The sequence below is a fragment of the Lactuca saligna genome, chromosome 1, assembly GCF_052625555.1.
Source record: "Lactuca saligna cultivar CGN05327 chromosome 1, ASM5262555v1, whole genome shotgun sequence".
Lineage (NCBI taxonomy): Eukaryota > Viridiplantae > Streptophyta > Magnoliopsida > Asterales > Asteraceae > Lactuca > Lactuca saligna.
Window position 1 is genome coordinate 11,848,586 of NC_136417.1, and position 72,089 is coordinate 11,920,674.

The 72,089-nt window shown below is 35.4% G+C and overlaps 3 protein-coding genes, 1 long non-coding RNA gene and 1 pseudogene across 8 annotated transcripts; 4 read left to right on the forward strand and 1 right to left on the reverse strand.

Moving 5' to 3' along the window:
• Positions 1–25,337: 25,337 nt before the first annotated feature.
• On the reverse strand, positions 25,338–26,548 carry LOC145048221 (uncharacterized). Of its 2 annotated transcripts, none has more exons than XM_078996660.1 (3): positions 26,071–26,548; positions 25,665–25,951; positions 25,338–25,555 (listed from the first exon to the last, which is right to left on the reverse strand). In XM_078996660.1, the coding sequence occupies exons 1-3, from the start codon at positions 26,122–26,124 to the stop codon at positions 25,483–25,485; spliced, it is 414 nt and encodes a 137-aa protein (XP_078852786.1). In that variant the 5' UTR covers positions 26,125–26,548; the 3' UTR covers positions 25,338–25,482. The 2 variants fall into 2 exon arrangements, with proteins under 2 accessions (XP_078852786.1, XP_078852794.1); XM_078996668.1 differs by having other exon boundaries at positions 25,665–25,997.
• A 487-nt stretch (positions 26,549–27,035) lies between these two features.
• Positions 27,036–27,730, forward strand: LOC145002638 (uncharacterized). The gene is made up of 4 exons (XM_078961869.1): positions 27,036–27,162; positions 27,236–27,311; positions 27,413–27,537; positions 27,645–27,730. Exons 1-4 carry the CDS (start codon positions 27,036–27,038, stop codon positions 27,728–27,730), a joined length of 414 nt encoding a protein of 137 aa, XP_078817995.1.
• A 2,042-nt stretch (positions 27,731–29,772) lies between these two features.
• LOC145002644 (uncharacterized) lies at positions 29,773–35,327 on the forward strand. The gene is made up of 8 exons (XM_078961875.1): positions 29,773–29,787; positions 29,860–29,932; positions 30,004–30,252; positions 30,362–30,433; positions 30,544–31,214; positions 31,333–31,573; positions 31,657–34,729; positions 35,180–35,327. Exons 1-8 carry the CDS (start codon positions 29,773–29,775, stop codon positions 35,325–35,327), a joined length of 4,542 nt encoding a protein of 1,513 aa, XP_078818001.1.
• A 23-nt stretch (positions 35,328–35,350) lies between these two features.
• On the forward strand, positions 35,351–38,122 carry LOC145007358 (uncharacterized). 4 transcript variants are annotated; one of them, XR_013662983.1, is made up of 5 exons: positions 35,351–35,478; positions 36,212–37,043; positions 37,310–37,362; positions 37,452–37,510; positions 37,799–38,122. It is a non-coding gene; the product is annotated as an uncharacterized LOC145007358 (long non-coding RNA). The 4 variants fall into 4 exon arrangements; XR_013662981.1 differs by lacking the exon at positions 35,351–35,478 and adding an exon at positions 35,485–35,896; XR_013662985.1 differs by lacking the exon at positions 35,351–35,478 and adding an exon at positions 35,485–35,629.
• A 29,307-nt stretch (positions 38,123–67,429) lies between these two features.
• LOC145048232 (dirigent protein 23 pseudogene) lies at positions 67,430–68,149 on the forward strand (annotated as a pseudogene).
• The last annotated feature ends 3,940 nt before the right edge of the window (positions 68,150–72,089 follow it).

A 72,089-nucleotide genomic window follows, 5' to 3' on the forward strand; every position in this document is an offset into this window, starting at 1 on the left:
GGGCTGCTAAGAATGTGGAGACCCAGATACGAGAAAAGGGTCTGGAGAGAGCGGAAGTGGGAGAGAAACGAAAATTTGACGGATCCTCGAGGTCCGGTAAGAAAGGTAGATTCTCGAAGTCTAGTTCGAGAGGAGGAGGATCAGAAGCAAAGTGGTGTGACAAGTGCAAGAAGAAGCACTCTGGGGAGTGTGATGGAGGGGTCACTTGTTACAAATGCGGAAAGCCTGGGCACTATGCCAACGAATGCACTCTTAACCAGAAGGCCTGTTATGGGTGTAATGAAGAAGGGCACATTTTGAAGGACTGCCCGAAGAAGAAGGAGGCAGGAAGACCCAACATACCACCAAAGCCGAAGGCGAGAGCCTTCCAGATGACGCTCGAGGCTGCAAAGGAGGCAGCAGACGTCGCTTCAGGTACCTTTCTTGTAAATGGTTTACCTGCAAATATACTATTTGATTCCGGAGCCAATTACTCCTTTGTATCGCATAAATTTGGTGGAAGATTAGCATTGCCTGTAGAAAAACTAGATAATGCCCTGATTGTAGAAGTTGCCAGTGGCAAATTCGTACCTGTTAGTAATCGTATTAGGAACATCGTCATTAACCTAAACGGAAATGAATTCCATGAGGAACTATTACCCATAGAGTTAAACGGTTTCGACATCGTTTTGGGTATGGATTGGCTTAGCGCCAACGATGCCGAGATATTATGTCGAAAGAAGATAGTTAGGATAAACCCACCCGGAAAGGAATCATTTATGGTGTACGGGGACAAACGCAGAGTGAGTTCTGGAATCATATCCTTGATGAAAGCTAGGAAATGTTTGTCCAAGGGATGTGCATCGTACTTGGCATTCGTAATCGATGCTAAGAAAGAAAAGAAAGAGGTGCAGAATATACCGGTTGTGTGCGATTATCCGGAAGTCTTTCCCGAAGATCTTCCTGGATTACCACCTGATAGGCAAGTAGAATTTCGTATAGACTTATTACCAGGAACAACACCGATAGCAAAGGCACCTTACCGATTAGCACCGACGGAGATGAAGGAGCTCATGATGCAACTTCAGGAGCTGTTGGATAGCGGTTTCATTCGACCTAGTTCATCACCCTGGGGAGCTCCGGTGTTATTCGTGAAGAAGAAGGACGGAAGCATGAGGATGTGCATAGACTACCGAGAGTTGAATAAGGCAACGGTGAAGAACAAGTATCCATTACCGAGGATTGATGATCTATTCGATCAGCTGCAAGGTTCGAGCTACTTCTCAAAGATCGATCTTAGGTCAGGATATCATCAGCTGAAGGTGAGAGAGCAGGATATTGAGAAGACTACATTCAGAACAAGATATGGACACTACGAGTTCTTGGTTATGTCGTTCGGACTAACCAATGCTCCCGCAGCATTCATGGATTTGATGAATAGGGTTTGTAAACCATTCCTCGATAAATCTGTGATAGTGTTCATCGACGACATTCTCATTTACTCGAAAAGCCAGGAGGAGCATGGCAAGCATCTACGAGAAGTGTTGGAGGTGTTAAAGAAGGAGAAGCTTTTTGCAAAGTTCTCCAAATGCGACTTTTGGATACGGGAAGTCCAATTCTTGGGTCATGTTGTTAACCAAGAAGGAATAATGGTTGACCCTGCCAAGATCGAAGCTGTAATGAAGTGGGAACGTCCGAAGAAAGTTGAGTCCAAGGTTTATTGGACTTATACGATTTGGGAAACGAGGAAAGTTGAGTCCAAGGTTTATTGGACCATTCAAAGTTCTTCAGAGGATTGGGAACCAAGCTTACAAGCTGGAATTGCCCGAAGAACTCAATGGTATTCATAACACCTTCCATGTGTGTTATTTGAGGAAATTCATGGGAGATGTTCCCGACATAATTCCAATCTCGGAATTAAGGATGGATGAGAATAAAAGGCTGATCGAAGAGCCTGAGGCAATTATTGACCGTAAGACTAAGAAGTTACGACGCAAGATGGTCGACTTGGTGCTAGTCCGATGGAAACATTCGAATGGGCCGAATCTCACTTGGGAAACAGAGGATGACATGATGAGTCGCTATCCACATCTGTTTGCTGATGCATGATTCCGGGACGGAATCATCCTAAGGGGGTGAGAATTGTAACGCACGGGTTTTCAGGGCTAAGCATTTTTGTCAATGTAATAGTCTAGGTCAACTATTGTAACTCTTTTTGAAGTAATAAATATGAAATATTTGAGTATTATGTGAATTATGTGTGTTTATGTGTTTATTATTTAATTATAAATGTATAATTAATAAAGAATAAAAATGAGCGTCAAAATTAAAGTGTGAGATAATCCCGATATCTCTACATAAAGTTGTAGAATATGTCTCAAGGTTTCCGTGCATATAAAGAATGCCGAAATCCGAGCTATAAAGAAGAAGTTATGGCCCGCCGAAGTTTTACGACAAAACCGGCACGACACCGGGAAACGTAAATAGTGAATTTACGATAGAAGACTTTTTAGCCTTAGCAATCTAAACAAAAGTCGTAGAATATGTTAAACTAAGAACATCGATAAAAAGAACGCCCAAATCTAACTTCGTATGAAGAAGTTATGATTTTTCTAAGATTCGGCTTAGCAGTGCACGGCCTGAAACTCGAATTTTAGTTCGAGCGGTTTTTGGCTTACGCAACATAAATGAGAGTTGAAGATCTCATTAATAGGAAATCAACGGTAAAAAGACAGACAAAAACAGAGTCCGTATGTAGAAGTTATTAATTTTACGCAGACGTTTAACAGTATAATCTCCTTGTACTGTTAAATTTAAGATCGGTCGAGAATTAGCTGACGGTGTCAAAATGAAAATTGTAGATCTTATTATTACCTACGCGTGGATATAAAGAACGTCAAAAACGGAGGTCGTATGTGAAAGTTACGGATTTTAGAAGTCGGAAGTGTGCTGTGCGAAAATGGGTGATGTGGCACAATCTTGGCCATTGCTTTCTCCCCAAGGCTTGCCACCAGATGGTGACATGTGGCACCAAGTTCAGCCACATTTCACCCTATAAATACCACCTCTCCCACCCTCATTTTCTTCACACCTTTCCCATTCTTTCTTCTCTTTACTCTCTCTCTCTCTCTCTAGAACCTCTCTCTAGCCCCGAAATCCCCCGAAAAGCCTAGGGAACCTCCCTAGCACGAGGCGGAAGCCCCGGAGTGCTCGAAGGCTCTGAGAAGAAGAGCTTTTCGGCTCGGGAACGCTGCTCCAAGCAAAGCCCGGTTTTCTATAAAACCCGCTGTAAGTGAGCTACGCCTACGCTATTTTTAATATAACTTTTATTTAATTATAGTAACGTTATTAGGAACTTATAATAAATACTTGGGCTATTATTATGGGTTATATAAGTATTTTTTTTGACGCTTATATAATAATAATAATAGCTAGACTATTAATTAGTCTCGACGAATAATAAACTAAACTCTAGTGGTAATAATACTAGGTTTCGTCGAAGAAAAATTCTTTTTAAGAAGCGAAGCGCTGTCTGAGTTCGGAATCACCACCTTTTCCGGTGAGTGCATAGTTACCTTCAACTTACACATAGATATGAAGTATTTTATATAAATTACGTGTTATGTGTGCATATTATCTGAATACTTGCTATATATGCTAGATGAACGTTGTTATACATGTTTTCAATGATTTAAACTGTATATGTATTTTATATCTACGAAAATGTTGGGGTAAAACATGGGTAGATGTAATAGGTGATGTGTGATAAAATGATGAGAGGCCTCGATGTTGTTGTTGTTGATCCAGTCATCTAGCGGAGTATAGATGACGACCACGGACTCTTCTAGACAGTCCAGTGGAACACTAGCAGGTTCGCAACCTGTAGGTGTTGTGAACGATGTGTTCACCGGTGTACTCCATCCCCCACATGGTTGCCTATTAGGACATTTATTGCTGAGGAATCCCCTTAGCAGTAGTGTCCGTCCCGATGATGATCCTTAGGCTAGGTCCCTTATGATAGGTGTTTAGGGACGTAAAGTGAGGATAACGGGAACGGGTAATCGGGTTATTGTTGATTGATGAAATTAATAAACTTATTGTGGGTTGAAAACCCTATGTGCTCACCAGGCTCCCAAGCCTGACCCACTCAGTTTTATGCATTACAGGTAGTGGCGCATGAGCATAGGTGTGATGTTTTGGACGAGGGATTACGGATATAGGCCTGTAGATATGAAATAATGTAGTAAGGCTTATATTGTACTGTTTATACTTTTGATCTGTACGAACATGACATCCCGAGTCTTTTAATGAAATACATTTCTATGGAAATGCTTTTGATAAATCTTTATCATATTATTGTTTTGGGACAAATTCCGCAACCCTTTTATTAAAAGATAACTCTGATTTTGAAATAAAGTATAAACAAAACCGGTCTTTTCTGGCCGTGATTTTGGGGATGTCACATCGTCACCAAGGCTTACTTAATAGGCACGAAGTCGCATCATCACCAAGGCTTACTCAATAGGCACGAAGTCGCATCGTCACCAAGTATTCCATCTACTCATGTTCTACCCAACATTTTTGTAGATATAAATACAAACACAATTTAAATCATTTAACACCCGTAAAAAAAACATCAATTCCAAGCCCATCTTAAATAGACAAATAATATATAACACATAGCACATATTTCATAGATAATACTTTATATTTATTTGTTAGAAGAAAGTAACTATACACTCACACCAAACATATACTTAATACAATCAAACAATACTTGTATTAAAATCGTGTTTATGAAAGGGATTATACACTCACTTGATTAGACGATGATCAGACAACGCCTCGTCTCTTAAAATATTATTTTGCGACAAAACCAGGATGTTTTCTCCAAAACCGGGCTTCACGCAGGTAGAGCATCGGCTCGAAAACTATTTTTCTCGGGATCTTCAGGCTTCAGGACTTGCTTCAGGTCTCGGGAATGATACCGGGGCTTCGGGATATTTCTTGCACGCTAAATGATGCAAAACGAGAGAGAAAGGGAAGAATGGAGCACCAAAACTCGGCAGCCCTCAACATCTATTTATAGGGTGCTAGAAGAAGGATTACATTGGGCATAATCCTCTAGTTACGCTGGGCATAACCTGGATAAGGTCGTTGACTCCCCCACCCCCCCTTTTCGGATAATACCGAAATTTATAATTAAATTTAATATTTTAATTATTTAATAAACTTCAAAAATTCATATCTTCCTCATACGAACTCTGTTTGCGATATTCTTTATATCCACGCGTATGTGAGACTATGCTCTACAACTTTCGTTTAGACTATGTCGGCTAATTTTGACTTTATTTTTATTATTTATTTTTAGTAGCTGAGACAAGAAAACTCCGTTATAAATTCATAATTTCTTCATCCGAAGTTTGTTTTCATCTGTCTTTTTACCGTTGCACTACTATCAACAAGATATTAGATTCCCGATTTGATTGTTTCGGCTAAAAACCGCTCGATCTCAAATCGAGTATTGGGGTGTATACCGCTAAGTCGAAACTTAGAAAAATCATAACTTCCTCATACGAAGTCAGATTTGGACGTTCTTTTGATGCACACTCACGGTTTAACAAACTCTACGAGTTTCATTTAGATCGCTAAGGCCAAATCTCACTCTATCGTAAATTCACTATTTACATCGCGTTGTGTCATACCGGTTCTGTCGCGAAACTTCGACATGACATAACTTCTTCGTTATAACTCGGATTTCAGTGTTCTTTATATGTACATAATCCTTGTAACATATACTACAACTTAGTTAAGATTATTCCTTCAAAATAATTTTCCATCAAAAAGTCATTTTTGACGCTTATTGTCCTTAAATTGACTAGCCCTAATCTACGGGCGTTACACATATTTAGAATAGTGTTTAGTCGATCTATTTGCAAAGGAAGAACCATAGAGAGACATGGTTTGCATGTTTATAACATGGCATGATTGATGTTTAATTGAAGTGTTTAGTTGATTACTCGAAACAATATATAATGAATAAAGTCTAATAAATATGGTGATTAAATAATAAGAGTTTTATTTATATTCAATAGTTTTGAGAAGATAGTTAATTAGGTTATTATTGTGTTTCACTTCACATGTTTTACTTCCTAAATAAATTGATTATTCAAAATTCCACACTCAATCGTACTTTTGGAAGTAAGTAGTGAATTAAGATTGCCATGTATTGAATTGTAGATTGTTTATGGGGAATAGACATAAAAATTGTTTGTTGCAATGTTCATGTATACTTAGAAAATGGGGATTTTGAGTATTCGATAAACCCACACTTAGAGAATTACTTTAGGAATTTTATCATGAGTAATTTTGAGACGATAATATCTTATATTCTTCAAATGAATATATATGAGCTGTTGTTTACAAGTCAGTTGTGCATTGATAATACGTAAACACATCAGTAACTTGATGTTATAAAACGTATTTTTGTTCATGATTTGATGAGTAAATAATGCAAGCATATAAGTCAAAGTTTATTAGTTCCTTTTGCCCTAACGGAAAAAACGATACCTTTTGGGCCACTCGATGATTTGATGTTGACATTTAAAGTGCTTGGCCAAGCCTGGACTAAGTTAATGTGTTCAGTTGGTAGTCTGATTTCAGTCGTCATAAATTAGAAATTGGGAAACAAAACTTGGACAATGAGATTGATTATAATCCATATCTCATGTTCTTACGATATCTTGTAGAACGAAGGAATATTTGATCACTTATCTTAGGACATGTAACTGGCTGGGTCAGAGTTCAACATCGGCTTTTGAAATCTACACTTTTCTCATAAGTTTGGAAGTTATACTATCAATTATAGTTATTAGACTTATCCAAGTGGGAGATTGTTGGATTGGGTGTCTAAGCCCATATATTTAACTGGTATATACTTGAAATGATAGTAGCACAGTCCTTTTGGGTTACCCTCAAACTTAGCAATTGAATATGATATCTTTTAGAGAGATAGATTGATTTATTAATTTATTATATTGTTGATAAATTAATTATAAATCAAAATAACTATTTTTTAAAATATATTATGAGAATAATATATTAATTGTAAATAGTATTATTTAATTAATAATTAATGAGAAATTAATTAGAATTAATTTTGGTATTAATTGGATTAATTAAAAGTAGGAGCACTAGACGAATTCTAAAATCCCTTCGAGGGTTTCCTTGGGCTCTATGGGTGCCTTGGATGCCTTAGGGGGGAAGAAAAGGGATTAGAGTTATCTTGGAGATACCTGTCTTATCTAATACCTTCCTATGACCTATATAAACCCCCATTAGGGTTGAATTTCGTCCAAGCCTTGATTCCTAAGAGGTATTCCAAATTTTGCACCCTCTCTCTTCAAGATCCTTGGTTGCTAGGGTTTAGGTGTGAAACGTTAGAGGCGCCACACTTATGACGCTTGCTTCCAAGAGATCAACAAGAAGGTTTCTTTGTTATTCTCTACAATAACAATCAAGGTTTGTTTCTCTTAATCGTAATTAGTATAATTCTGAAAATTTGCTAGGTATCCTAGGGTTTCTTATTTTTTGTTCAAAGTTGTATATTAAATTAGAGAAAACATAGATCTATAAATAGGGTTGCATGCACACGTATGATTTTTTATGTTTTGCATAATTCCCATCATTTGGACCCTATTTAAACATAAGTCCCCCAACTCATCCTATTCTTCATCCTACATCTTACCCTCATCCTTAATCAAACCCTAATCCATATTTGAGCCATTTTCAGCTTTAAGTGTATGTTTTGGTCACCTTGAAGGAAAAAGGAAGAAGAGAATATCATCTTGAAGGAGTAGGACTCTTTGGATCTAAAATCTCATCATCATTTGTCATCATCATAAGGTAAAAAGCTTTAAACTTGATGAAAGATAAGCATAGATCTAAGTTATCCTTGAATTGGTGTCCTTTTGGTCCCTATGGTTGGGTATTTTGAGTATAAGCTTCTCCAATCTATTTAAGCGATCGTTCCAAATGTTTTAATGTGCCTAAAGGCCTAAAAATCTGGACTTGATTGTTTATCCCCTTCCATACAAGTGTTACAAGCTCTTAATGGGTTAAGTAAATGAGGTCCTTAGCATTTAAGCACTTTTTGGCCATGTAAGACCATAAAGTTGGGAAATTTATGGTCAAGGACATTATTTAGGGCTTAGATCTCTCTTTGGATGTAAGGGATGGATGTAATAAACTCTTAATGGGAAAAGAGTTGACCAGGTGCGTACATTGGGCATACAAAGTGGTATGCTATGCGTAGGCAAGCAGAGTCTGGTCGCCTAATCAACCAACGAGTACACCCTGCATACAGAGCAATACGTCCAACGTACTCGGCTGGGTCGACTAGGCTAGGTTGACTCAGCTGAGTTGGCTCGGGTGGGTGTTGACTTGACCTTTTACCTTTGACAAAGTATGGCCAAGGGTATTTTAGGAATTTTTATTAATATAGAATGGGAAATGTTTTGGTTATTAGGAATTGAGTAGTGCTAGTTGCTGGAGCAGAGATTCATTCAGACTGTATTCGTATTGAGAGGTGATTTTTTCTCACTATACTTATGGGTCGAAGGCACCATGGCCGACCCATTTGATTGATATCCTAGTTTGATGTATGTTGCTATGTTGTAGTACTATGTTAGATCAATATCCTAATACATAGGATGTTGTTATGTTGTAGTGATCTGTTAGATCTATATCCTAGTATATAGGATGTTGCTATGTTATTGTGATTTATTAGATCTGTATGATTACCGATATCTGCTAGTTGTTGACTATTCTGGTGGATGTTGATATGTGATGGTTTGATGAGTAAGGCTGACCAGTTGAGAATGAAGGCCAAGACACCCAGCGGTCCAGATAGACTAAAGGCCTAAGAGGCAGACCAGTTTGGCCGAAGGCCCATAGAGCGGTCAAGATAGGATGAAGGCCTGGTGAGGTAATCCATTCATGTTGAAGGCTCTTCATGCATGGTGTTTTTTGTTATGTTTATGTGGTGGTACTTTGGGGGAACTCACTATGCGTTTTCTTACAATTTTAGTTTTGTTTCAGGTACTTCCAAGGACCGTGTCAAGCCAAAGGTGTGACCGTACACATCTTAACTAGCATGGCATGGGGAACATGAATCAAATAAAGCTAGTAGAAATACTTACCTTGTAGTAGTAGTTGATTGCTTGGAGTTTTAGAGCCTAGCACCAATAGTGTGAATGCCTCAAATGGAAATCACAAATCACCACAAACTTGGAACTTTGAGAGAATAGTCACTACTATCTTGAAATCGGCCCTCACCTCAACAAGTGTCAACTAGTGTGATTTCAAGAACCAAAGCCTCCTTTATATAGTGTGGTGGATTAAGGTTACATCCATGTAAACCCTAATACCCATGTCTCTTCATTTCCATGAGATCCATGGTTTAAAGGTCCATGGAGTATCCATGGACTTTTCCATGCAAGCCTAGCCCATTCCAAATAAGCATTAGCCCACACTATATAAATATAGAAGCCCATATTTAATTAGTAATATCTTTGATCTCTAAATTAATCCTAGATTAATTATAGATCAATACTAATTAAATGATATGATCTTATATTAATATATTAGAACTTATAATATATTAATAAATCATAACTTGTACTATTCTCAAATATTATCCATAAATTGTTCGGGTGAAGTGCAACCCAAATGGACCATGCCGGGTCGAGTCAAGTACATACCAAATATAGTTATGAACTTAGACACTATATCCAATAAGAGGAACAAATTGTTGCTCAATATATTTAGGGTCTACTGGTCCAAATCAGACTCTGTAAATATGTTTGATCCAATATTTGTTTTTGAAGTGCACCAAACATGCATTGGCTTTTGAGAAACAAAACTATCAGGTAGGCGGTTCGTTTTCAACTGTCATTACTGGAGGAAGTTCCGGGACATGTGGTATGGTACCCCGTGGTGTGCTAATTAAAAAAGACCGAAATCTAATAGTACTGGACCAAATCCTAGGATAAATGGTAGTAGTAGCTTGAAATGCTTTGGTTGTAGGGAGACAGGTCACCGGTAATCAGAGTGCAAGAAGGTCAGAAAATGTCATATGTTTGCTAAGTAAGATGATTGCAAAATGATGATGCTGGTGAAACTTATGAAGATTCCCATGTGTATGACATAGAGCCTTAATTTGAAGAGGAATTTATAACTAGATATATGGGGGTAAATTTGGTGGTAAGATGCTCTTGTTTTACACCAAAAGTTGTTGGTGATGATTGGCTCAAACACAACATCTTTCAGTCGACATGTACTATTTTGGGTAAGGTTTGTACCATTGTTATTAATTTAGGAAGTTGTGATAACCTTATATCTGAAGAAGCGATTCAAAAGTTGGATTTAAAAGCAGAAAATCGCCCTAAGCCTTACAAGCTACAGTGGCTTAAGAAGGGTGGTGAGGTAATTGTATCTAAACGAGCCCTTGTTCAATTTCCTATTGGTACTATGTATAAAGATGATGTGTAGTGTGATGTGGTTGCTATGGATGCTTGCCACTTGTTGTTAGGCAGACCTTGGGAGTATGATCGTAACATAGATCATAATTGCCAGACAAATACTTACAATTTCTTATTTGGTGGTGTGAATATAAGATTGGTTCCCAATAAGCCTAAGGAACCAGTTCCTAAATCTTCAGGTACTCTATTGACCCTTACTCAGTTTGAAGATGAGTTAGAGGCAGAAGGTGACATTTTTTTGGTGCTCGAGAAGGAAGTGGCTAAAGAGATTGAAATTCCTGAGGCTATGGTTCCCCCGCTCAAGGAATTCGTTAATGTTTTCCCTAATGAATTACATGAATGCTTCCCACCTTTACGTGATATCCAGCATCATATTGATTTACAACCAAGAACCCAATTTCCTAATAGGCCACATTACGGAATGGGTCTTGGAAAGCATGAGGAGTTGCAACAACATGTGGAGGAATTAATTTTAAAAGGTCATGTTCGAGAGAGCATGAGCCTGTGTGTTTTTCCTGATTTGTTGACTCCTAAAAAGGATGGTACTTGGCATATGTGTGTTGATATTTGCGCCATCAATAAGATCACTGTGAGGTACATATTTCTAATTCCTCGGCTTCATGATCTGCTTGACCAGATTAGCGCCGCCGCTATGTTTACAAAATTGGACCTGAAGAATAGGTACTATCAGATTCGACTTAGAACTAAAGACGAGTGGAAGACTGCCTTCAAGATTCGTAAAGGATTGTATAAGTGGTAGGTGATGCCTTTCGGTTTATCAAATGCTCCTAGTACATTTATGTGTGTGATGAACCAGTTGTTCAGACCCTTTATTGGTATATTTGTAGTCATTTATTTTGATGACATAATTATTTATAATGCTACTTTTGGTAAGCATGTCAGCCATACGATGCAAGTTTTGGCTGTACTTCGATGAGATAGTTTATATGTCACTATGAAGAAATGTGTGTTCATGCTCCCTAAAGTCTTGTTCTTGGGGTATGTTGTATCTGGGAAGGAATACAGGTGGACGAGTATAAAGTAATAGCTGTCAGACAATAGCCAACTCCAACTACCATCACTTTTGTTCGAAGCTTTCATGGTCTTGCTTCATTCTATAGGAGGTTTATTCCAAACTTTAGTTCTATTATGACACCATTGACTCATTGTATGAGAGGGGAAGACCTTTACTTGGACCGACGTGACTGACTCAACTTTCCAATTAATAAAAGAGAAGCTTACTACAACACCGATTCTTGTATTGCCAATTTTTTCTCAAGTTTTTGAATTACACACGGATGCTTCCAAGGTTGGGATTGGAGCAATTCTAAGTCATAGAGGACGAATGATTTCCTATTTTAGTGAGAAGTTGATGGGGGCCAAAGCTGTGTTATAGCACTTGTGATGTTAAGTTATATGCAATAATCCAAGCTATAAAGCATTGGCATAATTATATGTTCATAAGGAATTTATTTTGTTTGCAGATCATGATTCTTTAAGACATATTTGTTTCCAAGATAAGGTGTCACACAAACATGCAAGGTGGATGTCGTTCTTCGAAAAATTCACTTTTGTATTGAAACATAAGTCTAGAATGTCGAACCAGGTGGCTGATGCATTGAGATGGAGGAGTAATTTGATAGTTTCCATGAGAGTTGGTGTACCGGGGTTGGATGTCCTCATGGAGTAGCTTACGGTTGATACTTTTTTTTCCTATTGCTCTGCAGGATATATAATATGGACAGAGGTATGATTTCCTAGTACATGAAGGTTTCCTTTTTAAATGGAATTAGTAGTCTACCCTGATTCTAGTCTTCGCCTCCAAATCATCAGGGACTTGCATGGTGTAGGTCATGTCGGGAAAGATCGCACTTTATAGTTGGTGCAATCATCTTATTTTTGACCTACTATGCGCAAAGAGGTGGATAGATATGTTAAACGGTGCTGAATCTGCATGTGTCAAAGTGCACATCTACCAATGCAGGACTCTATATGCCTTCGCATGTTCAATCACAACCTTGGGGTGGATATCAATATGGATTTTGTGTTAGGTTTACCACGTACTCGACAGAGGAATGATTCAATCTTCGTAGTTGTTAATCGTTTTTCTAAGATGGTGCACTTTATTCCTTGCAAAAAGATGACATATGCAATTAATGTGGCTCAGTTATTCTTTCGATACGTCTACCAATTGCATGGATTGTTGTCTTTTATTGTTTCAGATCGAGACATGAGGTTTTTGAATCATTTTTGACGCAACTTGTGGAAAATGGTGAACACTTAGCTCAATTTTAGTAATCCATATCATCCCCAAACGGAGGGCCAAACAAAAGTTATCAATCAATCACTTGGTAATATTTTGCGGTGTTTAGTAGGTGATCTTGTGACGGCTTGGGATCAAAAGCTTTGTCAAGCTGAGTTTGCTCATAATCATGCTATCAACCAAAGTACGGTATATTTTCCCATTCCATGTGATCTATTTTTTCAGCCATAAGGATCACTTGATTTGATGTCGCTTCCTATTTCTTGTGTTGTTCCAAAGAAAGTACGAGGTTTTGTTTAAGGACTACATGATGTTCATAAGGCCGTTCATGACAACTTGGTCCGAGCTAACTCCAAGTATAAGCAAGATGTAAATAAAAAACGCAGACAAGTTGATTTTGAAGAAGGTGACCTTATTTGGGCTGTTTTGACAAAAGATCATTTTTCAGTTGGTGAGTACAACAAGTTGTCAGCCAAGAAGATTGGACCAATGGTGATAATGGAGAAGATCAATTATAATGCTTTCTGTCTGCAGTTGCCAAGCCATATTCAATTTTCCGATGTTTTCAATGTAAAACATTTGCTTCCTTGTTATGGGGATTCTTTAGATGATGACCATTGTGAACATTCGAGGTCTAATTGTGTCTACCTAAGAGGGGATGATGCGTACCCTAGTGTGGAGGATCGGGCACTTGCATTCCTAGAGGCCCACGATCGTGTGCTAAAGGGGCTTCACGGAAATGGCAATAACTTTGGCTACGAGACTCTGTTTTGGGCCGGTGACTAGTCAAATCAAAGCTTGGAATGAGGAGCACGTCGTGATAAGTGCCCGAAGGGAAATTACCCATTTTCTAAATGGAGTTATGAAAAATTTTGTTATTTTTCCTTAATTTTTTTTATTTATTTTGGGATCACTATGTACCTTTAGGGTTTTGTTTAATTTATGCTTCTTATTTAACTATTGTTGATGTAATTTAGATGGCTAATCATCAATTTTATGAACTTTCAATTTTCTCACAAAATTATGTGCGTGTTAACCAAGATTTTGAAGCCAATCCCACGGTATTCGTAGAATCAACGTGGTTTTGAAGATATTGTCTCGATTATTCTTTTAGAATCAATAGGTTCATTCTTGTTTATCTTTTTTGTGTATGTTGCATCAATAATGATTCCTACACCCACACAATAAATATTTAGAACATATAAACCTCTCTCTCTCTTTCTCTCTCTCTCTCTCTCTCTCTCTATATATATATATATATATATATATATATATATATATATATATATATATATATATATATAGATTGGTTATGATTTTTTTGGATCAGTCCCATTTTGGGAAATATCACATTTGTAACAACCCAAAATTTGGAATGATTTGAATTTTAGCTGAATATTGACCAAAGGGAAATTTGGTTATTTATGAGGAAAAAATGAGAATATTAAGTTGTAACTTGATGAAGATGGCCAAGACTAGTTTTAGTCACCATGGGATGTTAGATGAATAAGTTCAAGAGAAATAATGCATGAGAAATACATTTTGACCAAAAAGGTAAAATTAGTATTTTTATGCTTTTTAGGCCATCTTAATGACTTAATAGATTAATACTTGTATTGATTTAGTAAGAAGTGACTTAATAGAGTTGTATAATATGTTCCTAGGTTTGCATAGATATATAGATGACTGAAAATAGAAAAGAAACGAATAAGTTATGCGCGTTTGCAGTTGGAAGAAAAATTGCCTTGAGTTGGAATGGAATCAACAATGTGGCGATATATTGGTCACGATGTGGAAATGATCATATAACACATATTTAATCTTTTAAGCCTTTGTTTTTGAACAAAATTATCCCAACTCAAAATAGGGCTCTTTTGGGCGATTTTGAAGTTATAAATTGGTCCGGAGAAGGCTATAATCAAGGGAAACAAGTTGTAATCTTTGGAAACACATAAAGGTAAGATTTTTCTTTTTGATTGGGTTTATGAGCTTCCATGGAAAATGTTTAATTCGGAATTGAAACTCGAAATAACTTATGGATAACTTGATCATGATGTTATTACAAGTGTTTAGAAGCTAATTACAAGCCTTATGATGAGATTCCATGGTTGAATTCTTGTATTGATTATTAGGGTTTCAAAACCTAATTGCTGGAAGTGAGCAAATAGTGAAATTGAGTATAGAACTTAATGACTTAAGCCATATGTAAGTTTAATTCATGGAGCTTAATCGGTGTATTGACAAGAAATTGTAAAGTTAGTATTTTGGGAAAAATATATGATTTTAGTTAATCGGAATGTTATTATGCTCCTAATCGTTTAAGATGATTCCTAAGAAACTCTAGGTGAGAGATTGATCAAGCTAATCAACTGGATATTTGATGCCAGAGTGGGACCAATTAGCGCTCACGAACTGATCAAATGAGTTATCTATTCTCACTCTTTCTTTATGATTGTTATATGTTTGATTTCATATTTATATATGTATGTATGAGAACCTTGAGGCACTAAGTGAATGTCATCATGTTATGAGATGAAAAATAGATCATGAATATACATAAAAACCATGTATTTGAGTATGTATGTGTGTATGTGTGTGTGTGTGTGTGTATATATATATATATATATATATATATATATATATATATAATGTGTACATATAGACATGTAGCAGAGCATGTGATAAATATATTTCCTTCTGGAATGGGATTGAGATTCCTTCGGAAATAGAAGCGTATTTCCTTCGGGAAAGAGATTGAGATATGAGTATATTTCCTTTGGAAATGAGATAGAGATATGGGCATACGTCCTTCGCGAACATGAGTGTATTTTCCTTTGGAAAAGATGAGTATAATTTCCTTGAGAATGAGATAAACATTTCTTCGGGACAAGAGTATGATCCCAAAAAGAATGAGTTTAAACTACATGCAAGGAAAATTGATGATAATTCCTTTGAGAATCTTGATAGATGATTCTTGCGGTAATCCATATTTTTGTATGAGCAGAGGTGAGATATACATAGAGTGTGAGATTGAGAAAAAATGAGATATACATAGTATATAGGAGTTAGTAAAGATGATATATATATATATATACACACACACACACACACATACATACATAGAGTATGAGACTGAGTAAAGATGAGATACACAAAGAGTATGCGGTTGTGTAGAGATGATATATATAGAGTATACGAGATGGAGTATAGATGAGAAATAACAAAGTAAACGATATTGAGCAGACAATGAGATATACATAGTATATGAAACTAAACAGAGAATGAAATATACAAAGTCTACAAGATTAAGCAGAGAATAAGATATACGGAGTGTATGAGACTGAGTAGAGAATAAGATACATAGAGTATATGAGACTTAGCATAGAATGAGATATGTGAGATAGAGCAAAGATGAGAAATACCAAAGCATATAAGAGAGAATGGAGATAAGATTAAATAGAGTTATAGAGTACATGAGACATAGTAGAGGTAAGACATACAAGAGTATATGAGAAGGAGTGGACATGGGATTGAACATACTATAAGAGACAGAGAAATGATGATATGTGTCAGAGGATAAATGAGCGATTAATATATGATATAGATTCGAGTATAATAAATAGAGTAGATAAGAGATAGAGACATAGTTAGGGTTATGATATATGGAGAGTATAAGATGAGTTAGAAAAGTAATTATAACGACAAGTATGAAATAAGAGAATGATAGATAAGGAAAGACAGACAAAATAACTCACCAGACACATTGTGTGTGATACTACAGACACATTTATGTTTTGCAGGTTTAGTTTTATATGTCAGCACTTGTGGTACCATAGGATGAAACAGGAGAACAATAGGAGGATTCAAATAGTAGGATGCTATTATTATTATTATTATTATTATTATTATTATTATTATTATTATTATTATTATTATTTTGCGAATAGACAAATTTTTATTGTGCTCACTTGATTTACGTGGAAGAAGTTTTAAATTTTGAGTAAAACTTCACATTGTAAATGAAAACTTAGATATTTTTATAGATTAGATGTTATGAGACCGATGGTGTTACATCATCCCTACAAATAACAATGCCCCTGAACATGATAGTCCATTGAAGTTGAAGAGTTGAAATTAGTATAATGTATCTACAATTATAACATCCTCAAAAAACATGTATCATAATATTATCCGCTTTGGGTATCCTGATACGAAAAATTCTTAGGGGGCCACCCATTCTATTATGCTCTTGCTTTGTTTTATGTGATTTGTTGCCTTCATGACTTTAAAATGTGTTTTGATATGAAATATATACACCCCATTTAAAAGGAATCCTTAGATTTACCTTCACATTCAATGTCGGCTATAGTGTAGCAACACATATTCACCCCCACCTTTATGGTGTTCAACGACCCATTCAAGCACATTGACTTGTGTCCTAGCTTTGGCATTGTTTTCAACATCCTCTCGGACACGTACCACGATATTGTCCGTTTTAGACATCCAAACATGTAAACTTTCCAATTGGTTACCATCCTGAAATTGCAATTTTTCGGACACACTTAACTGCATTGTTCTTATAAGATCTGTTGTCTAATAGATCCATAAAAACTATGTAGTTAAGCATGTTGAACAAAAATGATAAAAGAACTACAAAAGTAAAGGACTTTATATGCAAATTGCAAAAACTAGATGGTAGAAAAGCACTCATAATAATCTCATTAACGATGAAAAACTTATTTAACTTAAAAAGTTTATCAAATAAGCTTCAATTATAAATGTCGTTAAGTTTTAAAATTTGATAACTTGAGAGTTCGTTTTAAGTGTGGTGAGAGAAAGGACACCAATCCATGTCATTCGTTATCGTATGTACTATGGATGTAAATAAACCATGGAATGATAAAAAGACATCTGTTTACAACTTCATATTTGGAAATCTTCTAAACTCCACTATGGAACTCTTTTAAAAAGCAAAATTGATATGATATATTATTTTACTAATTGCTATTCAATTATGGAACTCTTTTGAAAAAGAAAAGTTGATACAATATAATATATATATATATATATATATATATATATATATATATATATATATATATATATATATATATATATATATATATATATATATATATATATATATATATATATATATATATATATATATAGGGAAATCTTCAGAAAAGTCCCAATATTTACGGAAAAGTTACACTTTAGTCCCAAGATTTTTTTTTTGAACGAAAAAGTCCTGAAAACCGGTAAAAATTTGCAGTTTGACCCTTTTTGACCGGTTGAAACCGGTACCAAACTAATTTGGGACTATTTCGTAAACTAATCCAAAATATTGGGATTTTTCAGTAAACAAAAAATATTAGGACTTTTCTGTAAACAAAAATATTAGGACTTTTCTATAAACAAAACCTTAATTATTATTATTGTTATTATTATAATTATTATTATTATTATTATTATTATCATCATCATCATCATCATCATCATCATCATCATCATCATCATCATCATCATCATCATCATCATCATCATCATTATTATTATTATTATTATTATTATTATTATTATTATTATTATTATTAAAAATATAAATAAGAATACTTTTTTTTGAACTTGTTATTATTAATATTGTTACTAATACATATAAATGTATTTAAATGAAAAAATAATATTAATGACATTGTTTAAGGGTGGAGGTGGAGGAGATGTTGCTGCCTTTAGCATTGAAATCATGCATGTTTGCTTGTATATTTTTACTTTTTATATGGCCATTTCACATTTGTTGTTATTGTTTTCAATTAAAAATAATAATACTTAACAATTTAAAAGAAGTTGCATATTTGTAAAATTCTTTATAAATAGTTTAAGTTAGAAGGATTTCTCACTTTGTATATAAAAATGTTTACAGTAGAAGGATTATTTTCCAAATCCAACAGATCCACTACAAACATCTACATAGGTAGCCCATATCAAAATTCAAAAATATTAATTACAATATCTTGTTCAATAAAAAGTAATAGGACATGTTTTTTGGATTAATACTTTTGAATTTTGAATAATACTTTTGAATTATTCCTATTACTTTTTGTTAAACAAAATATTGTAATTAATACTTTCGAATTTTAATATAGGTTACTTATGTAGATGTTTGTAGTGGATTTGTTGGATTTGGAAAGTAATTCTTCAACCTTAAACAATTTTATATACAAAATGAGAAACTCTACTACCTTAAACTATTAATATGCAACTTCTTTCAAATTGTTAAATATTAATATTCTGAATTGAAAACAATAATAACAAATATGAAATGACCATATACAAAGTAAAAATATACAAGTAGACATTCACGATTTCAATACTAAAAACATCACCATCTCCTCCACCTCCACCCTTAAACAATGTTATTAATAATATTTTTTTCATTTAATGCATTTATATGTATTAGTAATAATATTAAAAATAACAAGTTCAAAAAATAGTATTCTTATTTATATTTTTAATAATAATAATAATAATAATAATAATAATAATAATAATAATAATAATAATAATAATAATAATAATAATTAAGGTTTTGTTTATAGAAAAGTCCTAATATTTTTGTTTACAGAAAAGTCCTAATATTTTTTGTTTACTGAAAAATCCCAATATTTTGGATTAGTTTACGAAATAGTCCCAAATTAGTTTGGTACCGGTTTCAACCGGTCAAAAAGGGTCAAACTGCAAATTTTTGCCGGTTTTCAGGACTTTTTCGTTCAAAAAAAAAATCTTGGGACTAAAGTGTAACTTTTCCGTAAATATTGGGACTTTTCTGAAGATTTCCCTATATATATATATATATATATATATATATATATATATATATATATATATATATATATATATATATATATATAGAGAGAGAGAGAGAGAGAGAGAGAGAGAGGTTCATGCGAAAACATAATATTTTGTAAAAATATAAAAATACATTTTATCTTATAAAAATCAAACACATATACTTTAGAAATTAAATTTATTAGCAAGAGATAGTGTTATGGTAATATAAATTTAAAGGTAATTTTAACACCATTTTTTTCTCATATCCTTAACTACTTTTAAATTTAAGTTTTCATATTAGAAAAGTCAAAAAAACATGTTTTGCTAATATGAAAAAATTTCTCATGTATCATAGGCTATCATCATGTAGTTTAAAATTCGGATGAATTATTGTTCAAAATATAAGGTTGAGGTGGTACAATCTCATAGGTGTTCTTTATTTTCGTGTTTTTGCAAATTATTTGCATTTTCACATGAATTATATATATATATATATATATATATATATATATATATATATATATATATATATATATATATATATATGGTTGGGATCAACATAAAACCATAAAAATTCATAGAACCATAGAACCACTTGACAAACCATTAGATGTGATTACGAGGCATAAGGATAAGATAGTCAAATAACAATACTTCATTAAATAAGGGAAAAAATATATTTTCTAATTAGTAGGAGATCATTATAATACAAGTTTATGTTCATTATGAACGTACATATATGTTCATCTAAGCTATCAATTGCGCTATAGCGGCGCTATAGCATTTTGCGGATGTTAGAAACCGTTATTTTCAACTTAGCGTTTTCATTTCGCGGTACCGCTATTAGCGGTGCTATTCACCGCTATTTACCGTTATTTCAATAACCGCTATAGCGGCGCTATTGGCGCTATTCCATTTTTGTTCACATTTAGGGTCATTTTGTTACTTTGTCAATGACAAACTAGTTTTAATGATCTCACTACACTTTAATTTTAAAATACCCAAACAATTAACATAATTAAAAGCATTCAAAGCAACTACCTCTACCGACAACTCTCTTTCTCATCTTTTTCTGTACTCACGACGACTTCAGCTGCTATGGTCGAACTCCATTAATGCTTTTTGTAAATCGAACCACACCTATGAGGCTATGACTTGGGACTTAACTCTCTATATCAACCATGACCTACTAATACGATATTGAACACGGGTAATACAATTAATCTCTATTTGACACTTTGACACTACGTAGTTTCCCTATTACCATAATAGAATATTATGTTATGTTTTTATATGACTTTTTAGGTTGATGATATTAATTCTATATAGACTTATAGTATTAATACTCAAATATATATAACTTCTATATAAATATAATATAAAATTATAAATTATACGTAATATTAAAAAAACGCTATATCACCGCTATACAACCGCGATAACCGCGATCTCAAATAGCGGCATGTAACCGCTATTGAAATTTTGACCGCGATAACTGCATAGATGTTCATTTCATAAATATGTATATTATCAAACATATATCAAATCTAGAATTAGCCAAATTCATATATATTCACAAATGAACGTACATGAATATTATGATTAAACATGAATATCAATGGTATATAATTTTTCTATGTTCATAAATGAACATTGATACTGAGAAGAATTACAATCATTAAAATTTATAGATTATGCTTATATATAAAATATTTATATATGAATATTGTTACAAAAACCTAGAAATTAATCATATTCATACAAATTCGCTATTGAATATACATTTAATTATAAAGATACATATGTTCAGTTTTATATATATATATATATATATATATATATATATATATATATATATATATATATATATATATATATATATGTATGCTTATGTTCATTTGAAATCATATTAATTTTGTGAGAACGTATGAGATCAAATATAAAAATAATTTTAAAATGCAAAATAAAAGGAAAAAACCAAAAATTCTTTTTTTAGTTATTAGTTTTGGAACTTTAATTACCTAAAAAAATAAAAAATAATAAAAAAAATTACCGTTTTTTTTTAAATACGTATAATATTATAATAGAATATTACACTGTAATATTCTAATGTGATTTTTAGAATGTCAGAATATTTAATATTCTACTACAATATGTAAAAAAAATGTATTTTTTATTTTTTTATTATTTTTTTGGTATTTTTTTATTTTTTTAGAAAATATAAATTCTTAAAATAATATTTGAAAATTTTTTGTTCGAAAATTTTCAATTATTTTGCATTTTAAAAATATTTTTTTATCTATTAAATGAGTGACTATGATTGCGTCTCACGGTTTCACAAAATTAGACATCCTCACATAAACATATATATATATATATATATATATATATATATATATATATATATATATATATATATATATATATCTTTACTACTTATAAAAGAAATCTAACTATTTCTATAAATAGATTGAATATAATAATATTATTTTTTTTAAGACGTACAAACGATTAAGCTAATATTACAAACAACCATTAATAAAATAATATTAAATTTGAAATCGTCTAAATTTTTAAACTTAGTGTACAATCACCTATGCATGAATTTTGACTAAGCTATTTAATCCCCAAGTTAAAATCCTTATTTATCTCAAGGAAGCCGATCTGGCCTTCTTTCAGCCAGTTTAATCGGTCAACAACCATAACCGGCTTTTCAATCTCTTTATACATTATCTCCTTCATTCAATGGAAAAACCCTAGCTGTTGGAATTCACCAGCCACACAACCGCACAACTCCGTCACCTCTATAATCTCCACCCACAGTCACGCATGCTTCACCTTCTCTGCCACCTACCTACTTCTCTAAAATTAACGTTAACCACGCACAGTCTGACCACCAATGTAGGCACTCTGCCTCTTTCCGTCTATCACCGCCACCCAATAATTTTTCGCCTCTACCCTCCTTCGCCTACGTTTCTCTGTTCACCAATATCTACTGTTACCCATCCCCAACGCACCTCTACCACTTCTACACCTTATTAAGACCTATCTCTAAAACCCTACACATATCAACACATTCGTCTTCACTACTTCATTACTACCATCACCTCATTCATATCTCCATCACTCGTTGGAAACCTAAGGATATATGCATCGCCGCTTCAACCTTGAAACCGATGTGGACTACTCAAAGATTCGGCAGATCATTCGAAGCCATGTAGGTTTTCTTTAATAGTTTCCGATTTTAGTTTTCATTTAGAACTGATTCTTAATTAAACCCAAAAAATTGCAGATGGGTTAATCTGAATCTGTGTTTGAAGGTAAGATATTGTTTGTTTTTTCTTGGGGATTGGGTTTGGGGTTTTTACTCCATCATTTGAATATCGGATATTGTTGTGGGATTTGCAGGTCAGATGTTAGTTTTGTAGATTTTGATCTCATTGTAGCTGATCATGAAATGTTGGTTTCAAGTTCTCTCATTTAAGTCCTTCCGGTAGATGAAATTGCATTAGAACTAGAAAATTAACACAAATGTCAGATAGTTGTTACTCTCTTTATGACTATATCATCGTTTTTTTATATTGTATTCTTTGCAATTGATAATAGAGGTTCTTATTATATTTGAAAATTTCATAGTTAGTTTGATGTTCTTAAAGAAATAAGCAACTAGAGAGCTTGTTAATTTGTTTAGTTCAAGGTATTACTTTCTTTCCTTATCGTTTCTCAATTTGGTTGTGTGTGTTTGTATGAGTCTATGTTTATCTTGCAAATCACCAAGAGTCAATTAGTTGTTTATAAAAATTCCTAGATCATTGTTGTTGCGAGACACTACCTTTTTTCTCCTTCCATGGCTATCTTTGCTTGCTAAACCCACCACCTTTGTTATCGTTCTTTGCACTTCCCCTTTCTGTCTCTCTATCAAAAAGCTACCTCATAGCTTCCACATATTAGTTTCCTCTATGCATCCTTCTAAAATTCCGGTGCTGCTGACCATCGTCCTGTATCTATGCGTATGTCTAACTTTGTGTTTATGTGTGTTTACAAGACTTGAAATGGATTGATATAAACCAACATCTCAAAGAAATCGTGGGTAAGCTTCTTAAGATCTGAATATGATCTTCTTGTTGGGTTTTTAGAGCTCTTGTAGTTGAATGTTTAGTTTTTTCTTTAAAGTTGCAATATGTAAGTTTTTGTTATTGTTTGGGGTAAACCCATTTGTAAGTTTTGTTTTTGAAAATTGCAATGCATAAGTTTTTGGTTTCATTTATTGTCAGACAACAAAAAAAATTTAACTAACAAAATTTTGTGAATTTGGATTGATTTGTTTCAAATTTTATCATATACATATTTGACTATTGTATCATTCTTATATTTGAAGGTACCATATGAATAATAGTTTCTTCTTTGTTTTGTATGTATCATGTACAAGAACATGGGAGTGTTTTGTTCTTAATATTTTCTATGTAAATGAAAAAAATAAGCTTTATTTATGCATTATACCATTTGTGAATGAAAGTTTTTTTTTTTTTTTTTGTTAATTCTCATGTGTCTTTCTTTGACATTCGTAATTGGTTTGGTGGGTTCACGTTATGTGGTTATATTTTGGTTTTCGATTTTGTTTTCGGGTTAAGTATTTTGTTAATTAATTTATTAGGAAACTATGATTTCATTTAAGATTAAAAACTTTCTTCCGTCTTTGAGTTCATTCGCATTTATACATTAAAAACTTCGCATTTTCATTCAAATTCTTCGCATCTTGCATCCATCCGTCTTTGAGTTCATTCGCATTTCATCGCATTAACTGAGAAATTAATCAGTTGTCTCATATTCGCATTTCAGTTGTTTGAGAAACCCAGATACGAACCCAAATGCAAAACCCACTGATTTCAAATGCGAACCAACCAAAAATCATCAACCACGTACTTGTGTCACCAAATGCGAACTGAATATCACCATTAAATTCTCCTCGCATTCTATAGATGCGAACACAATCCAGATCTCCGACTCCAAGCTTGCGAAATCAAAATCAATTAACCTCAAACAAATCGTGAACTTCTTATGCGAACTGTTTTGACCCACAAAACCAAATGCGAACTCAATTGATGTCATATGTGAACTGATTTCATATATGCGAACACAATTGATTTCATATGCGAATCCACATCCATCGATATGAAACCAATACCAGTTACAAGCAATTAGTAGCAACCATCGATCCTCTAATTTTCAATTACTCAGCCTTCGCTTTTCATACAACCCGTCGACCCTGAAAAATCGATAAACACCAAATGTCTCATTTTTAGATCGATTTTCTGATTAAATGTCATATTTGAAGAATGATCGATTTTCTGATTAAATGTCATATGTGTGACATTTAATCAGATTACAAAACATGTTTGTTATTAATGGATGAGATAGATTTAATGTATATCATCAGTTTTTTTTTTTAAATGACAATTTAAAAAATCCTAATCAGTTTGGATAGAATTTGAAGTGTTTATCTGATAAGCACTATGATAATTTCGAAGTTAGTGTTATCTTTTTCTAATTAATAATGATATAAACTGTAAAGATAATTTCGAAATTAATATGTTGACTAACATTGATCCTTAAAATTTGGGATATGAATGGTTTTGAGCGGGAAAAATATTGACACCTGGGTAACCCTCTACAATAAATACCTATGGATTGTGTGACATTGGTTGCCTTTTAAAAGACATAAAAACAAGGCATGCATTTATACCCCAGAAAATAATAATGTAATAGCAAAGGAAAAACAACACCATAAAAACATGTTACTTATTTGAAACAATCCAAAAAAAAGACAACCATAAAAATTCCAACATCAAATAAATCTACTAAAAAAACTTAGGTGTTAACAACTGCATCTTCATCATCCTGAGATGGCTGGTTTTCAGCTGCAACAGTAATCAAACCACTCCTGACAAAAAAATAAAATTTAAGGCATTCATAAGTTTCTTGATCCTTGAAATATATAAAAAAAACAGTTTTTCATGATCGTTTGTAAAACAAAGTACAAATGATCTTACCCGACATCAACAGGAAATTCACCATCTTCTTCATCACGAAGCCTATAACATCTGTTTCGGCTTTGAACTTTGACACGGGGTCTCTTCAGTGGTGGTGACAAAGTTTTTGGTTTTGTTGAATCTAATGTGTCAGACTTTTCCACAGCTTCATCATCCAGCTTTTCATCTTCAGAACTTAGAATATCAATAACCTCATCCCAATTCCAATTTAGCAATGCCCATTCCCTTTTCTTTTCTTTCTCATGTTTCTCATGCATACAAAGTTGAAGGATGATTTGATCACATTCCTGCTTATTTACAATGCTACTTGAGTTCGACATTATGGCCGTTTTTCTATGTCAAAAGTAGTATTAGTTACAACGTAACAATTAAATCAAAAGAGAAAACAAAAAATATGTGAACATACCTTCTTCCCAGGTGGAAGAATCAAGTCATTATCGAATTTCAGAGAAGCAAACATAGGTATTTATTGTAGAGGGTTACCCAGGTGTCAATATTTTCCCGCTCAAAACCATTCATATCCCAAATTTTAAGGATCAATGTTAGTCAACATATTAATTTCGAAATTATCTTTACAGTTTATATCATTATTAATTAGAAAAAGATAACACTAACTTCGAAATTATCATAGTGCTTATCAGATAAGCACTTCAAATTCTATCCAAACTGATTAGGATTTTTTAAATTGTCATTTAAAAAAAAAAACTGATGATATACATTAAATCTATCTCATCCATTAATAACAAACATGTTTTGTAATCTGTACATATATACGTATTTAAGATTACGAATCTTGCTTCCATACTTTACCATCAAACCATTTGTTCCATTGATTTCATAAAACCATCTGTTCTATATGCTATATCAGAATCAAACAGGTATTGAACTTTTACTTTATTTCATAGTACAAGCAATATGTATTAGAAAAACCATCAAGTATAGCAATTATTAACTGAAGTGTTTTTCAGTTGAAATGGATATTTATCATACTACTGTTAATGAATTTTCTGCTTTGGGGCAAATATATGAATGGTGGAACATTACAAGTGTTAGAGTATTGTATGTTTGGGAGGACATGGAAAACAACAGGATGCTCTTGTGGATGATAGATCGCCAGGTAAGGTTTTTTTCCAATTAAAATATTCAACTTCTATTAAAAGTTTAATTTTGTAAATAATACCATTACCATTTTGTTATTTACACCAGAGAGAAAAAATATTAGCAATCATACCTCGCCATTTAGTGCCCGGATATCGAAACATGAATCTGAAAGGAAATGTATTCTCTGTGCAACATTTCCAAGTTGATGAATACCATTTGGACAATCCAATGTACCAACAGTACAAAATCTGCACCAGTGATAAGGCGATAATGATAAACCATGCCACAACTTTTACTCGGTTAGCAAGCGATTTTGCCAATGGATATCCACTTTATCCAATTGTGTCTACTGTCACAACTGTTGCACAAGATCATACAAATAAAAGAAGGCTTGTTGGTATATTTATATCTTTTCTTTAATCATTTTTATATCATCTACTATAAATTTAACAAGAAAATATGTTTTTTAGATGTGGTTGGAAGAATAGTATGGGGAAATCGAATCAGACAGCTGCGATCATTTGAGTTAATTCTCCAAGATGAGACGTAAGTATATATGTATTCAAAAAACACTTAAAACAACATAGTTTTTTATTAAATTTATTATCATTCATTATAAGAGTTTAAACAGCATTACCTTTTAATAGGGGGAACGTAACAAAGTTATTGTTGTATAACGTACCAGCAAACCTTATGATTAAGGTTATTGTTGCAACATACAACAAATCCATACTCTATGTTTCTTGCATGAAGCTGGTCCACAACAATTTGGGTCAGTTAAAAAATATGATCAGTATATAATTTATATTAATATCAACATATTCCAAATTGTAAATACATATTATTAAATTTTATGCCACATGTTTCATGTTTTTGCAGGTAATTTATTGGTTTCTACTGTTTTAACCGACTTTGATATTGAACCACAAATGTATGAAGCTGATAGGATTAGAGCTAGATATTGATGAGAGTATTAGAAAAAGATTTTCTTGAAAACTTTTTTAATTCCCGTGTTTTCAATTCAGTTGTGGAACTTTTAACACATATGGTTTTACCACATTATATCTTTTATCAGTTTTAAGTTTTATTATTGGTTTTGTTAATTTGTTAACTTTTCATTCGTGAATGTGGTGTTTTTATTTTCTTTTTGACTTACTATATATATATATATATATATATATATATATATATATATATATATAAGGGAAATACTTCATGGCAGTGAGATTTATAGCAGGGTTTATAAGGTGGAACTGGGTAAAATTTTCCATTTTGCGAAGACTACAGGGATGCGAAATGAAAATTCTGCACTTTTGTCTTTTTATGACCCCATTTTGCGAAGTTGGACCACTTATATTATTTCTTGAAAAGATCAGGGGCCAAATGCGAAACTCTTAGCTTTCTTCCCCAATTCGCATTTATACATTAAAAACTTCGCATTTTCATTCAAGTTCTTCGCATCTTGCATCCATCCGTCTTTGAGTTCATTCGCATTTCATCGCATTAACTGAGAAATTAATCAGTTGTCTCATATTCGCATTTCAGTTGTTTGAGAAACCCAGATACGAACCCAAATGCGAAACCAACTGATTTCAAATGCGAACTAACCAAAAATCATCAACCACGTACTTGTGTCACCAAATGCGAACTGAATATCACCATTAAATTCTCCTCGCATTCTATAGATGCGAACACAATCCAGATCTCCGACTCCAAGCTTGCGAAATCAAAATCAATTAACCTCAAACAACAAATCGTGAACTTCTTATGCGAACTGTTTTGACCCACAAAACCAAATGCGAACTCAATTGATGTCATATGCGAACTGATTTCATAGATGCGAACACAATTGATTTCATATGCGAATCCACATCCATCGATATTCACCTCTATCCTTTCTCGATCAACTACCTCATCGTTTTTCAGTAATAAGTGTTTATCCCCATGAAACTGCATCCACTTCCAACTGGATTAACCTATATTCATACTAAAATTTTAAAAAAATAAATAAATGCTAAAAAACCAAATAGGTTACTAAAATAAAAATAAAAAATTCATATCCATAATTAAAGCTATATGCTACTTCATCGTTTTTCAGTGATAACTGGTTTTCGTCCATCAAACTGTATCCACTTCCAACTCTGATTAAATTATTAGACCTGTATTAAAAAACAAGGAAAAAGTAAGAGAATTTTATACATTTTTTCATGCAATTCCTATTTTTTTTTTTTAAGAATCTACAAAAATAATAATTAAAATTGAATTACATGTAAAACCAATTCAAAACAAAAAATCTTATTTTGTTTCCCGGTATAATTTTGAATACTTTTCAACTAATAAGATAAAAGTAAATCAAAATGGATTACGAATTTTCAAATTTTATTATAAATATACACATAAGTATGAACTATATGTAATCCTTTCATAACAAACTTTTAACCTATATATATATATATATATATATATATATATATATATATATAGAGAGAGAGAGAGAGAGAGAGAGAGAGAGAGATATTTGCGTAGTAGATGAACCATAGGCGCCAATTGCAAACATATTCTATAATTATAATTTAACATATAAGAAGGCTTCATCGGTTCTACAGTCTGCTACTGCGTATGTTTTCTATTTACGATTTTTACTTTCTCGATTATACACCATTCACACTCACTTTGTGTTCCTTTGTACATGCATAAACTACATATATTCTATCGGCTTCACAAAAACCATCTGCTCTATCGGATTCATCAAAATCAAACAGGTATGTGTATTTAACTTTAAATTATCTCTTATTCAAGTACTATATGATGAAAAAGTCTACTATTTATAGTATTTTTTTAGTTAGATGCAACGTGTTTCAAAGTAACTAGCTTCACCTAAGAAAAGAAGTATCATCAAACCAATATATGTCGGCAACTCAAGCATCATCTCCTTATAGACCATTCACATTACCAGAAACACATAAATAAAATTTGGTTTTGATCTAAACTATTATAACAAAAACAAATGGTAATAAATTTCGTATTTGAATAATCATACTTTTTGATTTGTTATGTATAAAATAAAGTATACATTTTTTTGTGTGTTTTACAGTTTGCAATGAGGTTTGACGGTAAAGAAAATAAACATAATAATGTTATCCAAATTGATGCAGAAAATACAAAAGGTATATCACATATTTACAATCATTATTAGTATATCATCGTTATACATTTTTCATTTAAAAAAATATTGCAGAAAAACGAAAAGCATATAATAAGGCATGTTATGAACGACGAAAGGAGAAAAACAAAATGAGACGAATAGCTAATGGGGAAGGAAATAGTCAAAACGCAACATTTTTGTCAAATGTGCCAACAGTAAATAGGAATCTGGTGGATATTACCAATGCATCTCCTACATGTGTAATGGATTTTGGTCAAAAAAAGTTGATTTATAATAGAAACCCTTATCAACGTCAGACGGAACCAACCATAACAAAACCAGGTAACTATGTCTGAAGTTATCATATTACAATCTAAGTAGTACAACATTACATTTAACCATAATCTTTCATAATTTACATTCTTAATGAGAAATTTTTGTTTATACGTAGGTATTCAAAGTCAGCCTGACGTAATACTACCTCCACGCGATGAATTGATAACTCAAATTTCAACATCAATAGGTCAGTATTTGATTTTTACCGAAAAATATCATATATATTGGCTAATAATTATGTGTAATTATTTTAATTTTATTTATATTACATTTAACTAATGAATAAAATGTCTACAGATCCACAAGGTTGTATCCATGGCAATGTCACTCCATCAGTACAAAATGGTAGCATCTCGGATGATCCATATAGTTTTGTTTTCGCCGGTATCCGTAAAAAACATCGTGTGGTGAAGTTCAATGATATATGTAGTTATTGTGGGGCAAAACGACTACAATTTGAATCTGCTGGCTTTTGTTGCATGAGTGGAAAGACAAAGTTGGCAGACTCATCTATTCCTGACGAATTACACAATCTTTTCACCTCAGAAACAAAATTAGGCAAATTGTTTAGAAAGAATATACGTGCATACAACACCAACTATTCATTTGCATCAATGGGCGTAGAAGTGGATGAATCGATGGCCAATATGACATCTGGGGTATACACTTTTTGTGTGAATGGAGGGATATACCATAGAATCGATCAGTTAGTTCCAAGGAAAAAGGATGAACCTAAGTTCTTACAATTGTATTTTTACGATGTTGAAGCTGAGATGTCAAATAGACTCGAATGGAAGAATCTTGCTAAACCAATTGTTGAAATTTTGACTCGCGTTCTTGCTACAAACCCATACGTTGCAATATTTCGTAGCCTTGCTGATCTAGGACCGCTCGACAATTACAGAGTCACTTTAAATGCATCAGTAGAACTAGACCAAAGGGTGTACAACCGGCCAACCACATCCGAGGTTTGAAATTAATTATGTACATATGTTTTTGAGAAAAAAGATGTTTCATGTATTAAATATAACTATGCAAATTACGTACCAGTTTTAATCATATTTTTTCTATTGTATAATTTCACAGGTTGCTGGTATTTGGATTGAAGGCAATGACAACATAACCGCATATAAAAGAAGTATTATAGTATATGGAAGGTCCGACAAACCAAAAACAATTCAATCTTATTGGGGATGTTATGACCCATTGTGTTATCCTTTATTCTTTCCAAATGGTGAGCCTGGATGGCATTCTAACATACTAAGGCAAGGGGTTTCATTCAATGAGATGGTTAATGACGACCAAATCTTCGATGAAGATCTAGAAGGTACGCATAGCCACAATTTTAATATTGTTAAATTTTACAAATGTAAAAATTGATATAATTTATTCAATTTAATCATTATGTAGAGACTGATATAAGAACGGGTAGGAAAACTGTAACTATGCGGGAGTACTACTGTTACAAGTTGCAGATTCGATCAAACTTGAACGTAATTATGTTAGGAGGGAGATTATTACAACAATTTGTGGTAGATATCTACATCAAGATTGAGACTTCGCGTTTGGAATTTTGTAGAAAAAACCAATCTACAATAAGAGCGGAGTTATACCAAGGTGTTGTGGATTGTGTCAATGCCGGTGAGGTACAAGCAAGTATGATTGGGCAACGTGTTGTTTTGCCAGCAAGTTTCATCGGAGGTCCTCGTGACATGCGACGACGATTTCTCGATGCTATGGCTTTAGTTCAAGATGGAGGGAAACCTGATATATTCCTTACAATAACGTGCAATCCGAATTGGCCTGAAATCCAAAATGAGTTACTTCATTTTCAAACAGCACAAGATAGACCAGATCTGGTTGCAAGAGTTTTTCGTGCTAAGTTACATGACCTTAAGGAACAACTCTTGAAGAGGCACGTCCTTGGTGTGGTGAGTGCATATGTTTATGTAATAGAGTTCCAGAAACGTGGTTTACCACATGCTCATTTTCTCTTAATAATGAAACCTGAATGGAAGCTCACCAATACAGACCATTATGACAAGTATGTGTGTGCCGAAATTCCAAACCCGACAAAGTATCCTATACTACACGATCTGGTCAAATCACACATGATACATGGTCCTTGTGGTACATTAAACAAAAAATGTTCTTGTATGCAAGGTGATCCACCAACTTGTCGTTTTAGATACCCTCGACAATTCAACGAAGCCACAACACAAGGAAAGGACACATATCCGGTTTATCGAAGGAGAGATAATGGAATTGCTGTGAATAAACAAGGTATTATGATGGATAATAGATGGGTTGTCCCATATAACCCAAAGTTGTTGATGATGTTCAACTGCCATCTAAATGTTGAGGTTTGCTCGAGTATAACATCAGTGAAATACATCTTTAAGTATATTTACAAGGGTCATGACAAGCAAGTTATCCATATTGATCCAGATGCACAACCTGTTGTTATCAATGAGATAAAACGTTTTCAGGATGCACGATACGTCTCCGCTCCAGAAGCAGTATGGCGAATTTTTAGCTTTTCTCTTAATCAAATCCACCCTAATGTGATCACTTTGCAATTGCATCTTCCAAACCAACAGTTGGTTAGGTTCACTGATGATGATGGAATGAAATCAGTTGTTGAGAGGGAGAAAGATAAGAGATCAATGTTGACTGCATTTTTCAAGATGAATAAAGATAACGTTAATGCAAGAGAACATTTATACAAAGATTTTCCTAAACACTTCACATGGAATAAAGAATCGCGTCTATGGAATCCTCGAAAAGTATCACGAGCAGTTGGTCGTTTGGTTTCTGCAAATCCTGCTGAAGGTGAGCGATACTATCTACGTGTGTTATTATGTCATGTTAGGGGTCCTACATGTTTTGAAGATCTGTACACAGTCAATAACGTAAGACATCCCACATTTCGAAAAGCGGCTCTTGAAAGAGGGTTAATAGAGACAGATGATAGTTTATCGCAGTGTCTTGTAGAGGCCTCCTTGTTTCAGTTTCCAAATGCTCTCAGAAGGTTGTTTGCAACGATATTAGTTTTTTGTGATCCTGGAGATGTTCGCAAGATATGGAATTCCCACTACAATTCTCTCTCCGAAGATTATAGTAGACAATACGATAATGTCAATCGAGTACAAAATATGGTCCTTACAGACATAAGCGTATTCCTACAGTCTATGGGTAACAAGCTTGATAACTTTGATCTCCCGACTGTAAACACCGATTTGAATTTTCAGTCTGGAGTTTTTCGAGAGGTACAAGAAGAATGCTCTATAATTGTGGAAGATGACCATTTGCGTGCCAAAGAGTTTCTCAATCCTGAACAAAAATATGCATATGATGAGATCATGAGGCATGTGTGTACTGATTGTACAGGAGTGTTCTTCATAGATGGTCCTGGCGGAACAGGAAAAACATATCTGTACAAAGCTTTACTTGCTAATATACGCAAACTTGGTCATATTGCACTCGCCACAGCTTCATCGGGTGTTGCGGCTAATAACATGCCTGGGGGGAGAACAGCTCACTCGCGTTTCAAACTTCCTCTAACTCCAGATAATAACTCATTCTGTAGAATCCAAAAACAAAGCGGTACCGCTCAACTACTTCGGCTTGCAAAAATAATCATATGGGATGAGGCATCGATGGCAAAGCGACAGGTGGTGGAGGCGTTTGATCGGACAATGCAAGATATCACTGGGGTGGCACTCCCTTTTGGTGGAAAGATAATGGTTCTGGGAGGCGATTTTAGACAAGTATTGCCAGTCGTAAGACGTGGGACACGAGCACAAATTGTAGACTCTAGCCTACGAATGTCGCCTCTTTGGTCTTCGATTATAAAGTTGCGGTTAACAATAAATATGAGAGCACTTACTGATCCATGGTTCTCAAACTTTCTATTACGGGTTGGTGATGGAGTTGAAGAAACAGTGGACGGAAGTTTTATTCGCATCCCTGATGATATGGTCATTCCATACACTGATAAAGAAAAATCATTAGATTCTTTGATTGATGCAGTGTTTCCCTCATTGGAATTTAATAGGTCTGAATCAGATTATATCATATCGCGGGCAATATTATCTACAAAAAATGATAGTGTCGATGCGATTAACGATTACATGATCGATCGATTTCAAGGAGAAGAGAGAATTTACTATAGTGTCGATGAAGCCATAGATGATAAAAATGGCTTCTATCCGTTGGAATTCTTAAACTCGATCAGTGTTAGTGGTTTACCTCCGCATTACCTTCGATTAAAAGTTGGATGTCCGATAATACTGTTACGGAATATTGACCCAGCAAATGGGTTGTGTAATGGCACCCGATTGATATGTAGAAGCTTTCAGCAAAATGTTATTGATGCAGAAATAGCTGTTGGTCAACATGCAGGAACAAGGATATTTTTGCCTAAGATTCCTTTATGTCCATCTGATGATGATATGTTCCCATTCAAGCTAAAGAGGAAACAGTTTCCTATTCGATCGTGCTTTGCAATGACAATCAATAAAGCTCAGGGACAAACAATTCCATATGTAGGTATCTATCTTCCAGAACCAGTATTCTCGCATGGACAACTTTATGTTGCATTGTCCAGAGGGGTTTCACGTTGCAATACAAAAGTATTAGTACAGCCTAACGAAAATTCAAAAGGTGATGGGGTTTATACAGCAAATGTGGTGTATAAAGAAGTATTGCACGATTAATATTTTGTATCGTCTTGACTGGTTGCTTTTTATTGGTTATTTGATGCATGATGTAACAAATAACACCATAGTTTGATTATATTGTCTTCAACATGTACTTTTTTTTAACATAACAATTTTGTAATGGAAACATATCACCGAAAGAACTCACGTGCCCCGCCGCTTTGCGCGGGTAGACGGCTAGTATCTTAATAAGCATTTACATTCAAATGCAGAATTTTAAGAGGTACACCCCTTAAAACCATATTTACAACAGCTCTATGCATTTCAAAAAACTCAGAAGTTATGCCAATCTTATCCTGTGAAAAGTCAAATAAGAGTCTCGGCTCCTCCACCTTTATATCTTTCCATATGTATCGTTAGTTTGTTAGTTTGTTTAACTCAACTCCTTTTTATATCACGTGCGTATAGATAGGCCACGATTTGAATTTTGAAATGCCTTATCTTTGGCCCATATATCGTCTCCTTTGCCCTATATCTCCCCTCCTCTTCTTTGTGATCGTTAACAAGAAAGGTAAGTATGAAATTGTCTTATCCCTTTCTTTCAATCGAACGATGTTATCTGGTTTCAATATAAATCCCTTTCTCTCAATCGAAATGTTATCTGGTTTCAATATAAAGGCTATTTCATATTTTTGGGGATGGATAGTGGATTCGATGAACTGGTATCGGTTTCCTCAATCATCTCTCATATCTATGATTAAACACTTTACAGTGACCTTTTTAATCCAATGGTGGTGGTGTCACCTTCAACCACCCACCGCCATGGGGTCATCACCAGAATCACACAGTGCAATCTTCAACTACTCTTTCTCTCTGATTTATTTCCCTTAACGTTTTCATTGTAATCACTTGGTTCTCTTCACTATTTGCGACTTTGCATTCAGATTGGCGATTTTAACCAAAACTCTGACAATAAACCACATATAGCGGTATGGATCTATGTTTATTGGCTATAGTCTTTCTTTATCTTTTAACATTTTGGTTTTCAAATCAAGAGACTCGTTCGTTTTGACAAAGTCTCTTTCATCTCAATAAATCTTGAATGCCTCCCCTTATTTTCTCATGTGAATGCAGTTTTTGAAATACAAACTCTCTCTTAAATCAATTTATCTTCCCCCTTCTGAAAAATCCTAACCCCCCCCCTCTTCTCTGTAACCTTATCATCACCACATTAAATCAATTTATATCACTTACTTTTCATGTTCACAATTTGGTTATGATTTTCGTCTTTTATTTGATTTTAGATGGTGTCTAATGCAGCTGGTGCTCCAGAAGCATGATTGTTGGTATAGTTTTTTGTTTTCTATTTTGGGCTGGTTGAATGATCGATTCTTGTAAAAAGCAGGAAGTTCAAGAGCATTGTCTGCAGTAACAAATGGAATTTTTGTTCTTAGATTTTTTAGCTGCTTAGGTGACTTGTTTTAACAAATTTTCTATAGATTAATTAGAGTCTTATCAGTTTTGATACTTTAAGGGTGTATGACAACTGCTTGATAAAATGTCTGTTGGGGGTAAGGTATTTTAGAGTTTAAAACCATGTTTATAGAACAATAGAAATACCTCACTTTTTCTGCATTTTCCTTTATACATTTTTACTATGTATTCCAAGTTGGGTGCATATTTTTTGTTTTTTATGTTTTGGTGCGTGAACTCTCTAGAGTAGTGGGGTTTACTTTGTTTTAAATGTGTTTTGAATCACTTATGGTACTTTATACTTAATGTGGGACTACAGATCAGAACAAGGCTATGGCTGGATTACTTTATTTTGATTTGATTTATGTTTTCTCTTTGGTTTGGTTATGCCTCCGGGTAGCCACCAACTTCACTATAAATAACAGTTAAAGTGCTTCTACTAGCCTATTTTTAAACACATTCAAGTATTAAATTATCGTCTTCCTGTTTTGATCGATTCAAAATACATTTTTTCACTATTAAGTTGGTTGTAAATCGTTTTTAATGAGTGTTTATTGATTGAAAAACTCTTTTTTTCATTATTAATTTGCTTTCAAGTTGAGATCTTTAATAGGGGAAATGGGAAACAAGATGAAAGTTGGGGAAAAGTTGAAATGGAAGAAGGTATGATTACGAAATTGTTGATTTTATTAATAATATTCTCTGGTATTGAGATCGTTGATTGCTACTTTTATGAGAAAGAACCTCCCCCACCCTCACACACATTGTCCACTCTTTGAGCATTGTTGCATTTATATGAAGTTAAGAAGTTCACATTTATTAGACATTGTTTTACATGGATTCGGATCTACCGTGTCTATTTTTTTCTACCTTTCCATTCCCAAATCTGTTTTGGTAGTCGGTAACTTAAAGTTTTCTTTTTCTTGTAGGATAAAGTTGGAAGAGCATCAATGGAAGCTGAGAACTAGATGAAGATATTAGGGTAGTTTTTACCATTGTGATTTACATTGTGTCATGCAAAAGTATTAGTAAAGTGTTGCTTTTAATCTTTAAGTTTTATTGTTGATATAGGTTGGAGCATGTATATGATGAAGCAACATCAACGTTGATATCTGCAAGTAAATTGAAGGGTACGGTTTAACATCTTTTTTAATACATGTGTAGGAATTGGGGACATGACCGTTTTTTTTTTAATGGAAAACATGTATTAAAAAAAATCCATTGGAATAAAAGACACCAAAACAACATCACGCCAGAATAGCCAAGAAGGGGTAAAAATGTCAAATTTTTGAATACTTGGAAGATAACGTGGTTTTTATGTTGCTTTAAACAATCCTGAAAGAGCTTCTCGATATCTTTATTCTGTAATCTATTTAATATCGTCTGATTTTAATTTTCTATTTTTATTTATTTTTCAGTTTAACGAATTGATAACCATGATTTCGGGGTATATTGTAACCAACTCACATTTGATGTCGGTTTGTAACCGACCCAAACAGGAAGAACCAAATACCAAATTTGAACACAAATAGAAATCGAAAACTGGTTCTGTTATACCAATACGTGACCAGCTTGGGTATTACCGATTCTGGGTATTAGTGATTCTGGTATTGATGACAAAGGACCAAAATACATATACACTTTGTTTTGGTAAAATAATATGTATTTCGGGGCTGTTTGGTACTCTTTTTTAAACCCAATGGATATTTGGTATTTTTATAAGTAGAAGGGGTTGTTTATAAGTAGAAGAGGCTATTTATATTACTCACAGTGGGTTGTAAACTCCACACAACCCACTTTCAATGATGTTATTGTGACATCATCACTTCTTTATTGGTTGTCTTAACATATGATATACTACTATTTCTTAACTATATATAATATTACATAAAAGATTTTTTGTTGACTACACAGATGTTATATTTTTATTTTGTTGTTCAATAACAGAAACCACAAGGCAAAAAAAAAGTATGTATGTGTGTTTGATCAGACATAGAGAAAACAATAAACCCTTCAATTACCATCAGAACTGATTAAGCCCAAAACTTGAAGAACTGGACCAAAATACCCGATAACCGGATAAGTCCAATTTACAAAACCGGGAACTGAACCCGATAGCTTATTCGATCTTAATCCGTTCTGGTTTTGTTTTTCGGTCAAAACAATAATTCCTACTTCATACCAGAGTATATCCTTTTAGAATTTTGATAAAAATGTTGCTAAATGTATAACTCTATAAAGTATATAAACAATAAATCTATAAATAAATAAAAATATGTTAAATATATGGGAAATGGAAATATACTTTTTTTTAGCATTGTAATTTTAGTTAGTAGCATTTAGCCAATTAGAATGGAAAATGACAATGTGCTATTTTTTTTATCAATATACCTTTAGTTAAAAAAAAATATCAAGCTTTCTTAAATATGGAGTTCCCATATATATATATATATATATATATATATATATATATCAATGATGTTTTTCGTATCAATTTACTTTTAGTCAGTAGCATTTAGCTTTTTGAAATGTGAAATGGCAAGAAACTAAACATTGTCTACTGAAAAAAAGTGTCAAAAAGAACTATTTGCTGCCCGCCGCTTTCTGCGGGTAAACGACTAGTATATATATATATATATATATATATATATATATATATATATATATATATATATATATATATATATATATATATATATATATATATATATATATATATCCTAATTATGCTAAAGAATGTAATTTTAATACACATATATTCAAATTATGAACATATACATGTTGTGTTATGAATGTTGCAGGTGATCGTCCAACTTGTACGATTCTCCTACATTAATGTCGCCATGTATGATTTTGCCATCCCAATTGAGCAACTCCAAATATCTTGCAGTCGTTGTATCATAGAAACACAAATAAAAATGATACTATCATGATTCATCTCTTCTCATGACGGTTAGAATAAATAAATAAAAATGTTTATTTATAATGGAACATCTATGAAATTATCAACAAACTTCGAATCAACCAGTGGAAAAAGTTCATTATATCACATTTTCCATACAGTTGCTGTGATGGTGACCTAATGAAGCATAATACTAGAAAAATCCATATTTGATCTGAAATCATATGTTACTAAATTAAACATTATAACAAAATGAAACGATGCGATACTTTTTTGGATTTAATTATTCACATAAATTTGGAAGATGAAAGTGGGTCAAATTGACCATAAGAGGCCAAACTCGCATATTGTAACACTTGTTTCTCAACTACCGGTACTTTTTTCTTTTAAAAAATATATGAAATTAAAAATAAATATAATAGTAAATGAATAAATAAATAAATAAATAAAATAATAAAAGTAATAATAGTTATAATAAAAATAATGAATAAATAAATCAAATTATATGAAATAAATAGAATAATTAAGTGCAGGGTCCATTTGGTAATTTTTAAAAACTTAATTTGTAACGGAAATATGGTTAGAGGGGTGTAATGCATTAGTATGGGATTTATCGAGGACTAAAGCCGCTTTGTGCGGGTAACCGAGTGTGTGTAATATATATATATATATATATATATATATATATATATATATATATATATATATATATATATATATATAGTAACAGTGTACCCGCGCAAAGCGGCGGAGCGCATAAATTCTTTCAATGATATGCTTAAATATCTTTACAAAAATGTTATGTTCCAAAAGAAAGTAAATGTCGAAGACAAAATAATCAAACTATGGTGTTATTTGTTCAATGATACAAAATTATATTGTTGGTTACTTGTATTATCACTTTAACGGTTGGGACGTCTTAAAAATATAATATTATTATATTCAATCTGTTTTTAGAAATAGTTAGATTTGATTTTAAAGGTTTAAAAGTAATATTATTATTTTATTGTTGGTTACTTGTACTATCATTTTAACGGTTTGGCCGTCTTAAAAATATAATATTATTAAAAATAGTTAGATTTCCTTACAGTAGCATGTAAACTCTATTTTTAAATTATTTGATAGGTTTTTCAAGCTTAAGCCAAATTCACTTGCTAAAATCATATTTTAATTTAAATGCAAACCAATCATTTATTTTAGAAACGTAATATATTTTTTAGAGAATGCCAACAAGCTAAACACAAACTGTAAAAAAACAAACAAAAAATTGAATATTGTTATAACATACATAACATTATTGCACCAATAATAGCAGTGTACTATAAAGATGTAACCGGATGGAAGTATTTACTCCTTCACAGGCTTCTCGCTGCCAATGCTGGAACTTATCTCTCTTCTTTTTCCATTTCTTACTTAAGGGTTAAGGCAGCTTAATTTCTTCTTTAAGGCAACCGGCTTTACCTACCACACAAGCATAAAACCATTAAACAACCTAATAAATTATAATAACATATAATACCCACAATAGTAATCAAGTTATTACCCGATGCTTGTAAATTCCCACTAATTCACTCTTATAAGCCAAAAAGTAAATAACCTAATCCCAGACTAATGTTTCTCAAAACTGCTCTAGCTTCAATTTTAATGAAGCTTTGGAAATGTGTCAAGGGTAATAGTGGTTAATGAAGTGGCTGTAAAAGTCACGGGTCACATAATCTACCACATGCCCTATTTTTTTTCAATTAAATGATGTCTAATCCTCAAAACAAACATAAAAATCAACAATATTTAATTAATTCACTGATTATGTTTCAAACCATACCACCAAAAACAATTTCCAGGTCTGATTCAACGGCTAAAGCCTTCGCCTCCTATAAATCCAGACACTCAAAGATTAATATATACCCAATGAATTGAAAAACATACATAAATATATGTAATTCGTAAAAAAAAATTAAATGTAAAATAAACACATAATGATTTCTTGAATACTTCCCCTTCAGGAAGGGACCCCTTGAACCTGCGAACAACAACTTAACCCGATAAAAATTGATGATTCCTTCTTACCTTACTGCTATATAAACACCATCATTAACACACTAATTCATGAAGTAATTGATCACATCCCTAAATGTTAAACCAATTGTAAATATTGTCAAGTTAATATGGAACAGAGTAGTAAAACCATTTCTAAACATGGGTTCCTTACACCCCTCATTTCCTCCCATTTTCTTTCTTTTCTCTCTTTAAGTTGAACTCGGAAGCGGTGTGTAAGGAACCCCTAATGTCGACTTTAAGTTGAACTCGGGAGCGGGGTGTAAGGAACCCCTAATGTCGACCTTTAGAACCATTGATACATCATCTTTAAAAAAAAACCCCAATCCATGGCATCCTGATAGGTCGTCGTTTGTTGCTCTGCCTCTACCACCACCCACAAATCTTCCATTCTCCCCTTTCTCCCCCACAATGAACACTACCATCATACCCTTACATCGTCATCCGCGATTGCCGGTTTCCTCATCTTCACCATCTCGCGATCAGATTGTTTTAAGTTGCTATCCACTTCCCCTTTCACATGTTCGTCATCTCATAGAAAAACTTCAATTATAGGTTTTCTATCTATAAGAATACAAGGTTTGATTTTAAGTTTTTCTGGTTCGATTATAGGTTTTCTATTGTTTGAACTTAACTTAAAGGTTCGATTACAGACCCCCACTCATCAAACCTTCAGAGCCCCAAACGAAAGTTTGTTGCTGTTTGTATCCAGATATTTGTTTCAAAGGTATGCACAAGGTTAATCTCCTTCCTTCTCTGCAACTTTCATTTTTCATCGTCTTCTTTCTATCACCGCACCTCCAGCAACCCTAACTTCCCTACACAATGCTCGCTGCTCCACTAGAAAGCATAGCCTCACCACCAAGTCACCATGGTTTCAATCACCAGGCACAACCACTACATAATTGTGTTTCAAGGTCCGGAACTTCTACATTTGTCCACCAGTGTCTCCACTTCCTAAAGACACATCCTGTGCCTTTGTTTCCATCTGATCCCATCTAACCCCCTGTCTCACAGATTTATTATTTTTCATTTAAAAGAACAAAACCCACGATCCCCCTCTAACCCTGGAATCGATTTTGCTGCTTTATCGCACCTTACTGTTCTTCATGATTATTCTTGGTTCAGGTATTGGGTTTGCCATTCCCTTGTGAAAACAATATTTTTCCTAATAGATGTAGTCACTATCTAAAGTAAGTATCGGACTTCATTTTTTCTTTCTTTCAGACCTAACAACATGGTTTCTTTGTTACGTGTAGCGTTTTTAGGAGTTTACACAACTTTCACTCCGCTTATTCGACTTTTCCATCTCCACCGGTGTCTCCACTTTGGATATAGATGGAGGTTACAAAGATAGATATAAACATATCGATATGCACCAACATAATCTAGCGGAGAGGTAATGGACTCGAAGTACGGAGAGAAGAAGAGGGGAAACAGATATGTGTTCTTTCTTCTTCTTCTTCTCGGTTAATCTTTTGGTGACAAACACAAACATAGATTTGTGCCTTTAATATTTTTTCACTTGGTTCACTACATTTTTTATTTATGATTTTAGTCCTTTTTGACCTAAATTAGGGCATTTTTTTTAATTGTCAAGACTCATTTGTCGTTCTTGCATTTCAGGATTTGATGAAAAAGCTGATGGTGAAAAGAACAAAAATATAAATACGGATAATTCGAGTAGGTAACTTCATATCCTGGTAAGAACATCTTGGATCGTTGCACTCTCACCATCGATGTTTATTTTTTTTTTATATAAGTTTATAAATTTACAAATATTTGTTGGTAATGAAACATGTTTCTCATGCGTTTGTATTGTTACTCAGTTACAAGATATGTGTATATAATATTTTTATAAATGATTGCATTCTTTATAATTTTGTAGTGGCCTGTTACGAGGGATTCATTGTTTTAAATAATTAGTCTATGTTGAATCCATGCTAACTGGATTGTTTAATGTTGTAGGTCATTGATTTCACTTGCTGACTCATGTTTAGAAATGGTTTTACTTCTCAGTTCCTCCCATATACTACCGAGTTACAAGGGAAATGCCAAGATGAGTTACAAGGGAAATGCCAAGATATGGGAAGGATCCTGGTCCAATTAATATATTTTAATATTATTTTAAAGCTAATTGTTTGTACATTTAGCTTAAAATTTTCAAAAGTCTTAAAAAAATATTATTATTTTATTGGATCTAATTTTAGAAATGTGAGATTTACATTATAAGGTAGTGTATATATATATATATATATATATATATATATATATATATATATATATATATATATATATATATATATATATATATATATATATATATATATATATGAGAAATGACAAAAATAGCCATTTACATTAATGACATTACAAAAATAACCAAAAGATATCCAAATTACAAAAATAGCAAACGATTTCGCAGATGGAAATGCCCCATCTGCGAAATCAGCATGCCATCTGCGAATGTACAAGCTTCTAAAGCATTGCTGTACTTTAGGTGCTTTTACATTCGCAGATGGTTTTTTTTTTTAAAATTTTTTTGTGTATATATAGGGGTAATTTCGCAGATGGAGAAGGTCCATCTACGAAATACTCTCATACTATCTGCGAAATACTGAACTTTTTTGTTTTTTTTTTTTTTTTTTTTTTTTTTTTTTTTTTTTTTTTTTAACTATGAAATGAATTGGTTTGATTTTTTGAGCAAATTGTAGACAAAGTTCCTAAACAAATAACAACCAAAATGATATTTTTCTACAAAACTTTTTATATAGCAACATGATTTCGTACTCAAACCAATTCAATTCATAGTCAAACTAAAAAAAAAATTACAAAAAAGTTCAGTATTTCGCAGATAGGATGAGAGTATTTCGCAGATTGACCTTCTCCATCTGCGAAATTACCCCTATATATACACAAAAAAATTTAAAAAAAAAAAAAAAAAAAACCACCTGCGAATGTACAAGCACCTAAAGCACATCAGTGCTTTAGATGTTTGTACATTCGCAGATGGCATGCTGATTTCGCAGATGGGGCATTTCCATCTGCGAAATCGTTGGCTATTTTTGTAATTTGGATATTTTTTGGCTATTTTTGTAATGTCATTAGTATAAATGGTTATTTTTGTCATTTTCTCTCTCTCTCTCTCTCTCTCTCTCTCTCTCTATATATATATATATATATATATATATATATATATATATATATATATATATATATATATATATATATATATATATATATATATATATATATATAGGGAATGGTTATTTGGAAAACAAAAAAACCTTAAAAATCATAAAAATACGTAAAAAAATACCAAGACATCACAAAACTTTTTTTTGAATTTTTTTATCAAAAAAATCGCAGCATTTTTTACAATTTCGCTAAAAAAAACCATTTTTTTTATTTCAATATTTTTTCCAGTGATTTTGACCTAAAAGTTGCGATTTTTTGATAAAAAAATTCAAAAAAAAGTTATGTGATCTCTAAGTATACTTTTTATGCATTTTAGTGATTTTTTGGGTTTTTTAGAGTTTTTTGTTTTCCATAAAACCTATATATATATATATATATATATATATATATATATATATATATATATATATATATATATATATATATATATATATATATATATATATATATATATATATATATATAGGGAAGAGTTATTTGGAAAACAAAAAAACCCTAAAAATTATAAAAAATGCATAAAAAAATACCAAGACATCAAAAAACTTTTTGTTGAATTTTTTTATCAAAAAATCTCAATATTCTTTACAATTTCGCTGAAAAAAAATAAAAAATCATTTTTTTTCTGAAAAAAAAAATTTTCAGAATGTTTTTTCAGCGATTTTGACCTAAAAGTTGCGATTTTTTGATAAAAAAAATTCAAAAAAAAGTTTTGTGATCTCTAAGTATATTTTTTATGCATTTTAATGATTTTTAGGGTTTTTTAGGGTTTTTTTTTCCATAGAACCTAAACTTATATATATATATATATATATATATATATATATATATATATACATCCAAATCGGGTCCATGCCACTATTTGTACATGGGATACGCCACAATCAACAAATAACCCGATATGTGGATTAACTTACGAATGACACACTACAAGAATACCGACATATGCCAACGACACCTATCCCTACGAAGCTAGTCGTCGCTATAAGGCCAACTATGCCGACGACATGTCGTCGGCAAACCTTTTGCAAACATTGACTTAATTCTTTTGACCATGATATCTGTGCTACAAGACTGACGGGAATGAAAAAAAAAATCGCGGTATTCTGAAATTTATATCGACGACTCGTCAAAAACGTCAAAAACGGAGGTCGTATGTGAAAGTTACGGATTTTAGAAGTCGGAAGTGTGTTGTGCGAAAATGGGTGATGTGGCACAATCTTGCCCATTGCTTTCTCCCCAACTCTTGCCACTAGATGGTGACATGTGGCACCAAGTTCAACCATTTTCACCCTATAAATACCACCTCTCCCCCCCTCATTTTCTTCACACCTTTCCCATTCTTTCTTCTCTTTACTCTCTCTCTAGAACCTCTCTCTAGCCCCGAAATCCCCCGAAAAGTCTAGGGAACCTCCCTAGCACGAGGCGGGATGGCTCCGAGAAGAAGAGTTTTTCGGCTCGGAAACCCTGCTCCAAGCAAATCTTGGTTTTCTATAAAACCCGTTGTAAGTGAGCTACATCTACGCTATTTTTAATATAGTTTTTATTTATTTATATTAACGTTATTAAGAATATATAATAAATACTTGGGCTATTATTATGGGTTATATAAGTATTTTTTTAACGCTTATATAATAGTAATAATAGCTAGACTATTAATTAGTCTCGGCGAATAATAGACTAAAATCTATTGGTGATAATACTAGGTTTCGTCGAAGGAAATTATTTTAAAGTAAACGAAGCGTTGTCCGAGTACCGAGTCACCACCTTCTCAGGTGAGTGCATGGTCCATTTCATCTTACACATAGATATGAAGTATTTATTATATAATTTAAATGTTGTGAGTGCATAATTCCCTTTCATCTTACACATAGATATGAAGTATTTTAATATAAATTACGTGCTGTGTGTGCATATTGTCTAAATACTTGCTGTCTATGCTGGGTAAAAGATTTTTATACATGTTTTAAATGATTTAAACTGTATATGTATTTTATATCTACAAAATGTGTTGGGTAAAACATGGGTAGATGAAATAGTTGTTTTGTGATAACATGATGGGAGACATCAGTGTTTTCAGTGATCCAGTCATCTAGTGGAGTATAGATGACAACTATGGACGATACTAGACGGTCCAGTGGAATGATAGCAAGTTCGTAACATGTAGGTATTTTTGAACTAGGTGCTTATTAGGTATTTTTGAACTGAGTGTGTTCACTACGTATCTTTGAACTGAGTGTGTTCACTAGGTATTTTGAACTAAGTGTGTTCACTAGTTACTTTTAAACTAAGTGTTTACCAGTTGTTTCGGACTACGTGTTCACCAGATATATTCTATAAGCCTTGGTAATGATGGACTTCGTGTCGATTCCTTAGGATGATCCTTAGGAATAAATAAACGAGGAATAGCTGATTCTTAGGGTAGATCCTTAAGACTAAAGAAGATAATGGGGATGGGTAATTGGGTTGATTGTTTGATTGTTTAAACATAATAATTATATTATTGTGGGTTGAAAACCCTATGTACTCATCAGGTTTCCCAACCTGACCCACTCAGTTTATTTATATCACAGGTGTTGATACGAAGTCACTTTACACTGAGAGATTTAAAGAGATGTAGATCACTAGTGTAAATAAATGTAAGTTCTGTTTATGCTTATGTTCTTGTATTGACGATGACATCCCAAACGTTTTAAAATGAATAAAATACGTTTCTTCGGAAATGTTTTAATAACGTATTTATCATGTTTTTCTAGGAACAAATTTCGCAACATTTTTATTAAAAGAAGAACTCTGATTTTTATAAAGCATAAACAAAATCGGTCTTTTCTGGCCGTGAAAATAGGAATGTCACAGTTGGTATCAGAACATTAATTTAAGCGAACTAGGAATATGGATTTATTTCTAGACTTAAACTTAGAATGCTAAGCGATATTTGTGAGGTGTGAGCACTAGCTTAATTTAGGAATGATGCCTAAATTACTTTTATGTGCTAAATGATTTGTTATGCTATAGTTTGATCAGATCTATGGTCTGTTGCCGACCGGATCTGGAAACCTTATGTGTTTAGGATTCTAAACGTACGAATACGATATTAGAACTAGCATATAAACGTTTCGGAGCGATAAGGATGATTTAAACGTCAATCCTATGTAAGGGTCTAGATTCACCTTATTTGGTGTATAGATCAAGATGGTAAGGACCCGTAGCGGAAACGTGAATGCAAATGAGAATAGGAACCAACCCATAGTGGTTCAGCAAATACCTGTTGTAGAAGAAGTTGCACCTGAGCCTGTCACCATGGCTGGAGTTCAAGCCATGATTCGGGTTATGCTAGCTGAACAAAGGGAAGAAATGAGGCGGATGTTGAATAGGGACGAACCTACTATGCCCACTGAGCAACCCGAGTTGATTCCCGAGCAATCGGAGGAAGGGAACTACAGCCGCCAAGTGAGTCAAGTGGGGACTCAAGGTGATCAAAGGGATGGCCGGGAGAGGAGAAATGACAAGGATGGTCGAATTTACAAGAATTGCTTGGGTGCGAAACCACCAAGTCTCTCATGAATCCCAAAGCCTGTTATGATTATGGATTGGATCTCCGAGATGGAGATGGTGTTTGAGAGCTGTGACTGTAGCGAGAAACAGAAGACCGTCTTCGCTGTAAGACAACTGAAAACTGGAGTTTTGAGCTGGTGGAAGCTATTGGCAGATACGATGCCACGAGGAGAAGCCTTAAGGATGTCATGGGAAGAGTTCTTGGAACAGTTAAAAATGCAGTACTGCTCAGAGATAGATCTGATAGACCTAAACAACGAGTTTCAGAACCTGAAGAAAGGGAAGATGAGTGTTGATGAGTATGCCACCGCATTCACTGAGAGGATGAAGCTATTCGCCTACTTGGTGCCTACTGAACTCTCCAAGATTGATAGGTTTGCTAACGGATTACCCACTGACTTTGGCCCAATGGTCAAAATGGCAACTACCTTGAAAACAGCTGTTAGGGCAACTAAGAATGTAGAGGCCCAGATAAGGGAAAAGGGTCTAGAAAAAGATAAGGCAGGAGAGAAGCAGAAGTTTGAAGGATCTTCAAGGTCCAACAAGGAGAGAAAATTCTCGAAGCCTAGAGGAGGAGGTGAAGCAAGATGGTGTGATAAATGCAAGAAGAAACACTTTGGAAAATGCGGCGAAGAGGTGATATGTTTCAAGTGTGGAAAGTCTGGGCATTACGCCAATGAGTGTACATCCAACAAGAGGTTGTGTTATGATTGTAAAGAAGGGGGGCATCTTTCAAGGAATTACCCAAAGAAAAATAAAGTAGCAAGACCAGAAACGCCACCGAGGCCAAGGGCATTCCACATAATCCTTGACGAAGCAGAAAACAATGCGAGGAACCAAGGATGAGGAATTCATACCCGAAGATCAAGTTATGAGGTAGCCAAAGAGATAGAACCATATGATGTAGCCTATTAGAGGCATAGTCTAGGGTGAACTTGAACACCTATGTAATAGTTTCAAGAAATATTAAAATCTTCGTTTTGTTATCTGGTGTGTTAAATTGTTATGTGATTTTCTTGAATGGTGACTTGGAAAATTGTGAGACAATACTTGGGACGAGTATGAGTAGGTGTGAAAGGTAGTAGATGCATATACTACCGGAAGCACAGGACTCATGCTTGGATCAGGGAAAGTCACAAGGTTACCAAGAAGCTAGTAATTGATTTCGTTTTATTCAAGTATGTCGTTACCATTGTTTCGGTAATGACTAAGAAAATTGTTGTTATCCCGACCCTAGTGGTCATATCACATTGAGTCCGACTACGATGAGTAGGTTACGTGGTTCAAAGAACCAAGTTTGAAGTAGCGTCCGACTTAAACCAAACGATTGAAATCAAAGCGATCAATAGAAGTATCACGCTCGTTGTTAAAAAAAGTTGGTAGCTAGAAATGCTACATGTTAAAATGTGATTATATCACATTATACCATGAAGGAAGGCATATTTCATTCCGGAATTTGACTCTAAGAGACCTGAGTCTAAGCGTTGTTACGTACGATAATAGGTCATTAGAATATGACACCTCGATCAATTGTAGCAATCAAATTAACTTATCCTAAGAAGAAGAAGGTCTCTCTGATAAAGAATAAGCTTGTGACATGAAGGTCATGATTGAAAGTCTAATGAGCAGGTGCAAGACCAAGCACCGCCTGCAATCAAGGAGTCCAAGAGTTAGATACCCGTTCAAAGCAACATAGAGGTTACAGTTATTACCTAGGATGAAGAGATAACGTATGGAGTCATTATACTGCCCTGTTCTGTTGATGATTCTGGGACGTAATCATCCTAAGGGGGAGATAATTGTAACGCCCGTAGATCCGAGCTAGTCAATTTAGAGATAATAGGGGTTGAAAATGACTTTTCGACAAAATATTATTTAGAATAAATAATTTGAACCAAGTTTTAGTATATGTCACAAGGTTTCCGTACATATAAAGAACGCCGAAATCCGAGTTATAAAGAAGAAGTTATGACCCGTCGAAGTTTCGTGACGGAACCGACACGACACCAGGAAGCGTAAAAAGTGAATTTAAGATAGAGCGAGATTTAGACTTAGTGATCTAAACGAAAGTTGTAGAATATGTTAAACCGAGAAAATCCATAAAAAGAATGCCCAAATCTGAGTTTGTATGAAGAAGTTATGATTTTTCTAAGATTCGGCTTAGCAGTGTACAGCCCGAAACTCGAATTTTAGTTCGAGCGGTTTTTGGCTTATACGACCTAAATGAGAGTTGAAGATCTCATTAATAGGAACTCAAAGGTAAAAAGAAAGACAAAAACGGAGTCCGTATGAAGGAGTTACGAATTCTTCGCGGTCATTTAACAGTCTAAACGCCTCGTACTGTTAAATTTAAGATTGGTCGAGAATTAGCCGACGGAGTCAAAATGAAAGTTGTAGATATTATTTTTAGCTACGCGTGGATATAAAGAACGTCAAAAACGGAGGTCGTATGTGAAAGTTACGGATTTTAGAAGTCGGAAGTGTGCTGTGCGAAAATGGGTGATGTGGCACAATCTTGCCCATTGCTTTCTCCCCAAGTCTTGCCACTAGATGGTGACATGTGGCACCAAGTTCAACCATTTTCACCCTATAAATACCACCTCTCCCCCCTCATTTTCTTCACACCTTTCCCATTCTTTCTTCTCTTTACTCTCTCTCTAGAACCTCTCTCTAGCCCCGAAATCCCCCGAAAAGCCTAGGGAACCTCCCTAGCACGAGGCGGGACGGTTCCGAGAAGAAGAGTTTTTTGGCTCAGAAACCCTGCTCCAAGAAAATCTTGGTTTTCTATAAAACCCGTTGTAAGTGAGCTACGTCTACGCTATTTTTCATATAGTTTTTATTTATTTATATTAATGTTATTAAGAATATATAATAAATACTTGGGCTATTATTATGGGTTATATAAGTATTTTTTTAACGCTTATATAATAGTAATAATAGCTAGACTATTAATTAGTCTCGGCGAATAATAGACTAAAATCTATTGGTGATAATACTAGGTTTCGTCGAAGGAAATTATTTTAAAGTAAACGAAGCGTTGTCCGAGTACCGAGTCACCACCTTCTCAGGTGAGTGCATGGTCCATTTCATCTTACACATAGATATGAAGTATTTATTATATAATTTACGTGTTGTGAGTGCATAATTTACTTTCATCTTACACATAGATATGAAGTATTTTAATATAAATTACGTGCTGTGTGTGCATATTGTCTGAATACTTGCTGTCTATGCTGGGTAAAAGATTTTTATACATGTTTTAAATGATTTAAACTGTATATGTATTTTATATCTACAAAATGTGTTGGGTAAAACATGGGTAGATGAAATAGTTGTTTTGTGATAACACGATGGGAGACATCAGTGTTGTCAGTGATCCAGTCATCTAGTGGAGTATAGATGACGACTATGGTCGATACTAGACGGTCCAGTGGAACGATAGCAGGTTCGTAACATGTAGGTATTTTTGAACTAGGTGCTCATTAGGTATTTTGAACTGAGTGTGTTCACTACGTATCTTTGAACTGAGTGTGTTCACTAGGTATTTTGAACTAAGTGTGTTCACTAGTTACTTTTGAACTAAGTGTTTACCAGTTGTTTCGGACTACGTGTTCACCAGATATATTCTATAAGCCTTGGTAATGATGGACTTTGTGTTGATTCCTTAGGATGATCCTTAGGAATAAATAAACGAGGAATAGCTGATTCTTAGGGTAGATCCTTAAGACTAAAGAAGATAATGGGGATGGGTAATTGGGTTGATTGTTTGATTGTTTAAACATAATAAGTATATTATTTTGGGTTGAAAACCCTATGTACTCATCAGGTTTCCCAACCTGACCCACTCAGTTTATTTATATCACAGGTGTTGATACGAAGTCACTTTACACTGAGAGATTTAAAGAGATGTAGATCACTAGTGTGAATAAATGTAAGTTCTGTTTATGCTTATGTTCTTGTATTGACGATAACATCCCAAACGTTTTAAAATGAATAAAGTACGTTTCTTCGGAAATGTTTTAATAACGTATTTATCATGTTTTTCTGGGAACAAATTCCGCAACATTTTTATTAAAAGAAGAACTCTGATTTTTATAAAGCATAAACAAAATCAGTCTTTTCTGGCTGTGAAAATGGGGATGTCACACTTATCTCGTTCACTGCCAAAGAGTTAAGAAATGTGGTGGTTTTTTTGATTTTTTTTTCTTTTGAATTTGTGTATTTCCCGTGGCCACCAGCCACCACCGGAGTGTCACTAACAACTTTGACAATCAAAATTCGTGCATCACAACAAGAAGAACGAAACAACAGGTTAGTTCTTTTTTATTGAAATTGAAATTGTATATATGTATAAGTTCTTATGAAATTAAAATTGAAATTGATCCTCCTATGATTATAGAATTGTGTTGTTTCTTTGGTATATTATGATTGTATTGTTTGTTTGGTATATTGTGCTTTTTGTTTGGTATATGTACGTTGTTTGTTTGTTTAGGTTTATATGAAATTGAAGTTGTATGTATAAATGTTAATTTACATGGTTAATGTTATATGAAATTGAAATTGTGGTTAAAATATTATATGAAATTCAAATTTGTTTAGCTACATATGAAATTGAAATTGTATGTATACAATATTAATTTACTTGTTTAGGTTTATATGAAATCGAAATTTTGTATGATTGTGAAATATGTATGACTGTGATCTTTGTTTAGGTTGATATGAAATTTAATGTATAAAATGTAATTGATATGTTGTGTTACTTGTTTAGTTTATTAGCTTGAGTGAATAAAGTGATAAAGTGGTTAATTTTTAAGTTAAAATATTTGTCATTAAGAGAAAACGTTAATAATAGCACTATAAAACAAAATATAAAAATATTTAAACTAATAAGAATACATTTATTAAGAACAAATGTTATTAATAGAAACATAAAACAAAATATAAAAATATTTAAACTAATAAAAGTACGTTAATTGAGAACAAAGTTTATTAAGTAAGAAAAATTTAAATTACAAATGTTATTAATAGCAACATACACTTTTTAGCTCGTTTATTAAAGTATTTTATTTTCATTTTTTTAGCTTGTTTATTAAATTATTTTATGTTTATTTCTATTTTATAGTTATAACATAAAACAAAATAATAAAAGTACATTGCTGTTAAAAGTACGATGCTATAATAAAACAAAAAAATAAAATAATATTAAAAGTACAATGCTATAATTGTAAAAAATAAGATGTATATATACTATAAATATGAAAGAGAAGTGAAAATAAAATGCTTTAAACAAACTAATAAAGGAACATTTCTATAAAAGTACATTGACTCATTGATTTTTAACTATGTATAAAATATAATTTCTGATAATGAAACAGTAATGACGATCGATAAGAGTTGGATTCGTGAAAACCGAACGTCCCAAAAATTCTTGGAAGGTCTTAAAAGCTTTATGGAGATTGCTACAAAACATGTTGACTCTGAAGACAAAGTGTGGTGTCCGTGCATAAAGTGTGTGAATATGTATCGACAGTTGTTGAGTACGGTTTATGCCCACAAACATGACCATGGGTTTCTAAAATCGTATACTATATGGATTCATCACGGTGAGAAACGTCCTGTTTCAAATTTGGGCTACAATTCGACTCCAATAAACATTCCAACAAGTAATCAAATGTTTGATGTGCTTGATTAAAGGAGTGAGACTACCTGATGGTTTTGAATCGAACTTTAAGAAGAAGGTTAATGATACTGAATCAATTTTGGTTGGGTTGAAGTCTCACGATCATGACGTCCTCATGCAACGATTGCTACCTATAGGGGTTCAAGCATGTCTCCCAGCAAATGTTTCAAGAACAATAATTTACATGTGTACATTCTTTAAAAAATTTGTGCACAGTCATTGGATGTTAACGACGTGGGAAATTCCAGAACAGAAGTGGTGAAGATCTTATGCAATCTTGAGTTGATATATCCTCCAGCATTTTTCGACATAATGATTCATCATATTCTTCATTTACCTGATGAAGCCATTCTTGGAGGGCCTGTACACATGAGATGGATGTATCCTTTTGAAAGATATATGAAAAAACTTAAAAATTATGTTAGAAACAAAGCCAAAAGAGTGTTGTTGTTACATTCAGAGAAGACGTTACACCATTCTATGGTCAATTAGAGGAGATCATATAGTTGCATTATTTATATGATAAATCAGTTGTACTCTTTCGTGGTAAATGGTTCCATGAATTATTACGTAATGGACGTTTAAAGACTATAAATAATATGACTTTTATCGATACCAGTCATGAATGGTATGTCGGTAAAACGTGGTATGATGATTAACAATACATCTTAGCCACACAAGCTAAACTAGTATTTTTATCTCCAAGATCCGACTCAAAACAATAACCAGAGAGTTGTGGAAGAGGTTCATCATCGAAAACTTTGGAATTATCCAAGTATCGGTGTTGTGAATGAGATAGATGTTTTGAACAACACTCAATCAACTGATTTTACTTTGGTTGTCGACTTAGGCACCTTGTCTATGCAGACGACTTTAGGTGAAGTTGGTGAATTGTAGCACCTGGTTTCTGGTACGTATAATCTATGTAAGTGATTTAAATTTTTAGCCTTGGACTTGGCGAGTTGTAGGCCCGACTCGCCGAGTAGTGACGCGACATTGAACACGTTTAAGTTGACGACTCGGCGAGTCCACATTCTGGACTCGGCGAGTCCCCGCTGTTTGGATGAAACCCTAATTTCAAGGGTTTGCACCTTATTTAAACCAACCTTATGCGCCCCAAGCCCAACTCCTTCACCCTCAGAGCTCCCTATATCACCCTAACCCCTTTTTCTTGTGAGATTGAAGTGTTTTGGTGTGATTTCTTGAAGATTTTGAGAGAAGAAGAAGAGTAGATCAAGAGGAGGAGAAGGAGGTCAAATATCTTGGTGATATTTCAGTGATTCATTGAGGTATAACTCAGTTCCTTATGTTTTTATGCTTAAAGTCCCTTAGAGCACCATTAAAGTCCTTCTTGAACCATTTCCAAGCTTGAGTATGGATTAGGGTTTGTAATGAGTTGTGTAACCTCTAGATCTAGGCATGTTTGAGCTCCAGAAGCTCGGATTCAGGGCCTTCATGGAAGCATATTGCTTGAATGTTCTAGATCTACTATTTTAGCCCTTATTTGGCCTTCAATCCCCATTCTATGCATTTTTACACATAAAGTTAGAAACTTTACGTGTAAAACCTACCCTAAGAACTCAGATCTATGTATGGCATAAGTTGGATTCAAGAAAAATCGAGTATATAGTAATTGAATGTGAATGACTCGGCGAGTCGTTCATCGGACTCGGCGAGTCGAGTCGTGAGTCCCCGAGTTTTCCCCCTTTTCGTGTTTGCTGAGTGGAGTTGTGAGTCATGGGTGGACTCAGTGATTCGGGAGCCAGACTCATCTATGGAAGGACTCGGCGAGTCAATGCCCTGACTCGTTGAGTCCAAGGCAATCATGTTACCTCAAGAACAGACTCGACGAGTTGTTCATACAACTCAGCGAGTCACAAGCTAAAGTGTTCTTCGGATGAAGATGAACTCAACGAGTTGTTCATACAACTCAGCGAGTCGGATGAAGGATCATTGGTCATCAGTTAGAAGGATAACTCATCGAGTCATCGCCGAACTCGACGAGTGGAGTTGTGTATGAGGACAAATGGGAAGGATAGGGACTCGGCAACTCGGCGAGTCAACTCGGCGAGTCAGGTAGTTGACTTTGACTTGTTCGGGGGTAAAATTGTTATTTTACCCCAAGGGCAGTTAGCAGTGTTTGATTGAGTATTTTGTGGGAAATTATAGCCAGAGGATTTCCGGAGCAGCCGCAGCAGCAGACAGACAATTCCCACACAGACCAACAGCTATTACGAGGTGAGTTACCTTCCAGTAGCGGTGGGTCTATGGCCACAATTTCGGCCCACCATTAGGAGTTGTATATTAGATGATTGTCTCTGTGATATTCATCTAGGGTTGCTACTACCTGTGCTATGTTTATGTGCTAGTAGGATATGATGCTATGTGCTAGTGATAGTAGGGGAGATAGTCCCCAAATTACCGATCGATAGGGCCGAAGGGGCAGTCATGCCCAACCATGCTAGGTAGATTATATGATATGTGTTATGTGGTAGTAGTAGGGGTGAAATAGTCCCCAGTATCCGTTCGAGAGGACCGAACGGGAGGCCAGCACCCAGATATGCTAGTCAGTATCCGATCGAGAGGACTGAAGGGGAGGCCAGCACCCAGATATGCTAGTCAGTACCCGATCGAGAGGACCGAAGGAGTAGGTGGGGCACCCAGATATGCCTAACAATATATGTATGTTATGTGGTTATATGGTATGTGGTACAATGGGGGAAACTCACTAAGCTTCGTGCTTACGATTTTCGGTTGTTGTTTCAGGTACCTCTTCTGTCAAGGGGAAGGAGCTGGTGCGGTAGCGACGCCTCACACACACGTTTTTGTTTTCCGCATCATGAGTCATTCTGGGATTTTGTACTCAAACATTATTATGTTTTACGTTTTGGTTTACGGTCATGTCACATGTTTCATTAACAGTTATTATCGTATGATGTTTTGTTACAAACGTTTGGCAAATCACTTAATTAAAAATGAAAATTTTGGCCTGTAATTTTTGGGATGTTACAAGTTGGTATCAGAGCCCTGGTTTGAGGGATTCGATCACACCTTCAGGGGTGTCTGAACTCAAATCGAGGGATTAAAAGGTTTTGAAAAAGAAAATGTTTTCTAAAAGGTTAAGTAAAGAGTTTTAAGAAGGAACAAAGTGTGTGATGTGCGCGACCGACCGAGCTCAAGTAAGTATTCCCCAAAGTACCCATACAATGTTATACTATGTTTATCAATTTCATTAGAACATCATGCTAGAATAGGAATAAGGATCTAGGAGGATGCCTTACGTACCTGCTTTTGTGTTCCAGCCTTATGTGAATTGCATGCTAGAAATCGAGTAGACAACATTAGGATAGCCTATTTAGGTTATGCCTGATAATATGAGTTCAATATTGAAGGCTAGTGCAGTTTCTCGTTGTGAGAATAGATTTCCTTAAATAGTTCCTGTATCCGAATGTTTCTTGCTTTGTGCTTTGTGGGACTCCAAGTGATGGGAGTTAGCCATTAGGTGAATACGTCACATCACATTGGATCAGGGTTGGATAATCTCAGAGCGTGAGATTTGGCTCGGATGTGCAGCTCTCGTTTGAGTCCAACTGTGGTAGGGACGAGTCTTTTACTCGAAGGATTATCCGAGCCTCGTCACATGTGATGGTATTTAGATGATGGCTAATTGGCATTACAAGAGGCCTTCAGCAGCTGAGGATTGGTTTAAGTGGAGTTAGAGATTTTGCTAGGGTAAGCCTAGGATAAAGCTAGCAGTGGTCAACAGTGGTAAAAAGGGATCTGGTGGAGTCAAGGCAGTCCTTGAAGAAGGTACGGATAGATGTGAAAGGTAGTATGGGCCCGTACTACTAAAAGCAGAGGATCCGTACCCGAACCAAGGAAGGCCGAGATAAGACCAGGGAACTTGTAGTGGATGTGGTTCCTCAAGAAGTATCAGTATCGCTAACAGTCATTGTTTATATATTGCAGAATGGTGGTACTACGATCGAGGCCAGCAGTTGGCAATTCAGGAGAGGGATCAGGTTCGAGATCAGGTTCCGAGCTAGGGGATGAGAGGCTACGCGAGTTCATCACGTCAGAGATCACCAGGGGCATCCTTGAGTCGACCCCCATTATCTTCAGGTCGATCAAGGAAGGGATAGTTGAGTTGATGGAGGATCGCCTCCAGGAATTCAGGAGCGACATGACATATGGCTAGTCAGGATCTCGCACACTGTCCTTTAAGGACTTCAGGGGCAGTGGTGTGCCAGATTTTTGCGGGGAGAAGGACCCCATAGCTTCCCAGGCGATGGATTGCATACATTGAGTCTGCACAGTTGACTAGCTTCTGCCCTGAGGGGTCGAAGGTGAGATTTGCAGCAGGATGTTTGAGGGATCGAGCTAGGGATTGGTAAGAGTCCGTTGGTGACTCATTGGGAGCCTCGACTATCGAGGCTATGACCTGGTCGGACTTCGTGACCAGGTTCAGGGCAGAGTTTGCGCTGGTTGTCGAGCTTTAGTAGTTGGCCAAGGAGTTCCTAGATATGAGACAGACGACGGAGACTGTGGCGGAGATCACCACCAAGTTCCGGGAGAGGGCGTTGTTGGTGCCCCAGTACGTGAGTGATGAGGATATGAGGAGGACCAGCTATCATGAGCTGATATTCGGGAGCATGTCAGTTTTTCAGCTTGCCCTACCTTAGACTCTATGATTGCTAGGGCAAGGGAGAGGGAGCTAGATCTGGAGCACATCCGGAAGAGGAAGGCAGAAGAGGGACATGTTATGGGGGATTTGGGGAAGAAGCCCAAGGGATCGGATGCGGGGACAAAAGGCCAACAGGGGCGGGGCCGCTGCAGGAAATGTGGCAAGACGCACGAGGGAGCGTGCAAGTTGGGGTCGTCAGGATCATATAAGTGCGGCAAGTCAGGGCACTTCACCAGGGATTGTACCACCTCTGCACCTATGATACAGACGTCTGAGTTGCTGTGTTTCCACTGCAACCAGAAGGGTCACAAGAAGGCCAATTATCCCCAGTTGACAGCATTAGCGCCAGTAAAGGCGCCAGCTCTAGCGACCTTGCGTATTACTGATGGCAGGAAGGGAAAGGCAGAGGCTCCAGTGGTGAGGAGCCGGGCATTTCAGTTGAATACTGAGGAGGCATGCGCCGCACCCGATGTGGTGACGGGTATGATTCTTTCCCTCTATTTTTATTTATATGATGTTATGTTATTGATATTTGCTCTGTGTATATGCGTTAGGATCGTTCCACGTGAACGGTATCCTTGTTCAGGTGTTGTTTGACTCGGGTTCCACCCGATCGTTTGTTTCTCTTGTGCTTAGCAATAAGTTTACTGAGTCTTCAGGCATGTTAGATTGCCCTTTAGAAGTAGAGATTGTCGATGATCGATCGGTGCGGGCATCAGCGGTATTTAGAGATTGTGTTATGAGGTTATTCGAGGAGCGCTACTTGGTGGATTTGGTTCCCATTCCGTTGCGTGGGAACAAAGTGATTATAGGCATGGATTGGTTGAGCCCTAATGGGGCGGTGATAGATTGCGCACAACATCTGGTGCAGATCAGTGCCCCAGGTTGGGGAGAGTTGGTGATCCACGACGAGAGGCCACAGTGTGGACCCATAGTATGTTTAGCAGTGAGAGCCAGGCGCTACCTTCAACAGGGTTGCGCGGGATATGTCGCATATGTTATGGACACCCAGGAGTCGGGTAAGGCGATGGTGAGCGAGGTTCCAGTGGTGCGAGACTACGCTGATGTGTTCCCGGGGGAGCTTCCTGGGATACATCCGGAACGATAGGTAGAGTTCAAGATCGACCTAGTCCCTGGTGCGGCTCCGATAGCCAAGGCACCGTACCGGTTGGCTCCTCCCGAGATGCAGGAGTTGTCTACACAGTTGTAGGAGCTGTTAGACAAGGGATTCATTAGACCGAGCAGTTCACCCATGTGAGCCCCAATCCTGTTTGTAAAGAAGAAGGACGGGTCGCATCGGATGTGTATAGATTACCGGGAGCTGAACAAGGTGACAGTGAAGAACCGTTACCCACTCCCGAGGATTGATGACCTCTTTGATCAGTTACAGGGAGCATCTTGATTCTCCAAGATCGATTTGCGTTCAGGTTATCATCAGATGAGGGTCAGAGAGGAGGATGTGAAGAAGACCACGTTTCGGACGCGTTATGGCCATCATGAGTTCGTGGTGATGCCGTTTGGGCTCACCAATGCTCCTGCCGCGTTCATGGACCTCATGAATCGCGTGTGCAGACCGATTCTGGATCGGTCTGTGATAGTTTTCATTGATAACATCTTGGTTTATTCCAAGACGCAGCAGGAGCACGAGGAGCATCTCAGAGAGGTTTTGGAGACCATGAGGAGGGAGAGCTTGTACGCTAAGTTCTCCAAGTGCGATTTTTGGTTTCGCGAGGTGCAATTCCTTGGGCACCTTGTCAACCAGAATGGTATACTGGTCGACCCGACCAAGATAGAGGCTGTGATGAGATGGGAGGTTTCGAATTCTCCATCCGAGATTCGGAGTTTCCTAGGATTAGCGGGATACTACCGGAGATTCATTCAGGATTTCTCCAAGATAGTCGTACCCCTGATGCGGTTGACTAAGAAAGTTGTAGTCTTTTGATGGGGGCCTGAGCAGCAGGCAGCGTTCGAGATTCTGAGGCAGAGGTTGTGCGAGGCGCTAATCTTAGCCCCGCCCGAGGGCGTTGAGGATTTTATGGTATACTGTGACGCGTCCATTTCGGGGTTGGGTGCGGTACTAATGCAGAGAGGGCGCGTCATCACCTACGCTTCGAGGCAACTGAAGCCTCATGAGGCTAACTAGCCGACGCATGATTTAGAGTTAGGGGCGGTGGTCTTCTCCCTCAAGATTTGACGACATTACCTCTACGAGGTTCGATGTACCATTTACACGGACCACAAGAGTTTGAGTTGGCTCATGGATCAGCTAAATATGAATATGAGGCAACGTCGATGGTTGGACGTGGTGAAGGATTATGATTGCGAGATCCTTTATCACCCAGGGAAGGCCAATGTGGTGGCCGATGCGCTTAGCCGTAAGGCGGCTCCGATCAGGGATGTGTGTATGAGGATGATGGTGGTAACTCCCCTATTAGAGCAGATTCGGGAAGCTCAGTAGGAGGCTATGAAGGAAGAGCATCATAAGAGCGAGCGGATAATGGGCCAAGTGACCTCCTTCGATTTCGATAGCCGAGGATTATTGACACTACACCGTAGGGTGTGGGTGCCGTATCATGGAGCGTGAGCCAGGTCTTGATGGAGGAGGCGCACAAATCCCGATTCTCTATTCATCCAGGGGGACGAAGATGTATAGGGATCTTTGCCTAGACTATTGGTGGCCCTGCATGAAGCGGGATGTGGCTTGGTACGTCGAGCGGTGCTTGACCTGCAGGAAGGTCAAGGCCGAGCATCAGAGACCGCACGACTAGATGCAATCGTTGGATATCCCATTGTGGAAATGGGAAGATATTACGATGGATTTTATCACAAAGCTTCCCAGGACTACGCAAGGGGTAGATTCGATATGGGTCATCGTGGATCGATTGACCAAGGGCGCCCATTTTATTCCTATCCAGGAGAGTATCTCAGCCGAAAAGTTGGCCGATATCTATATCAGGGAGATAGTGGCGCGGCATGGGGTGCGAGTGTCAGTGATATCAGACCGAGATGTGCGGTTCACTTCCAGGTTTTGGAAGAAGTTTCATGATGAGTTGGGCACTCGTCTGCATTTTAGCACCGCCTTTCACCCGCAAACGGATGGTCAGAGCGAGTGGACCATCCAGAATCTGGAGGATATGTTGCGGGCGTGCGTGCTAGACTTCGGTGGTTGCTGGGATACCTCTCTTCCTTTGGCTGAGTTCTTGTACAACAACAGCTACCATGCGAGTATTGACCGTCCTCCATTCGAGATGTTGTACGGATGGAGGTGCAGGACCCCAATATGTTGGGGTGAAATTGGCCAGAGGGTCATGGGGAGCACAGAGGTGGTGCTCAAGATGACCGAGAGGATTCAGCAGGTTCGGAGCAGGCTTCAGACTGCGCAGAGTTGGCAGAAGAGTTACGCCGACAAGCGCCGATCAGACCAGGAGTTCCAGGTCGGGGATATGGTTCTCCTGAAAGTGTCGCCTTGGAAGGGCGTCATTCGATTTAGGAAGCGGGGCAAGTTGAGCCTGAGATACATTGGACCGTTCAGGGTTGTAGCTCAGGTGGGCAAGGTGGCATATAGGTTGGACCTGCCAGCCGAACTCATTCAGATCCACAACACCTTCCATGTCTCCCAGTTGCGGAAGTGCCTAGTGGATGACTTAGCGGTGGTGCCGTTAGAAGATATCCAGGTTGATGACAACCTGAATTACATTGAGCGCCCAGTTGCAATCCTCGATCGGAAGTCGAAGGATGTGAGGAACAAGAGGGTGAAATTGGTGAAGGTGCAATGGCAACATCAAAAGGGTTCGGAGTGGACTTGGGAGCCGGTGGAAGAAATGATGGAACATTACCCCGAGCTGTTTCAGGATCGAGCAGCAGACTTCGAGGACGAAGTATAAAATAAGTGGGGGAGACTTGTAGCACCTGGTTCCTGGTACGTATAATCTATCTAAACGATTTAAATTTTTAGCCTTGGACTTGGCGAATTGTAGGCCCAACTCGCCAAGTAGTGACGGGACATTGATCACGTTTAAGTAGACGACTCGGCGAGTCCCTGCTGTTTGGATGAAACCCTAATTTCAAGGGTTTGCACCCTATTTAAACCAACCTTATGCGCCCCAAGCCCGACTCCTTCACCCTCAGAGCTCCCTATATCGTCCTAACCCCTTTTTCTTGTGAGATTGAAGTGTTTTGGTGTGATTTCTTGAAGATTTTGAGAGAAGAAGAAGAGTAGATCAAGAGGAGAAGAAGGAGGTTGAATATCTTGGTGATATTTCAGTGATTCATTGAGGTATAACTCAGTTCCTTATGTTTTTATGCTTAAAGTCCCTTAGAGCACCATTAAAGTCCTTCTTGAACCATTTCCAAGCTTGAGTATGGATTAGGGTTTGTAATGAGTTGTGTAACCTCTAGATCTAGGCATGTTTGAGCTCCAGAAGCTCGGATTCAGGGCCTTTATGGAAGCATATTGCTTGAATGTTCTAGATCTACCATTTTAGCCCTTATTTGGCCTTCAATCCCCATTCTATGCATTTTTACACGTAAAGTTGGAAACTTTACGTGTAAAACCTACCCTAAGAACTCAGATCTATGTATGGCATAAGCTGGATTCAAGCAAAATCGAGTATATAGTAATTGCATGTGAATGACTCGGCGAGTCGTTCATCGGACTCGGCGAGTCGAGTCATGAGTCCCTGAGTTTTCCCCATTTTTGTGTTTGCTGAGTGGAGCTGTGAGTCATGGGTGGACTCAGTGAGTCGGAAACCAGACTCATCTATGGAAGGACTCGGCGAGTCCAAGGCAATCATGTTACCTCAAGAACAGACTTGACGAGTTGTTCATACAACTCGGCGAGTCACAGGCTAGAGTGTTCTTCGGATGAAGACGAACTCGAAGGGTTGTTCATACAATTCAGCGAGTCGGATGAAGGATCATTGGTCATCAGTGAGAAGGATAACTCGTCGAGTCATCGCCTAACTCGACGAGTGGAGTTGTGTGTGAGGACAAATGGGAAGGATAGGGACTCGGCGAGTCAGGTAGTTGACTTTGACTTGTTCAGGGGTAAAATTGTTATTTTACCCTAAGGTCAGTTAGCAGTGTTTGATTGAGTATTTTGTGGGAAATTACAGCCAGAGGATTTCCGGAGCAGCCGCAGCAGCAGACAGACAATTCCCACACAGACCAACAGCTACTACGAGGTGAGTTACCTTCCAGTAGCGGTGGGTCTACGGCCACAATGCCGACCCACCATTAGGAGTTGTATTTTAGATGATTGTCTATGTGATATTCATCTAGGGTTGCTACTACCTGTGCTATGTTTATTTGCTAGTAGGATATGATGCTATGTGCTAGTGACAGTAGGGGAGATAGTCCCCAGATTACCGGTCGATAGGGCCGAAGGGGCGGTCATGCCCAGCCATGCTAGGTAGATTATGTGATATGTGTTATGTGGTAGTAGTAGGGGTGAAATAGTTCCCAGTATCCGGTCGAGAGGCCAGAAGGGGAGGCCAGTACCCAGATATGCTAATCAGTATACGGTCGAGAGGACCAAAGGGGAGGCTAGCACCTAGATATGCTACTCAGTAACCGGTCGAGAGGACCGAAGTGGTAGGCCGGGCACCCAGATATGCCTGACAATATATGTATGTTATGTGGTTATATGGTATGCGGTACAATGGGGGAAACTCACTAGGCTTCGTGCTTATGATTTTCAGTTGTTGTTTCAGGTACCTCTTCTGTCAAGGGGAAGGAGCCTGCGCGGTAGCGATGCATCACACACACGCTTTTGTTTTCCGCATCATGAGTCATTCTAGGATTTTGTACTCTGACATTATTATGTTTTACGTTTTGGTTTACGGTCACGACACATGTTTCATTAACAGTTATTATCGTATGATGTTTTGTTACAAACGTTTTGCAAATCACTTAATTAAAAATGAAATTTTTGGCCCGTAATTTTTGGGATGTTACATGAATCAAGTGTGGTTTCTAGGAGGAATGTTGCTCCTACTATAAACGATGACAATTTCATTAACGATGACAATGACGATGATGATACGTACTCTTCCGATGAAGAAATAAATAATGAAAACTATGAGAGTGATGATGATGTTGTACATGTATATTGTTTATTGATGAATCTGATTGACGGTATGTTATTGTTATTATATATCCTGATTGCTTATAATATTTGTTAAATTTTGAAATGTTGCTTATTTGTAGCTTTATTATATATCTTGAATGTTTCTAATATTTGTTAAACTGATGGCAGAAGTGGCGAGGGGACACGGAGGAGACGGTGGGGATAAACCTCCACACGGGGTCGCACGCGGTGTACCATCGGGTTGCCAATCTTGTAAGTTATATGAAATTTTTAAGTATTAGATATATTAAAGTTTTAAATTTCTAAATTTCCAATTGTATATGTAAATATAGCACAAGCGAAGAATGTGAATGTGAATGTGCGTGACAAAGGGAGAAACTTAAATTTGTACGATGAGTATGAAAAAAACAAGTGTAGGCCTTTGGATTTGACAATTGATATCTTCGGGCAGACGTATCGATTTATAGGGGTCAACGGGAAAATGTTTGTCAGACTGATCTCAAATCTGGTGGGATCACAGGTAGCGTTGCATTATCATACTTGGCGTCGTGTTCCTACCAAGTACAAAGATGATTTATATCTCGAGCTAGAGGTAAATATACAATATATTTTATATGTATTGAATTTTACACTTATTAAATATTTTTTTTACTAATCAAATATGTTTTTCCTTTTGCAGACTTATTTTGATATTAATAGGTATCGGGGCATAAACTTGTGGGAACCCCTTCGAGCGGGTATCCAAGCAGATATGCAAAAAGCTTATCGAGAGCGCAAATATCAGATAAAAAAACATTTTGATAGAGTTGGTGGATATCATAATATGGAAAGGGCAAGAAGATATCCACCTTCTGATTGGACCGATATAATTGATTTGTTGTTTTTGACTGAGGAATACAAATGTAAGTCGGTCAAAAATAAAGTTACTAGGTCGAAACTTCCGCACACAAGTGCTCATGGATGTAGACCCTATGCTCAATGACGTCATTTAGAGGTAATAAAATACATTAGTATTATTTAAATTTGTTATTAACATTTGTACAGATATATTTATTGTTTTTTCACTTATTATAGGAAAAAAAAATGGGAATCAAGCCGCATCATATTGAGGGTTGGAGACAAATGCGCTACAAAGAAGGTTCAGGTTGGTGTATAAGTCGAGCAAAAGAAGATTGGGTAAGTGATAAACGAAACAAATCTGTTGTTTAAATATATTATTATTAATTATAGTTTCTTGTTTAAGAAATATTATTATTATTTTAATGTTTAAGTTTAGTTATGTGAATTGTTTTCTTTATTTTAGGAGAAATTCAAGAGGAATATGAGAAAATGCAAAACGAGGTTGGGGAATACGGGGAAGTAAACGAGGAAGAATGTTTAGAACGTGCCCTTGCGACGAGACGTGGACATGCTCGCAGGTGGGTAGGAGACCAACCGCCAACTTCAGTTTAACTCCAAATGAACGGCCTTCCACTTCCAAATCGTCCAAATCTCAACCCAAATCTCAATCCCAATTTGATGCACAACAAATGCAAGAATATTTGCAACAATATAATGCATCATTGACAGCATGTATTCTGAACTTCCAACCACCACCATTTCCTAACTTTCTATTCAACTATAACAAACAAGCAAGTACCTCTCAACAATTTGTCGAAAGGATGAAGAAGAAGGAGAAGAAGAATAAGGAGGAGGAGGAGAATAAGGAAAAGAAGGAGGAGAAGACGATTATGACAATGATGGTTTATGTTTTTTAAGTATTTTGAACAATGTTAGATAACTATTTGTTGTAATATTAAACTCGAATTTCATGTTTTGAATATGAATAATGGTATCTAGTTAATGTATTTCAATTGATATATGTTGCAATGTTTTTTGGATTTGTTAAAAATGCAGGAATGATAATGTACAAAATCTATAAAGCTAAAAAAAACAATAAGTAGCTATCCCGACGACAAGTCGTCGCTAAGGTCCGTAATCGACAACTGTGAAAAGCCTATATCGACGACACGTCATCACAATAGCTTAGACCTTTTGCAATGACAAGTCGTCTCTATAGGTGCCCCGACGACAAGTCGTCGCCATAGGTTATTAATAAAATTTTAGTTTTTTTTTTCCCGAAAATATGGTTGACAAAAGTTGTACCGACAACGAGCCGTCACAATAGGTGGAGCTATACCGACGACATCTATGCCGACGACGTAGTGGACCTATGCCGACACGTTTATGCCGACGACTCTTTGCCGACAACATGTCGTCGGCATAGCCTATACCGACGACATGTTGTCTAGATAAGGTCCGAATTTGTTGTCGCCATAGGATCCGAATGTTATAGTGACATAAAAATATGTGAAATATGAAGTTTTTATAAAATATACATAAAAAAATTGGACCGTGAAACATGCTGAACCAAACTAGTTTTGATCGATTTGATGTGTTCATCCGCTATCAATAATTCATTTGGAAAATGTAAAACTTAAGTAATAGGTTTGCCCATGATTTTTAGTCATAATTTTAATATAAAATTTACAATTTGTAACGCATTTATCACACAAAGCCAAATATATATCTTTATTGAAATTTATGTCTTCGAAGTCCAATATGTTCGAATGTTTTATTTCTAGAAGCTTATGGAAATGTTTACAAGTAATTTTAAAATTCTATATTCAATGTCAAAGCTCATAAATTTCCATGTTTTTGTCTTCCTTTTAACGGTGTATATTTGTTTTCCACATGTGGATCCATCTCTTGACTATATTTTTCCCAATCAAATTATCTAACTTTGACTTTGACTAATTGATGCCACAACTGTCAAACCTACACCGTACACCACACAAAAACTTGCATATAATAGCCTATTTCCGGTTAGAGGTTTAAGTTATATCACATCACCAAATCAAAAGAAGCAAATCTTTAGAACATTAGCTTTAACACATGGCATACACAAAACTATTTTGCTTCATGTTGGTTGCGGTTCTTCTTGCCTCTGTTTCAGAGGCTAGAAAACGAAACACAACTCATATTCAATTTTACATGCATGATACTCCTACCGGCCCAAACCCCTCTGCAGTGCGTGTTGCTGGTCAACCGATTAATGCCACAGACTCCAACATGGGTGCCATGTTCGGGTTTGGGTCCATCTATATCATGGACAACGCACTCACTGCTACACCTGATATCAACTCCACCCTTATTGGTCGAGCCCAAGGGCTCTATGCCATGTCTTCCCAGGAAAACGAGGTAAGCCTCCTCATGACCCTCACATACAACTTCGTCTCCGGGGTCTACAATGGTAGCTCTGTCAGTGTGGTTGGTCGGAACCCTGTCATGGATGAAGTCAGAGAGATGCCGATGGTGGGAGGAACTGGTGTTTTCCGTCTAGCTCGAGGTTTTGCTATTGCTAAGACGCATTCGATGAATCAAGTTGATGCCATTGTCGGATACAATGTCACCATAATACCTTACTATTAAAAAGCATCTAGATTTAAGTTCAATACTTAAATACATTTTTACTTCAGTTTTGAAATATCTACGATAGTTTGATCATATATGCTTGCCTCGTTATTGTACTCAATAATTTACATCATAACGGATCATTTTTTATTTTTAATACGAGCACTTTATGGACTTTCAGTTGTACTTTTTAGCTTTTCTGCATCTTTTAAATGAAATGACTTTTTATTTTTAATACCAACACTTTATGATGATGGAACATTGGAATGTGTAAGAATTTTGATTTATATAGACATCCAAAAAAATGTCGTTTAATTTTTTTATATTTATAATTATAAATATGTTATTTGAATTAATTTATAACATTAGAATATGTTTTTAGTTAAACTACCCGTGTAGCCTTGGAAATGAAATGACTTTAGTGTAAGTTCTCCAGAAAAGAAAATATAAATATATAGTATAATTTTTGGTGTTATGATTGGAACACTAAGTTGATGAAGGGTGTACGCTATTCCTAAATTTTATAGATGATTAGCAAACAGCGTCTTAGACGTAGAGCCTGGGTCTGTAAATAAGCCCATTGTCCCTGGGCATTAACGGCCCATAACATCTTTCTAAGAGATTCATTTAATTAATAAAGCAGTTGAACTAAAAAATATCATAAGAATAGATCTAAGACTTTCGAACAACCTTTTTATAATTTATTAAGAAAATATTTAAATTTAAAAAACTAATAAATCTTATAATATTTCAACAAATTTATTTAAGCTTGTTAATTTATATGATGTTATAACACAAAATATAGAAATGAACAATATCAAATAACATTTTATAACACTTTTTATTTTCTATTTCTTTTTTATATTTTCCGATTTTTTACTTTCTATTTTTCCTAATGTTTTATTTATTTATTTTTTTATGTCATAATATTATAAAAACATACAAATTAACAACACATAATTTAATTGAATCATAAATTAAAAATAACGCTGTCCAAATATTTCTTCTTGATTTTATTAACAACACATAATTTAATTAAATCATAAACTAAAAAGCGACATTACAAAAAAAAAAAAAAAAAAAAAAACATTGAATGGAGAAAATACAATAGTTCTAAATTTAAAAAACATAAAAACAATATACTAGCCATTGTCCAAATCTTCTCGATCTTGTCCATCATTTTTCGGAGCACTTCATTTGTCTTAGTGCCATATTTTCTTCGCTTTTCTGAAGAATTGTCAAATTCTTTGTCATTCTATCTTCCTCCGCTAGCTGACGAAAGAACTCCAAATGTTCACGTTGCAATTCATATTTTTTAATTGCGATTGCGTTGTGGGCGTCAAAATTTTCTTTCATTTCCACGTGCTCTCAAAGCCTATTTTCACTTTCCTTCGCATGTCGTTGAGCTCTTCGCTTTGTCGCGCCCTATCGGTCCTCGTAGCGGGGAAATCTCTTTGATGTCGTATGGAAACTCATCGGTGTTGGTGTTGAGATCGATGTCCGTTCGTGCGTCGGAAACATCAACCTAACCCGAACAACGAGAGCTCTTTGATTGCACCTCCGATGATGTTGGCGCTTAAGTCATTTTGCATCATTTCTCAAAATCTTCCAAATTTTGTCATACTTGAAAACGTAACCTATTTTGACGTGATATTGCTCCGTCGCAGCTCTAAACACGTCGAAATCATTCGTACCACTTTGCTTATGCGAAGAAAGTTCGTTGTAGATCGAATTAAACTTGGTGCACGTCTTATTAATTGTAGTCCACTTGCTACTAAGCATATTGTGATTGCATATGCCTCCCCTTTGTTCAAAAATGTGCGAAATTTTATGATTGCAGCTTCCCAAAATCCGCATATGTATGTATAGATGTATGTGTGTGTGTGTGTGTGTGTATATATATATATATATATATATATATATATATATATATATATATATATAGGGCTACGATCTTGTAACCAACAAATTGTATGTTATTGTGTAACCTGTAACACCTCGATTTCCATGTATTTTTCATTTATGCCCTTGATATGATAATTGTTTGCATTTTGGTCCCAAATGGCATTTTTGTAAATTTGGGGACTGCATGTTTAAGTTGGGCGTACGTTGTGTACACTAGGCGTACGTGGCCAGGGTGCAAACCCTAATTTTAAGGGATTGGACCCTATTTAAACCTCATTATGGCCTCAAAACCCTTTCATTCATCAACCTCCAACATCCAACTCGACCCTAGCTAACCCTAATCTGTTGAGTGAAGCAATCTTGACCTTGATTGTGTATTTTGGTGTTCTTGAAGGAGGAAGAAGGAAGAGGAAACCATCTTAGAAAAATGAAGCACCTTAGATCCAGAATCACATCACCGTTTGACACCATTTGGAGGTAAAAAACTTTGATCTTGATGACGTTTTACTTAGATCTTGTGTAGCCATGGATATGTGTTCTTTTTAGTCCCATATACTTGGTATTATGAGTATGGGTTACTCTAATTTGTATGGGGTGTCCTTTAAGATGTTTTGTATTGTTTAGAAGCATAAAAATATAATCTTGGACCTTAGTTTCCTTCCATGCATGAACTAGTATGTCCTAATGAGTTAAGAAGTTAGGGTTTTTGGTATTTAGCACTTAATAGCCATGCAAGACCATAAAGTTGGAAACTTTATGGTTAAGGACATCATTCGTGGGCTAGATTTGGATTTTTAGACGAAAGTGCTTGATGGAATAAGCACTTATTAGTGAAGATGGTTGGTTGACACCTACCCTGGGCATACCAAAGATGCATTTTGGTTAAGTTACTAGTACGCCCCGCGTACAAGCTGAGTACGCCCAACATACTCAGTTGAGTCGAAACAATGATTCCTTTGAATTTTGACCTTGACCAGGATTCGACCAAGTTTGACCTAAGGATATTTTGGGTATTTTGAGTTGTAGTTGAGCTTTGTCACTATTTGATGCAAAAGTGACTAGTAGAGCTGATATTCAGAGCAGTGACCTATTCAGCTATCTGTTTAGACTAAGAGGTGAGTTTTGCTTACTGTACTTGTGGGTCGAAGGCATCAATGTTGGCCCACTAGGTTATGTATCCTGGTTTAGAGGATGTTGCTATGATGTATTGATCTATTAGTACTGAGTCCTGGTATATTTGATGTTGCTATGAAATAGTGATTTGTAGATCTGCATGTTAGTCTGTTGACTAGTTATATGATTATTTGTGTACATCCTCTTGGTTTTGTTGATAATGATTTAGGACACTCTGATATATGATTTTTATGTTTGAGTACAATGTTTTGTAAATGATTGGCTTGGTTTGGTATTTTGTTTGAAAATAATGACATCACTTGATTTAAAAATGATTTTTTTTTACCTAGATTTTTTTGGATGTGACAAGTTGGTATTAGAGCCCTGGTTTAAGAGAATTGGATGAACATTCGTGTGAATCCAGACTCAAACTAAGGATCTATAAATTTTTTCAAAATTGGTTTCAAAAGTAACCAAAGAAGGACGAGATGTATACGATCAGTGAGAGCAAGCAAGTATACCCCAAGTTACCATACTATTATTTGTTATTGATTATTATGATAGAACTGCATGTTAGTGATAGCCTATGGATCTTCATGGATTGCATGATAGAATTGGCTAATGTACGATGTTTGATAGCCTAGGAGGACTTTTGATATATTATATGAAATTGACATCATTACTATATTTGCTTAGTGTGTGCATCATAGTTGTACATAACTAAGATTCTATAGCTTAAGAATGTTTGGTTTGGAATTATTTCCTATTATTGTTTGATAAAGGGCTCAGGGTAGAATCAAGTATTCGACTATCTATGAGATCTAGCGTTATGTATGATTAGCATACACAAGCGGCTATGGGGTTGGTGGAAGTTTCATGAGTGAGTATGTGAGTATCCGGCCAGATGAGGAATAATTAGCCACTCGAGAGAGAGAGTGAGGGTAGGATGTATGCTTATCCTATTCGTAGTTTGTTTTTGAGTAGTTTGTGATGATCCATTGAGACAAATATGGGTAGATGTGGAAGGTAGTATTGGCCCATACTACTGGAAGCATAGGACCCATATGCATAGCAAGGAA

Coding starts and splice junctions, on each gene's coding strand:
- LOC145002644 (XM_078961875.1), top strand. Junction 29,933..30,003: donor TGATGCAGAAAATACAAAAG/GTATATCACATA, acceptor AAAATATTGCAG/AAAAACGAAAAGCATATAAT. Junction 34,730..35,179: donor TTCAAGCTAAAGAGGAAACA/GTTTCCTATTCG, acceptor ATTCAAATGCAG/AATTTTAAGAGGTACACCCC.
- LOC145002638 (XM_078961869.1), top strand. CDS start 27,036: ATGATAAACCATGCCACAACTTTTACTCGGTTAGCAAGCGATTTTGCC. Junction 27,312..27,412: donor TTAATTCTCCAAGATGAGAC/GTAAGTATATAT, acceptor ACCTTTTAATAG/GGGGAACGTAACAAAGTTAT. Junction 27,538..27,644: donor GCTGGTCCACAACAATTTGG/GTCAGTTAAAAA, acceptor ATGTTTTTGCAG/GTAATTTATTGGTTTCTACT.
- LOC145048221 (XM_078996660.1), bottom strand. CDS start 26,124: ATGTTTGCTTCTCTGAAATTCGATAATGACTTGATTCTTCCACCTGGG. Junction 25,952..26,070: donor TTCTTCCACCTGGGAAGAAG/GTATGTTCACAT, acceptor GTAAATAAGCAG/GAATGTGATCAAATCATCCT. Junction 25,556..25,664: donor GAATTTCCTGTTGATGTCGG/GTAAGATCATTT, acceptor TTTTTTTGTCAG/GAGTGGTTTGATTACTGTTG.